Source organism: Acomys russatus, chromosome 31 (genome assembly GCF_903995435.1).
Source record: "Acomys russatus chromosome 31, mAcoRus1.1, whole genome shotgun sequence".
NCBI lineage: Eukaryota > Metazoa > Chordata > Mammalia > Rodentia > Muridae > Acomys > Acomys russatus.
The window spans coordinates 1723321-1791052 of NC_067167.1; the positions used below are offsets into that span (position 1 = coordinate 1723321).

Below are 67732 nucleotides of genomic sequence, written 5' to 3' on the forward strand. Positions count from 1 at the left end.
AGGTCACGCCCCCACCCCGCCGCAAAGCGCTTCCCCTTCCTCAAGGCCACGCCCCTACCTTGTGGTTAGAGTTCCGTGCCCACCTCCAAGCCACGCCCCCGCTCGCCTCCGAGCCCCTGCTCTGACCGTCGTAAAGCTCGCGTCCTCCTTGGATACCAAAGCCCTCAAGAGTCGTAAAGCCACGTTCCCCGCCTCAAGGCCACGCCCCGCGCTATGACGCAGCCCCGCGCACGCCTGGAGCGGCCCGTCCGCGCCTGCGCAGTGGCGCGCGCAGGCCTCCGCCCCCCCCCTCGCTGGCCGACGCTGGCGGCGTAAGGCGCGCGGGGGCTCCGCGGAGCGGGCGCGGCGGAGCGGCGGAGCCCGGCCCTCTCCGCCGAACATGCCGAGGCCGGCCCCGGCAGCGCGGGAGCCGGAGCGGGGGCCGGAGCCGGAGCGCGAACGTGCGCGGGGCCCGGAGCGGGGGACGCCGCGCTGCTGAGCTCGGCCGCCGCCGCCCGCGGGCCCCAGGCGGGGCGCAGGTAATGTTGCGCGCGCAGGACCGGCCGCGCCCACCCCCGCCGCGCCACGACCCCGTGACCCCGGATGACCCCCCCCGCATCTCCACCCCAGGGCGAGCACGGTCCCCCACCCACCCACCCAGAGGTTCCCCATGAGTGCTCTGCCCCGCGCGACCCCCACTTCCGGTCACTCTGCTTCAGTAGCCCTCACTCTGACTCCACCTTTGCTCTGGTTCTCGGATCTTTGAGTTCCCTTGTTTACTGTTTCCCAGGTGCTCAGCTCACCTGCGACACCCTGGCGCCCCCACTTCCGGTCACCCTCTTCCGGGGACCCCTCATTCTGCCTCAGTGTTCCTTGACGCTCTGACCTCATACGTGTTCCTGCGCTCTTGCCCCTCAATTTCCCGAGCTTCCTTCCCAGGTGTGCAACCTACCTGCAACCCCTTTTTTTTTTTTTTTTCCTGTGTCCTCCGACGTCCGGTTCTTGTTATCAGACCCCTGGCCATCTGGTCTCTGGGCCGGACTCCCTGTCCCTCCACACCCCGGCCCTTCTCCCTGACGTTCGTTCTTTACTCTCTGAGGTCCTGATGGTTTGATGGGGGAGAAGAGCTGGATGGCTTGGGGACAGGGACAGAGGGTCCTGTTGAGGTGGAGGGGGGCACCTGTTGCAGGGAGCTGCTTGGGAACTCTGGGCTCAGCTGCCTGCGCCCTCCCCCTTCCGCTCTCGCCACCGGCTTTGTTTTCCGGAAATACACGGATCAAGGCAGGAGGGGTGAGATGTCTGAGCAGGCTGCTGGGTCCCCTCCCCTGTCTGTCCTTCTGTGTCCCAGCTTTGCCCACGGGTGACTCTTTGAATAAGAAATGGGAACACAGTGCCTGCAGGGAGGGGTCTTCTGTGGCGTCCTGGGCTTCTAGGTTTGGGGCAGCTGGGTTTTCGTCTTCGTGGCCTCCGGATGGCAGTTTTCAGGAAACAGCCTGGGTGGTGTGTAGGTGGCGGCCAGGAGACTTGTCTCTGTGCTCTCTGCCTTGCAGTCTGCTCACCCAGCCCATTAGGGCTCTGGAGGCTGATGGGTCTTCGTCCGTGGTCTGGGAGCTGTGGGAGCTGGAAGGCACAAAGGCCTTGTCGGTATGGGAGAAACCCCAGCTGCCCACATGGACTGTGCTGACCAAGTCAGGTGTGTGTGGGGGTACAGTGTGTCTTGGCTCCTCCGCCTGCCCTGGGGACTGTGCTCGGGTGTAGAGGACAGTGTGTGGGGTTGTGTTTTTCCACCGGAGCTGTGTGGTACTGGCTGGTGGGTTTCCCAGATCATGGGCACACAGTGCCTGCCAAGAGTCTCCAGGGCTGAGCAGACACTTTAAGTCTCCACTCTCCCCACAGAGGCTGAGGCCTGGTGGTTTCCTGGGAGCCAGTGGGAGGGGACCTGAGAGACTGAGCAAGAGAGCCGAGGACCCCTAGGAGGGCCAGATAAAGGGGTTCCAAAGCTAACCAAGGCTCCAGGGCCTGCTCAGAGATACGGCCTCTGTCTGCTTTGATTTCACCTTGGAATGGTTCCTGTGGGCTTCAAGCGTGCTCTAGAGGCCAGGCAGCCAGTGCTCTCCACCGAGGTGTGCAGTCCTGTGACTTCTCCTTAATCACACAGCGGCTGCCCCCAGCAGAAGGCCAGAGGTAGAGTTCTCGGCAATGAAGCTGCTTCCATGTGCCCATTGGTGAATTGGGACAAACGTGGCATGCCAGAAAAATGCAGGGGACAACTTGTGTCTATGCGGGCCTTACGAGAGAGGAATAATCATCCTAGATGCAGGCTCTGGGGATGTGTATCCACACACCAGGCAGGACAGAGGCCGTGCGCCAGGGCAGGTGGTGTCTATTCTGAGTGTGACTCCTCACCACAGAGCTGTCCTAGACCCCTTCCACCAGCAGCAGCCAACCAACATGTCTTCTGCAAGGGTCTGGGGACCTGTGAGGTCCTGCCCTCGGCTGTGTGGTAGGCTAGGTGGGAGATGCAGTGCTGTATGGTCCTGCTCTGGCTAAGTGTGTAGAGTGTGGACTTCAGTGTCAAGGTGATATGGGACAGGCCACTGGCTTTTTCATAATCTGGGGACAGGTGGGGCCATGTGAAGGAGCCTCTAGCTCCTTCATCCACATTCACTCCCACATTTGCCATCACTGGCTTGGTGGCTCTTGCTGGATCCAAGCTTTTTCCTTGTAAGCCCGACATTAGTGTGCCAGTCAGTGCCCTGGCGTCTTCGTCCAAGAGCTTGTTGGTCAGTGCTGGCACAGCCCTAGGCATGGGGACCACACACTCAGCGGAGAGGTATGGGGTCTGTGAGGTGGCCTGCTCAGTATAGGGGGACCTGGGCTCTGGCAATCTGATGCTAGTGACTGGGTATGCTGGTGGAGGCCAGGGGGCCTCTGCCTGAGGAAGCCTGTGTTGAGTGGCCCCATGGGGTTGGGAGGACGCACTGTGTCTCTGTGTTCTTACCCACTCCCTGTCACCTCTGCTACTTCAGAGGCTGCGCAGCACCACTTGTGTAGGGAGCGACCCATGCACTGCTTTGATCTCTGAGCCAGTTGTCCCCATCCTGGTCCCCAAGAGCTGTCAGTCACACTGCAGGCACAAAGCAGGGGCTTGACCTCAAGATATGGTGTCGGGGAAACCTCAGCAGGTCTCCACTGGGCTCCTAAACTGTAGAAGCATGCTGGGAGTGTTTGGGTGGCTACCTGGTCACCTGAGGAGTTGGCCCCTGGGGATGTTTGGCCGTCAGACCCTACGAATTCCTCCCCTCTATGCTCTATCCCACACACTGCACTGTCACCAGGAGGCTCCATCCTAGGCAGAGGGGCACAGGACACCTGGAAACAGGTGGCAAAGAGCCAAGCCTGGGTCCCACATCTGTCACATCTGTCCATGTACCTCATCTGGCTGCATGTTTATGCCTATTGCCCCATGGGGCCTCCTGGGTGGTCCCCAGTCCTGAGATAGGCCCCTGGTGAGAGTGTAAGGACAGAGGGATACCTGGCTTTCACAGTTTCTGCTAAGACACCAGGCTGCACCATTGGGTGGGTAGTGGGTCCCATTAGAAATAAGGTGTTGTGGGTGGCTGCCCATACTTGCCTCTCTGAAAGAGGGCCTGCGCTGGGGAATTAGTGTCATTCAGGACCCAGTGGTCAAGGGGCCATCCCTGCTGGTCGGCTGAGATTCCTTTCCCCTAGAGCAGGTCTTCAGGTTGCCCTGGGCCTCTTGCCACACCCTTGTCCCTCGGGACAGCTCAGCACCACCAGGCTAAGACAGATTGATGTCACATCCTGTTGAATGACAGATCTAGAGCCTCTGACACGGGACAGGGGACAGGACAGCGGCAGCAAGCAGCCTTGCATTGAGTCCTCGAGTGAGACTGTGGGCCAGGGACAGCAGGGCACTTGTCTGTCTGTGCCTGCAGCCCAGAGGTGTGGTTCTCCAGTCGGGTGCCAGCCATGGACTCCCTACACCCTCCAGGGCTGCCACCCTGGCTCAGTCCATGTGGGAAGAAGCCCGTCTTGCTTGTTTTATTTTAGATTTTGAGCCGAGCTCTTGTGTGAGTTAGGATGGTCCTGAACTGCTGCTCCTGTTTCCCCCTCCCGAGTGCCAGGGTCACTGCGCCTGTCACTGTGCCTGTCACTGCGCCTGGCTCTTTAGAAGTCTTGAGTCTCTCAAGTGTGACTGGCAACATGGCGTTTTGTGCCTTGGTGGTCAGAGGGCAGCTTGGTGGAGTCACTTGTCTTCTTGCGCTTTGGTTTGTCTTCTTGATGCAGCAGGGGTCTCTAGGCCTGGCCACCCCGCAGCTTGCTGTGTAGACCAGGCGGTAGTCTTCCAAATGGATTCGGTTTCCAGGGATTGATGAAGAGACTTGGAGGCTTTGCCCTCTGAGCCATCTCAGCAGCCCTGTTTTGTTTTTTGAGACAATACTGCAACTCTGTCGCCAAAGCTGGCCCTGAACTCACCATATAGTCCAGGCTGGCCCTAAACTCATGCCTGCCTCAGCTTCCTGAATGCTGGGAAATCGGTGTGTGACACCACACCCAAGGAAACTGTCCTTGACTCTGCTGTAGCCTAGGCTGACCTCCATGTGTCTGAGGATGGTCTTTCAACTCCTTGGCTCCTGGAATCTTGGTTTGTGAATGTTCTCCTTGGGCTACAGTGGGAAAGGTTGGGGGCATCCCTAGGTCAGCTAAAGGAACCCCTAGCTTAGGCCTGTAAGGGTCTTCAAGTGTGTATGCAGGTGGGGGAGGGACACGGGAAGCAGGGCCACAGGGCAGGCTTTGGGGGGGCTGGGACCCAAAGGGCTGGCAGCTGGTGTGCAGCCCCAGACGCTGCCTGTCCTCTCCCACTCACTGTCTGCGGCCTGTGCCTCCTGTGGGGACATACCCCTTTGGGCTCCTGGGAAATCTGCACGTTGCCATTGACTGTTGAATTGGGCCCCTGAGAGGAGGTGTGGCCTGGGCACGGCTGCTGGCTGACTACTACTCCCCAGTGGGCAGTGGTGTGCTGTGAGCCTGTGCTTCACTCAGTGCTGGCCTCGCTGTCCAGCGGAGGCCAGATGTGTGCACTCGGCACGCAGACGGTGGTAGGCAGTACTGACAGCCAGGGCTGTGAGGTGCCTCATGGCCAGATGTCCCCTCAGAGTAAGGTGTGTGGTGCTCACCTGTATCAGAGTATCCACTTGCACGCTTCCCTCCTGCACCACCCAGTGTACTGTTCTAAAGTGTTCAAACCAAGCATGGTGGCTTACACCTGTCTCCCCCGCACTTAGGGCCAGGAGGCAGGACCATGGTGGCTCAAGGCCAGTGTGGCAAAGGCTGCCCAGGCTCAGGTCTCCAAGCACTCACTTAAATGGCCTCAACATAGGGTGGAGAATTACCCAGGAAGGCACTCGACTCTTGGCATCAGCCTCTGGCGCACGCAGAGATAGCTCCACCTCAGTAGGCCATGGTCAGTGGTCAATGCCTATGCCTGCCCATGTGCTCAGTGATGCCAGCCTCGTGGCTTTCCACAGCTCTGTGGAACTCAGGCTTTTGCCAAGCTCCAACTTAGGCTCTGTGGGTGTTGAGCAGCACCCTGGGCCTCTCCTCACTCCATGTTGTGGCTCCCTGTGTCCCCATAGGGTCCTACAGTGTCACCCTTGCTGAGACCTGGGTCAGGAAGACCCCACAGAGTGCAAGAGGCTCAGTGTTTCCCGTCACCCACCCTTCTGTCAACCCAGGAGTGCAGAGGGGGTGAGGTCCTCAGTCCCAGAAACTGGAGTCCCCGGGGGACGCCATCTGCTCTGGTGTGGCCGGCGTTCAGTGAGAGTGGTAGATGAGGCTGTGTCCTCCCCGCCCGTCTTCACCTTCAGCCTCCTTTGTGTAGCTCACGCTGCAGCAGTGTTTGGGCATCAGAGGCACAGAGAGGGTAGTAGGTGTTTGCTGGGCAGAGTGTACACTGGCTGTCAGGGTTCTGGCTGCAATGGGTCGTCCTGTGTCAGTGTGTTTGAGTGCTGTGGACACTGCAGCTGATGTGGCTGACGCGGGAGTCAGCTTCCTCTTCTTCAGTGTATTGATGGGTCCTCCAGATGATCCTAGACACTCTGCCACCCTGGCACATACACAGGTCTGCCCAGAGCTGTGGTCCAGGCTGTCCTCTCAGCCTTGTCTGGGCATTGTCAGCCCAGCTGTTGGTGAGGTCCATGCAGAACAGCAAGCCCCCCACACTGGCTGTGGCTGCGCTGCCTGGTCCAGCGGAGTCCAGCCTCTCCCGCTATACAGGGGCACTGCCACCATCACAGTGCTTGCTCTAGTCACCCCAACTGGTTTCCATGTACCTTTGGGGACAGTGACTTGTGACCAGGAGCAGGCGAGCCATGGTGTTATGGGGTGCCTTTCTCCAAAGACAAGGTACTGAGAAGTCCCCTGGCTCTCCCCTCTGCCGTTGCTGTCAGATCCCAACTTACTGCTCCGCTCAGCTGCCCGCTGGCCAGGCGGCACTAACCCTGCTGATCAGGCTGCTTTCCTGCCTTGGCTTCAACCCTAAGTGTCTCCAGCTGTCTTCCAGGATTCCAGTCCTGGTGTGACACAGCCTGAGTGTTGGAGGGACAGGAAGAAAGGCCCTTGTCACTCAGGTACAGCTCAAAGCCCTACCCACTGCAGGCCTCCCATGGTGGCTGCTGGCCCTGCTTCTCCCCTCAGGTGGGTGCCAGCTATAACCTGGGAGCTGCCAGTGACGTCAGCCAGGGACTGTGACATCACTGAGTGGAGATACAGAGAAGGGGCTTGGGGGCCTCCAGCAGAGGAGCAGCCAGGGCCCCAGCAAGATGGAGGACCCCAAAAAGAACAGGGCAGGTGCGTGCTGTGTCTCTGGTGGGAGTACAGCCCGCTGTCAGCCAGCTCCCTCAGCAGTGAGCACCTATAGCTGGCTCTGCGGCCTAGCCTTGCCCAGGCCAACCCAGCCATTTCCCCTACGCCTGGCCTTGCCCCTGGGGACGGCCTCCCGTCGGGGAAGACTCGGGCTCTGGGCCCTATGGGTCAGGCCAGGGAAGGTTTATTTAGTGCTGGGAGCCCTGCCCTCCTTTCAAGGGCTCTATTTTTAGCTCCAAGCTTCAACCAGCTCTAGTGGTGTTTCCTCTGGGCCTCAGGTCACTCCACACATAGTCAGGTGTGTCTGAGACAGCGCAGCTGCTTGGCACCAGGGTTGTCTGTCTACTGGCCATCTGGGTTGGAGTGACAGGTTTCCTGTGGTCTGTGCGTGCTCTTGGGCACCTCTGAGTGAGGAGTAGTGGTCCGTGTGCTGGGCAGCCATGGTGGTGTCATGCCAGGCTTCGTGTCCCTAGCATAGCCACCTCCCTGGCACCATGGAGCTGCCATAAGACAGGCTGTGGCCATGGTCCCCAACTGTCCTGTAGGGTGCATGGGGACAGTAGGTGGACAAGAGAGTCTCTGGTGGTGTTACCTGGCTGCCACATCCACTCAGGATGTGGACAGCACACTTACTGGCCCAAGAAGGCCATGGATCAAAAGCACAAAGGTGTGACAGTGGGGCCCCGTCCTCCTGCAGCCTGCCTGCTTTGAGCCCCCTGTGCTTGGTTCCCTGTGCGGACGCGTCCTCTGCCTCTCATTTGCCTTCCTCCTGTGCAGCCCTGCAGATGCTCTCTCACTGCACATCCTAGCTGGCCTGAGCCCCACAACAGATGCGATGTTGCCTGTTGCTGCTGACCATGGAAGTGTGTGTGTGTGTGTGTGTGTGTGTGCGCGCGCGCGCGCGCGAGCGCGACCACGTGGGTCTTGACTTGCACACATCATAGGTGGGTATGGAGTCAAGGCCCCATGTTGAGTCACACACCTCAGGGTCAAATGCATTTGGTGTGCAGCCTGGGCCTCCAGTGGGCAGCTCTGCAGCTCACGGGTGTGCAACCATCCAGCCAGGATGAGGAGTGCACAGTGCACTTCCCAATGGAAAGAGAGCCCCATCAGATGGGGGGTGGCCGAGGACGTCTGTGGCGCAGGCTCTGGAGGAAGCGTTCTGAATGAGGGCAGGTGGGACTGAGGGGCAGGTGCTTTTCTTTGTTGTATATCCCTCACCCTGGCCCAGAGGCAACCGCTGCCAGTGTCCTGCCTCCATACCTGCCTCTGGAGACACACCTCTCTCTTCCTCATCCTCAAGGCCCATGGTGCTGGCATCTCATGCTATCTTCTGCGTAGGCCTTCCTCCTGTGGGTCAGGAGCAGGCCAGGCCTATTAAGCCCCCTACAGAACTGCTGAGAGCACCATGGTGGGCAGAGGGGGACCCAAGGGTGTCAGGCTGTGGGGTGCAAGTATGTGAGATCTACCATGGCCTCTGGTACCTGAGGTCCTGCCTTCTCTGAGAGGTGGGGCTGTGTTCTATCTAGCTTTCATGGGACCCTGGACTGTGACACTGATTGCTCGGGTCTCAAGACAGAAATGATCCCAGCTGTGGCTCCTGCCTCAGAGCCCAAGCCGCCTCGCACCTGCAGCTGGCCTGGCCTGGAGACAAGTCTTTAGGTTGTGCTCTGCATGCTCCAGGCCCTCTGGCTGGCCCTGGCTCTGGCTGCCCATCCTTGGGCACATTTGCAGCTAGCCACGCCCTTCCATGTGGATGGCCTGGCAAGAGCCAGGTCTTTGGGGGTTGAGAGGTGCAGATCAGGGTGGAGAGGTAGGTGCTCCCTGCCTGTGGCACTACTGAGCCCCTTGATCACCTGGTGCTGCATGCCACGCGCCATCCTGCCATGGCTGCGTGCATGGTTGGAGGTGTAGCTGCTGTTCCTACGTGGGTACTGTTTGCTCTGCCATCCCACTTCCCTGTTGTGGCTGTCTCTGGTGTGGTCAGACCGAGTATCCCTTCTCAGCGTCTGCCCACTGGGCGACACAGCTCTATGTCACGTAGAGCCTTGGCCACCCACCCCAGCCTCTGACTTCTGTCAGCCTCGCTCTGGTCACACCATGGCAGCCTTTGCTGTGGTCAGCAGGACATGTGTCTGTCCCATGGGGACAGATGCATCTTCCCAGGCAGAGATGACACCAGTCTTGTTCAGACCTTTAAAGATCTTTCTGTACCTGCCCACTGGGAGCATGTCGTGTACCCCGTCCTCTGACCGGTGCCTCTTTCTTCACAGCTGGGCTCCACAAGATTTAAGGCGGAGGGACCTGTTGTCAGAATGTCTTCTCTCCCTGCAAGTGACCCTGAGGCCACCGAGATGAGCACCGCGGCCAGGCCCACAAACACACCCTGGTGTCACTAGCCAGGAGCCGAGGGGCCATTGGGCGCAATGGTGTACTAAGCCGGGCGCGAGCTCAGGTTTCGCACTCGGATCTCACGGCAGAGTCACCGTGGAGAGGCCAGGGTACCACAAACTTATGGATTTTGACAAGAAAGGAGGGAAGGGGGAGTTGGAGGAGGGCCGGAGAATGTCCAAGGCCGGCACGAGCCGGAGCAACCACGGCGTCCGCGGTTCCGGGACCAGCTCAGGGGTCCTGATGGTGGGCCCCAACTTCCGCGTCGGCAAGAAGATAGGCTGTGGGAACTTTGGAGAGCTTCGCCTAGGTGAGTCCCGTGAACACCGTCGTGGGTCCATCACCAGGGGCTTCAGGAGGAAGGAGCGGCCCTGGCTTTGTGGGGAAGAACTGAGGTCACAGCTTGCTTCACCCTGGCCTGTCCAGTGGCTGTGTCAGGCTTTGCATACCCCAGCAGTGTCCATCCCAGTAGGCTTTAGCACACGGGGCTGAGCTCGTGGGTGCCCAGGATGCCAAGGGTCCCCCTAAATATGCATCCTGTGCAGGGTGGTGGGAGACCTGTTCAAAAGCTCCTTATCCGGCACCTCAGGTCTCAGACCTCACCTGAGGTGTTCAGGCGAGAGAAGTGTGGCCAGGGAGCACCTGTGGCCACCAGCCTCCCAAGTCCTATGTGTGCCTCACTAGAAGTGTCCCCCTTCACTCCTGACCTTGCTAATGGGGTGATGGTTCCCACTGGGTCCATGAGAACTACATAGTCTGGTCACACTGTGGGGACACCATGGTCATGGGCTAAGTGCTGCCTGCCTCCCCTGGGAGGCCATTGTACTCGCTGGCTGCTCAAGGCCAGCACAGGAGCCAATCGTGATGCAGAGCCTCTGCACTCCTGTGCCAGGTCTATGCTGTGGCCTCAGCTGCTGCCAGGCTTTAATCCCAGCACTCGGGAGGCAGAAGCAGGCAGATCTCTGAGTTCAAGGCCAGCCTGGTCTACAAAGCCAGTACAGCTAAGGCTACACAGAGAAACTCTGTCTCAAAAAGAAAAAAAAAGCTGAGTGGTGGTGGTGCACGTCTTTAATCTCAGCACTCGGGAGGCAGAGGCAGGCGGATTGCTGTGAGTTCGAGGCCAGCCTGGGCTACAAAGTGAGTCCAGGACAGCCAAGGCTAACATACAGAGACCCTGTCTCGAAAAACAAAAAGGCCAAAAAAACAAAAACAAAAAACAAAAAAAAACCCAAAACTGTAGCCCTGAATGTACACAGGCAAGCATAAACACGCGTGCATGTGTACATGGCCAGGAGCACTTTCAGGGGTCCTGTCCTTAGGTGTGGGGCAGCAGCTAACCGCTCAGAGCTGGGTACAGATCATAGACCCAGCGGCGTAGACATCCTGAGGGGGTTTCCCCTGAGTCCTGTGCAGGGCCTGCATCTGGGATGCTTGTGTGCCAGTGAGGGGGGCTTGCTGCTTCCTGTTCTTACTGCTAGGGGTGGAGCCTATCACCAGCTTGTGCACTTTGACCTTTGTTGGAGTGCAGAGCCAGCCCCCTCACTGCTGGATGCTCAGAGTCCCTGTCAGCTGTTTACACCCTGAAGAAGGGTAGGATATGTACACACAGCTCAGTGGGACTGGTGCTCAGCCAGGCACAGGGTTGCATCCCCAGCTCTGAGCTAGCGTCACAGCACTCAAGGTGCTGAGCCAGGGATCTTGACAAGTGCAGGCCTGCCTGTGCTACACAGTGAGAGCTTGTCTCCTCCTGCTACCTCACAGAATTAGAGTGTTGAAGGTGCTAATTCCCTGGTGACTGTGAGCTGCTTCCTTGCCTGAGCCCCCATCCTCCACTGGCCCCCTTGCCTTCCCTAGGTCTGTATCTGGCCTGGGGACATTAAGCTCTTGGGATCTGTGGAGTGATAATTGTTCATTAAATTGGGAAAATTGAATCCCTTATGTTTGTGCAACTTTTTTCCTCTTATGGGGCCATATTCTATCCCTTTGTTTGTGCGCCCCCACCCCCCGAAAAAGAGTCCCACCATGTAGCCCTGGTTGTCCTGGACTCGCTTTGTAGACCTAGCTAGGCAGAACTCAGAGATCCACCTGCCTCTGCCTCCCAAGTGCTGGGGTCAAGTGCACAACCACACCTACTTGCCTCCTACACACTTTATTTGTTTATATGTGGGTGTTTTGTCTGCATGTATGTCGCTGGAAGAGGGCACGAGATTTCCCTTTAAGTAGGGACTGTTGTGAGCCCCCCCCTGTGGGTACTAACTGAACCTAGATCCTTTGGAAGAGTAGCCAGTGGTCCTAAACTGCTGAGCTGTCTCCCCAGAACCCCTCCCCCACATTTAAGAAAAGGTATTAATGTGTATATGTTGGAGAACAGGCGTGTCATACACCCCTGTGGGGATCAGGGACAACTGTGGAGAGTCTCACTTCTCTCCTTTCACCACCTTTCTGTGGATTCTGGGGGCTCGAGCCAGGTTGTCAGCATGCATGGCCAGCTCTACACTGAGCGCCTCAGCTGCCATGCTCCTCAGCTGGCCTGCAGGCAGCCTCACACACTTGCACACTGTCCGTGCCCCCACGTGACTTCTGTGCCTTCAGTCTGTCAGGTGCACAGGGAACCTGGGGCCCCAAGGACTTGGCTCAGGTGCTGAGTTGGGTCAGCAGAGGCCCCAAGGAAATGGCCACAGAAGAGCAGAGTGACCCTGTGGTGGTTACAGTTGGAGACACCTGCTCCTAGGCAGCCCTGACCCTGCAGCCAAGGAGACTCCGTGGCAGAGCCACAGCTCCGGAGACAAACAGTCCAGGGAAGAGAGGGCTAAGGCCCGAACAGACCCTCGCAGAAGACAGCTGGCTGAGCACAGCGTGCAGGCAAGGGACAGCCATTGGCTGCTCACCCAGGAGAGCTGACAGGCTTGCAGAGTGAGGGGTAGATGAGACCCATGACCACCTGGATCCGTCTCTTGGAAGAAGCTCTGTGGAGCCTCACTGTATATAGCCTGCATGGTCTGGTGGCTTGGAGGCCACCACTGTCAAAGGGATACAAGAGAAACCCACTGAACTTGGCTGGTAGCAGCCAAGGGCTGCATGCCGGCATCGTGGCCTTAGCAACTTGAGGGTGATGGAGTGACCGTCCCTGCTGGGTGTCTGGGGACAGGGGCGCTGACAGCTTCTGAGGCAGTTGTAGACAGAGCCTGCCTGTGGAAGCCACCCCAGTGACTCAGCCTGCTGCTTTATGCAGGGCCACTAGGGGAGGAATAGGTTTTTCCTGCAGTGGTGGCAGGTGCAAACACTGGGGTGTGGCTCTGAGGTACCCTTTGTGACTAGAGATGCTGAGGTGAACACAGGGTGCTGAGGGGCTAGGGTATGGCCAGGACAGATTGTGACCCCCTCGAGAGAGGCCAGATGACTCTGGGGTTGAGCCTGCTGTTGGATTTGCCAGCGTGGGGTGGCCAGCATGGGGACTCAGCACTCCGCTGGCTCAGCCAGCCATCTTGGTAGCATGTGTGGCTTTGTGGGGCTGCCTCCAATGTGAGGGGCTTTGTCATGACCCAAGGGAGACACCTCCCCGTGGTTGCATGCAAGTGCAGGGATTCCTAGGCAGTGGGAACTTACTTAACAGCCATTGGGAGGGGGTGCCCACATACTCCTGTGGAGAATGCGGCTTTGGGTGGCGTAGGCTCTCTAGTCCACAGTCCCCATGGCCTCTCTTGTTTCCGCAGGAAAGAACCTGTATACGAATGAGTACGTGGCTATCAAGCTGGTGAGTGTGCCCCACCCATGCCCTGCTGTGCGCCCAGGCCTGGGAAGAGGGCCTGGGTAACAGACCTCTGTCCCGCAGGAGCCTATCAAGTCCCGGGCGCCGCAGCTGCACTTGGAGTACCGCTTCTACAAGCAGCTCAGCACGGCAGGTGAGGCGGGTGGGCGCCGGGGCGTGGGCCAGCACTTCTGGGGTGGGCAGGGCCTCCAGGCGGCAGCTTGCATCTTTCCTCTGCAGAGGGCGTCCCTCAGGTCTACTATTTCGGCCCGTGCGGGAAATACAACGCCATGGTGCTGGAGCTGCTGGGGCCCAGCCTGGAGGACCTGTTCGACCTGTGCGACCGCACCTTCACGCTCAAGACGGTGCTGATGATCGCCATCCAGCTGGTGCGGAGGGGGGGGAGAGGGGAGGGCGGGCGGGAGGGGCGGGGCCTGGGTGCTGAACTTCGCGATGTGGGTCCCTACAGATCACTCGCATGGAGTACGTGCACACCAAGAGCCTCATTTACCGCGATGTGAAGCCCGAGAACTTCCTGGTCGGGCGGCCGGGCAGCAAGCGGCAGCACTCCATCCACATCATCGACTTCGGGCTGGCCAAGGAGTACATCGACCCTGAGACCAAGAAGCACATCCCGTACCGCGAGCACAAGAGCCTGACGGGAACGGCGCGCTACATGAGCATCAACACGCACCTGGGCAAAGGTGAGCGGCGCGTGCACGGGGAGGTGAGGGCGGGGAAGACGGCTGCTGAGCCGGAGCTGTCCCCGCAGAGCAGAGCCGCCGGGACGACCTGGAGGCGCTGGGACACATGTTCATGTACTTCCTACGCGGCAGCCTGCCCTGGCAGGGGCTCAAGGTGGGCGGAGCCTCCCGGGTGGGGAATGAGGTGGGGGGCTCGGGCTCTGGGCGCCAGTCACGACCGCGTCACTTGGTGCAGGCCGACACGCTGAAGGAACGCTACCAGAAGATCGGAGACACCAAGCGCGCCACGCCCATCGAGGTGCTGTGTGAGAGCTTCCCGGGTAAGGCGGCCCGCCGGGCCCCGCCGCCGTGGGGCCACGCCCCTTTCGCGCTGGGTCCGCCCACGTGACCACGCCCCTGTCCTCTTACGCAGAGGAGATGGCCACCTACTTGCGCTACGTGAGGCGCCTGGACTTTTTCGAGAAGCCAGACTACGACTACCTGAGGAAGCTCTTCACCGACCTCTTCGACCGCAGCGGCTACGTGTTCGACTACGAGTACGACTGGGCCGGGAAGCCCCTGGTACGTGGAGGTGATGTGAGCCAACTCCCGGTTAGAGGTTAGAGCTGAGCGCGTGAGGGGTTCCCAGTGTGAGCCCCCAGGTGAGGGGTGCAGAGAGGGGAGCGCCGGCGGGTGAGGGCTGCACCGTGGGTGATGCACTGGATGGGCGTCTCTGCGAGTGAAGGGGTGCTCCAGAGTGGGGTACAGATGGAGATCCCTGCAGGTGGGGGCACTCTCCCGCCCCCATCAGTTACGTGGTAGGGCCCCGTTAGGCGGGAGGGCGGCCTGGGCCAGCGAGTGGGTCAGGAACTGTCCTGGGGCTGCAGCGAGGCCTGCGGCTCCACCCTGTCCTGACATCCGCTCTCGCAGCCAACACCCATCGGCACGGTCCACACTGACGTGCCCTCCCAGCCACCACATCGTGACAAAGCCCAGCCCCACAGCAAGAACCAGGTGAGGGCCGGGCCTGGGGACACGTCCTGGAGGGGACGCGGGGCCTGTGGCTGTCACAGAGCGACCCTGACCCCCGCCGCCCTTATAGGCGCTCAACTCCACTAATGGAGAGCTGAACGCGGATGACCCCACCGCGGGCCACTCCAACGCCCCCATCGCGGCCCCTGCAGAGGTAGAGGTGGCGGATGAAACCAAGTAAGGCCCGCGGGGACGGGGGTGCCTGAGCGTGCTGGCTGCTGGTCAGCTCTTGTCATCCCCTTCACACCGCGTGTGTCACCGCCCTTGCAGGTGCTGCTGCTTCTTCAAGAGGAGAAAGAGAAAATCGCTGCAGCGACACAAGTGAGGGTGGGTGCGTCCGCGGCCCAAGATCCCCAGGCGGGTGTCCAGGAAGCTGGCAGTGTCCTCGGTGGCGTGGGGCTCCGTGGCCCACATGCACGCACCATCTTCCGGGACTTGGGGTCACTTCCTTCACACAGGACTTTGGTGGAAATCTCTGCACCCGTGTCTCGTCGTCCCCTTCGAGAGCATTAACTATTTAAAACCAGGAGAGAAGCGCCGCGCCGTCCCTGCTGCGCCCCTGTTAGCTCATAAAGTCCAGCTTGTCCCCTCGATCCAAAGGCCATTTTCTCGAGGGGGGCAGGCCTGGGCATGGGTATCACACGGGGAGGTCACACGGCCTCGGCCACCAAAGGGGAGGCGCGTGCACTACTACAATGCTGCACCAAAGCCGGGGCGGAGCTCGGGAAGGTCACCGGGCAGGGACTGGTCTGGCCCCACGGAGCCAGGGCTGCCGTGACCCGTGTCCCTGTGTGCAGGACCCACGGGACAGAATCGCCTTAACGCCCGGCCGGGGGCAGCAGAGAGGCGGTCCCACGGGAGGGCCAGGTCTCGGGAGCCAAGTTCTTGCTTTACAACGTGTACAGAAATGAACTTATGTTTCTCTGGCGCTTCCTTGAAGCCGTAGAGTTTAGGGGCTTTTTTTAAAAAAAAAAAAATAAAAGAAAACGAAACCATCCTCGAGCGTGGGCCTGGCTTTTATCATCCTCAAGTCTGGGACAGGAGGCCCAGCTGGCTCACGGCAGGTCCAGGGCACTGGCTGCTCCAGCAAAAACATGCAGGAGTGCTGCGGCTCCCCGACCTGAGGGCCCGGCAGTCCCCGAGAAGATGGACAGGCAGGGTCTGCAAACGGACATCTGCAGACAGAAAGGCCCTCAGACCTTCAGCTGCTTGGCTGGGAGGAGGCTATAGGGAGGGGAAAGGCCCGAGGTGTCATGCCTCAGGCACAGCCACTAAAAAATAAGTGAAAAGGGCATGGTGGCCCAGGCCTGTAATCCCAGCACTCAGGAGGCAGAGGCAAGCCTGGTCTACAGAGTCCAGGACAGGGCTTAATAGAGAAACCCTGTCTCCCAAAAAAAAAAAAAAAAAAAAAAAAAAAAAAAAAAGGTGGGTGTGTGTTGTGCTTAAACCTTCAAACCTACTTTATTTGGGGTTCTTTAATGCTTACACCTCCCTTCCAACCCACTTACCCTAGATAGGAGAGAAGAGAGGCTAATGGGCACACAAGTACACCTTTTTGTACTCAGTTCCTGGGAGCAAAACTCACCTGGGTAGTCAGTAGGATTTCAGCAGAAGCAAAGCTGCCTCGGAACCTGGAGCAGCAGTCAAAGCCTGGAACTTTCGTTGGAGCAGTCTCTCAGTGGAGCGATGAACAGCCTGACAACCCCAAGACCCCAAAAGCCTCAACCTCCTGTTCTGGGCTCATATATATATCTCCACTCAGAGTCTGTACTAGGAAGTGTTTCAGCTGGCAAAACCAAGCCCCGGAGTCTTCTAATAGATAAACATTACCTGTTCCCTCACAAATCTGTTCCCCATTCACACTTGGGATCAAAACAAAAACATGTTTACATCCACGGGGGGGGGGGGGGGGGGGATATGAGAGAAGGGAAAATGCAAGTGGGAAGCAAGATGGCAAGATGGAAGTAAGAAAATAAAGTGCTGGAGAGAGGACGAGGCAGGCACTGCTCACAGCACAGGTGTAAGCAATTCCTGGGGCACCCCACACTGGCATACACAGACACACAATACACAAACATAAATCCTTAAAAACCCAAAACTGCTGGGTGCCCACTGCACCACCTCTTCAGCTGCCCTTTTGTTTGGAAATGGGGTGTCACATATCCCAGCCTAGGTAGCCCTCGACTCCAGGAACTGAGACTGCGATGCCCTGACCTTGGCCCTGGCACCGCCTCCCAGCCACACAACACTCAAAGTGGCGCTTGCTCAGTGCTTCAAGGCAGATGTTTCTTTATTTAAAAAAACAAAACAAAACAAAACAACTCATCTGGGGACACAGTGTGGAGGCCTCACCTCCCATGGCTTCGGGAAGGGAATGGGCTCGGGCAGGAGGTCACTGGAACAGAGACATGAGGCGAGGGGACCCAGAATGGGACTGTGCCTTCTGGGGCATCACGGGACAGGGTGCCTGTGGCCTAGAGGGCCAGGGCTGTGGTATGTACAGGGGTGTTCTGTGGTACCCCTGGGTGCCACATCAGGCCAGCTGGGGGCCCAGTGCATCTGGAAGGGGCCTGCAAGCTTGAGGCTGAGCTCTGCTGGCCACACCGGGGAGGACCCTGTCCCTTAAGGATGGACTGTGATGGCCTCACACCCACACTGCTGGGAGAAGAGCGGCCCACATCCCACCCATCCCCAGGCAGAGCTCCCTGGAGTGACCAGCACATGCCCGACAGGCCAGGGCTCGGGTGCCATCAGTGCACGCAGGGGAGGCCCTGGGGTCCCCAGGGAGCAGCGGAGAACAAAAGGAACGTGAAACCCAGACCACCAGCTGGAGGAGACGCCCAAGCGCGGGCTCCAGCCGAGTATGGGCTCAGATGCATTGCCGTGTGCAGTTTACGAGAACGGACGAGTGGTGCCGCAGCGCCTGGGGCACGGAGCTGGCCTACTGCTGCCCTGAGCTTCAGGGACGAATGTGGGAACCCACCGCCCTCGGCCCCGACAGCTGTCCATCCAGGGCCAGGCCCGCTCGGCCCCCACGACGGAGGGATTGTCTCGACGGCCCAGCCCAGGGCCTAACCCCCTCCCCGGTGCCTTGGGACAGGTGGTCGGTCACACTTGTCCCCATGGCAGGGAGGGAGGCCGGCTGTGCCTGGCGCGGGGTGACCTGGACGGGGCTGGCCTAGGTGTAGAAGATGACTTCCGGGATCTGCCCGTCCTCCACAGACGTCCCGTTGTTGTTCCCGGCCGCGTAACAGAAGGTGAAGCAGGTCTTGGCGCCCGTGGTGGGCGACTCGTGGGTCACCTTGCGTAGGCCTTTGGTGCCATAGTGAGAGTCCGGGCCCTGGGGGCGGGGAGCATAGTGAGGTTGGGGCAGTGAGGAGGGGCCCCCGCAGCCCAGCCCAGCTCAGCGCCCCGCCCCACCTTGAGCGTGGCGCAGGCCGTGTAGTTGACATTGGGCAGGACCTCCACAGGCTCCTTGAACATAACACGGAAGGTGCTGGCGGAGCCGTCGCAGCTGAAACCTGTGTCGTTCTGGCCAAGGACCGTGTTGCTGTCCGTGTGGATGATCTGGGGATGGAAGGCTGGCAGCTCAGCTGGGCAAGCAGGGGCTACAGGGTGGAACTGGTGAGGGCGGGCGCTTGGATGAAGTGGGGCGTGGCAGAGGCCTAATGGCACAAGTGTGGGACCAGGGTAGGAGGTCTGAGCTGCGGCTGCCTCTGTGTGGGTACGAGGGGAGGGGACAGGACCAGGCTGTGGGCGTGGAGTGGACAGAGCAAGGCACGGGCAGGGCTGGCAACCTACCTGGATGTTCACTTGGTAGTCAGTGGGCCCGTGGATGGAGCCGTAGAGCCCAAAGCCCACCACGAAAATGCGCTTGTTGACCGAGAACCTGAGGAGGGTTAAGCAGTCAGTGCCCCAGGCCCTGCGCTCCATCGGATGGAGAGGCCATGGGAGAACGGGGCAGCCTGGAGCTGTGGGAGGGTACACTGGGCATTCAGGACCCAATCCTCATCCACCGAGTGCCAGGCCCTGTGCCCACCATCTCCCCTCCTGGGCTCTTCTGGGCAGAGGTCTGAGTCAGCTGCTCTCCCGCGGACAGGAGACAGCACTGCCCCCTCTCCAGAGAGTAACCATAAAATCCCACTTGGCAAAAAGGTGTGACCAGCCTGGTTCCCAAGGCCTTGGAAACAGGCGCCAAGAGATATCCCGGGCACCCCTTTCACACTGGGCTTTGTCCTTGCTTCTCTTCAGCTCTTGTCTGTCAGCTCAGCTGGGACTCTCGCCTCTAGACTGAACATGTGAGACTCAGCCCGTGCGAAGCGCACTGCATGGCTACCCTGCACTCCTTCAAGCCCTGGGCTCCCTTCCCTGCAGCAGTGGAAGATTCTCCCGAGCAGAGAGCAAGAACCTGGCTCCCCACCTTCACGGGGGGGAGGGGGGTGTCAACCTGCTCATTGCCCCCCACAGTACCACAGCATGAAGGCAAATGCACGCCCACCTCCAGCCGATTTTTCCCATCCTCCATGCAGAGCGGTCTATGCCCAGAATCCGAGACCTGGAGAGGAGGCGTGAAAAGTCCAATGCCCAGGCCTCACCTGATCCGGTCACTGGTGCCACTATAGCCCCAGCGGCTCTCCACCTGCTGGAAGCGGTTAATGCTGCACTCCTTGCCCCGCAGGCAGCATCGCGGCCGGTCAATGAACTCCACACGTGGCTTGGGGTTGACAGTAAAGTGCAGGAAGAGACTGACCACCTCTCGGTCCACCAGGATGCCGGACTGTGCCGGGCCTGTGGGCAGAGGGCTGGCTGACAGCAGGAAGGGAAGGCAAACTCAGGACCTGGCCTTCAAGGTGGGATATCTGATTGTCAGGACCTGGCCGAGTTGAGGGGTACCGCCATCTTGGGACTCGCCGCGATGTCCCTCCGCCTGGCATTCCAGACTGGCCGACTCCCACATGTGTAGGTCCTGCTAGACCCCTGCTGTGGACACCCTTGTTTCATACTGCATAGAGCTTGTGCCCTCCCTGTCCATGCGGCAGCTCACAGGCCAGCCAGGGCCAACACCCAGAAGCCATGCCAGGGCGCCAGGCACACAGCAGACCCCAAACCCAGGGCCGCAGGGCCGCAGCCCAGAGCTGACTCCTGAGTGGCTGACAGGACGGGACCCCCGGTCGCAGGCACCAAGGGCGGCGAAGGGAGCCTGTTACCTGCGGCAAACTCCTCGATGGTCATCAGGGGAAAGCGGATGAGACCCAGAGCCTTGCCCAGCACCTTCCTCTTGCTCTCAGGCGTCACCTGAAGCTGCTGCCGCTGACACTCAGCCTCAGACCAGCGCACAACCGCATTAAACAGCCGAACCTCACGAATGCCCAGGGTATCGCGCTCCAGCACCGCCACCAGCGTGTCTGTGGCAGAGAGAGGCTGTGAGCTCTGCTGCCCGGTGAGGGGCTACATGTAGACCAGCCCCATATGGGGACCACTTCATAGCCAGGGCTGGGCAATTATGGCCCTCTGTCCATGATCAGCAATAAAGTTTTTGTTTTTTGTTTTATTTATTTATTTATTTGTATTTATTTTTTGTTTTGGTTTTTTGAGACAGGGTTTTTCTGTGTAGTCTTGACTATCCTGGACTCACTTTGTAGACCAGGCTGGCCTTGAACTCAGTGATCTGCCTGCCTCTCGAGTGCTGGGATTAAAGGCGTACGCCACCACGCCTGGGTCAGTGATAAAGTTTTATTATTGACACACGGCACTCCCTAAGTGAGCTTCCTTCCTTCCTTCAACATAGTCTTGAGCAGTTCAGACTGGCCTGGAAATCACTATGTAGCGGAGGCTAGCTTTAAACCCACGAGCCCCTGCCTGTACTTGTTGGGTGAATGACAGGCTGGCAAGTGCTAGGCAGACACTGTGCCAGCTGAGCTGTGTGACAGCCCTCTGTCTTTCTGAGAAAGAGTCTCAGTCTATACCTAGGCCAGTCTGTAACTCATAGCCATCCTCCTGCCTTAGCCTCCTGAGGACCAGGACCATAGGAGCACTTTATACCCTGAGACTATCTCCTCTAGCTCTGACCTCACAAAGACAGTCAGAGACCCTTTGCCTACAAAGCCATCAGCAGGAGCCACAGGGCCCTCCCAAGGCATCTGCAGGTGTTACTGTGGATGGCCAGGCTGTCTCCCTAGGCGGGGACCACACTGACGCCAGAATGGGAGGGCAGATCCTCAGACGCAGGCCTTCTACCAACTTCCATGTATCTGTTCCACCATGGCCCACCATGTCACCCAAGAGGGGGTCTCCTGTCACCTTCAAATGAGGTCCTCTAAGCCCCGCCCCTTTCCTTAGCCCAAGGCCAAAGCACCACTCAAGCCTGACACCCACAGGCCCTGCCTTGCTCACCCAGGTCAATGTCGGTGAAACCTTCGGCGGCGATGGCGTCAGCTGTGTTCTTGTCGATGCTCTCCAGGCACAGGCTGGCCAGCTGTGGTTCATCGAAGAGCCGCGCCTGAAGAGAGACAGGGGAGGTCGGCACCATCACCACAGGCCGCAACATCCCTGCCAGTTTGCCAAGCCTGGAGCAGCAGGCATGAGGGGAGGGAGGGAGACGGAGGCCTCAAGGACAGCCTGTGAGCACCCAGCGGGCAAAGGCATGTCCACTAGGCCTGGCTCCCTGAGTTCTGGTCACCCCCAGAACTTGGCTTGGAAGGAGTGAGCTCAGCAATCTCCATGAGAGCCGGGAGCCAGCTGAGTGGACAGAGTGCCGCTGTGCAAGCGTGAGGCCCTGAGTCCGGACCCCAGTGCACATGCAAGAAGCTGGGTGTGGGGCCAGCAAGATGGCTCAGTAGGCAAAGGTGCCTGCTGTCGGCCTGACCCCATCTCACAGGAGCAGGAGCTGCCTCAGGTCCCAGCACGCGGCTCAGGCGGCTCACACCTAAACTCCAGCATGAGAGGAAACCAATGTCCTTTGTGGTCACCCACACACCCATGCACACACAAACTGAAAAACAAGCAGAGGAGGCTCACGTGGGGATGGCCTGATGGCAAGCACCTGTCACCCAGGGCCTCAGGAGTGCAGGAGGCGCCTGGCTACTCTTGGAGAGTAACTAACAGAGTAAAAAGTCTTGGAAAGTAAAAAGTTAGGCTCTCAGTAGTGCACACCTTTAATCCCAACACTGGGGATGCAGAGGCAGGAGGATGTCTGTGAGTTCAGGCCAGCCTGGTATATAGAGTGAGTTCTAAGATGGGGGCTACACAGTGAGACCCCATCTCCAAAAACAACCACCACCACCAAAAAGAGAAAAGAAAAAACGTAGGTGGGCAATGGCTGAGAACAGCTGGCATCCTCTGGCCTCAGCGTGATTGCTCAAGCACACACTGGGAACCCCAGGAGTCACTGGCCAGGAGACCACACCTTCGTGTGTGTGTGTGTGTGTGTGTGTGTGTGTGCGCGCGTGCACAGCCGGGAGACCACACCCACCTCTGTGTGTGTGTGTGTGTGTGAGAGCAGCCAAGAGACCACACCCACCTCTGTGTGTGTGCGCGCGCGCAAGCACACGCAGCCAGGAGGCCACGCCCACCTCTGTGTGTGTGTGAGCAGCCGGGAGACCACGCCCACCTGTGTGAGCAGCATGAAGGCGTTGTCAGCCCGCAGGTGCTTCTTCAGGAACTCCACACAGTGCGCCTCAAGGGCAGGCACAGCGTACTTCTTGGCCGTGTACAGCGTGGTCATCACCGTCTCAGGCCCAATCTGCACCTCATCTGAGTACAGGAACCTGAACAAGGGAACAGAACGCCACATGACAGCACAGGGCATCCCACAGCCCCTGTCCTGGCCTAGCACCACAGGTTTGCCAAAGGCTGTTCAACGACCTTCTGGCACTGGCATCTGTCAGTGTCCCCTGACCTGGGGCTAGCCCTTGGGAAGGCCAGGCTGTCTCGGCAGGATACCCATGGCCCTGTGGCCAAGCTTAGGCGAGGGTGAGTAAATCACAGAGAACCACACTGACCTCAGGTACCAGGCAGGACAGTGTGAGTGTCCACGTCACCCCGACCACGGGCTGGGGCTTAGTGCCCACCCAGCTAGCAGGCACTAACGCTTGGTCCCATCCCAGCGCCACAGCAGGTGTGGCACATAATACACTCAACATTCTTGGATACAGGCTGTTTCAAAACGTTAATAAGAATTAAACAATCAAAAAACACTATGTAGCTGGGCATGCTGGGGCCTTTAATCCTAGCAATCGGGAGGCAGAGGCAGACAGATCGCTGTGAGTTTGAGGTCAACCTGGTCTACAAAGTGAGTCCAGGACAGCCAAGGCTACACAGAGAAACCCTGTCTCAAACAAACAAACAAACAAAAACAAACAAAAACCAAAAAAGCAAAAAACCAGGGCTGGAGAGATGGCTCAGCAGTTAAGAACACTGACTGCTTCTCCAGAGGTCCTGAGTTTAATTCCCAGCAACCACATGGTGGCTCACAACCATCTATAATGGGATCTGATGCCCTCTTCTGGCCTGCAGGGGTACATGCAGGCAGAGCACTGTACATAATAAGTAACTCTTAAAACAACAACAAAAACTCAAAAAACAAACAAACAAAAAGGCTATGTCTCTTCTCCAGGTGTGTTCTAGCACATTCCAATGCAGGAGGACTCTGCAGATGTCACCAGGCTGTGACACCTGCCATCCTACCACACATTCCAGCACCCCACCACCATCAGAGAAACTGGAAACTTACTTAAGCAGCGCCAGGAAGGCAGCAGGCTCCACATCAGGCAGCTCGATCTCAGTGGATGTGGTAGCCATGCCACCATTGAACATGGCGTCAAAGACGGCGCTGCCCACGGCTAGCACGAACCTGTTCAACAGAAGGTGGTCCCAGTCTGGTATTCTGCGGGTGGCCACCACCTGGCCCTGGTCAGCCAGCGTCCCATCACACCTGCCTGCAGAGACTCCTGCCAACCCTGGGAGCGGCCTTCTAGAAGGAGGAAAACTGTCCAGGGGCCAGATGAGGACAGTGTCACAGTGCTTTATGTGTGTGTGCACTCACACCTTCACTCACTCATACACTCGGCCCTCCCTCCTCTTGCTCACCCCTCCCCCGCCACTTCTCCAGGCCACGGCGACAGGCATGGGGATCTGACTCTCACTCAGGGAAGCAGACAGAGCCCCAGAGGCTGGACAGCCTTGGTGGGCCTGGGGAGCAGCAGGGGCTAGGGAGAGCCTTAGGGGGCTGCGGTGCTCTGAGGGAGAGGTCATGTGACTGGCATGGCCGCTCCAGTTGGCACAGCGTAGGTGGCCAGGGCAGGATGGGTGGCATGGGGGCCGGGCTCGGGACACAGAGACAAGGACCACAGGGCCAGGCCAAAGCCCTGTCATACCGGAGGGTGGAGATGGCTGCTGAGCCACAGGAGTATGGCTTGCTCTGTGGGCATGTGTCCCACCCAGTGCCCCCACAGTGACAGGGTGGCTCTGAGTGGCCTCTCCAGCTCTCTGCCTGGGCACAAGTAGATGGCAGATGCACTATGGGTGGGATGGAGCTGGCAGACACTTCAGAATGACTGCTCAGGTTGGACAAGGTCCTGCAGCCCTACACAGAACCTAGGCCCCACCCCACCTGGAGGGCCCCCGCCTTGGGAGGCTCCCCTTTGCCTCAGCCCCTTTCTCACAGGTCACACTGGCCTCACTCGCCCTACAGTGCAGAAGCTGTTCCCTACTGCTCAGAGCCGCTACTGCTGACCGCCACCTTGTACATCAGGGTCAGAACAGGCACTATCATCCCCTTGGTAGCAACCAAGTGCACCCAGGGAGCTGGGGTCTAAGTGCACCATGGGCATCTTCAGTAGGGAAATGTTAACAGAGACAAAAAACAGCTGTCCACTGGGCAGAGATGCCCCATCACCACACCTATGTGTAAAGCCAAAGCAGGACAGGTGGCCATGGCAACCTGGACAAGTAAAACTAATGGGTCAGGGGTGGAGCCCCGCCTAGAAACCTCCAGTTAGGGGCTGGGGGCGTGGTCAGGGTGGAGCCCCACCTAGAATCCCACAGTGAGGGTCTGGGGGCGTGGTCAGGGTGGAGCCCAGTTGAGGGACTGGGGTGTGGCTCAGCAACACAGCACCCATCTAGCATGTGCAAAATCTAATTGAATGTGGCTGAGGACAAACTGAGGTGAACACTGGAGTGACATGCGGCCACAAGCTCTTAGACATCAGGAGCCAGAGTTAGGAAAGAGTCTAACTACCCAGACCAGACAAAGCCTGCAGCCTTCCAGCTTCTGTTCCCATCCCAGTCCCTAGGTGGGGGCTGGGCAACAGCACGGCGCCTCCCAGGCCCACGCAGCGATAGGCCAGGAATAACCTCTCCTCTCTGGTTAGGAAGCATCTTGTCCTGGCAGGGAAGCCTCCACCAGCCACATACAAGCCAAAAACAGAACTGCAGGCACGCTACTGCACTGCACTGGAAGCTATGGCCACCTGACAAGGATGATCACACCTAGCCTTCTGTGACCCATGGTGGGGGTGGAGGTGGACAGGACGGGATATGACACTCCAGCTGCCATGGGATTTTAGTCACCTGCCTTTTCCTTGGACACTTCTGTTGTCCACTCTGGCCTCTGCAGCTCTTCGTAAGAGACAGAAATATCCTAGTTGGTGATGGCACACGCCTTAGGAGGCAGAGGCAGGAGGATCTCTGTGAGTTCACGGCCAGCCTGGTCTACAGAGTGAGTCCAGGACAGCCAGGGCTACACAGAGAAATCCTGTCTTAAAAATGAAGGGGGGGGGGGGCAGACAGACAGAAATGCACACCGGCATGCGCAGCCAAAGGTCCACCCACATACTGGAGTCCAACTTAGCCCTGAACAGGAACAAGGGCACTCACAGGTCCCAGATGGAGGGAACCAGAGTCTGGTGGAGGACCCAAGAGTCAGAGCTGGGCTACACAGAGAAACCCTGCCTGGGAGTAGGGGGTAGTTAGGGTTGGGTAGGGGGTAGTTAGGGTTGGGTAGGGGGTAGTTAGGGTTGGGTAGGGGGTAAGTGCTGGGCAGCAGTGCTGGTTGCATAGTGTCTGTGGACTTTGTCTCAGTGAACCATGCTGAAGTGCAATTTAAACGGTGAGTTGGAGACTGGGGAGATGGTTCAGCGGTAAGCCCACACACCACTCCTGGAAAGAACCCAGCTCAGCTCACAGCCAGTGCCAAGGACCAGACGCGTAGGCTCTGCAGGCACACATGAACGGACACACCACACAAGTACACGGTGGTAGCATTAAAGGCATGTGCCACCACGGCCAACTATGAAGAGAATTTTGAGAATATACTTTTTTGTTTTGTTTGTTTTTTGAGACAGGGTTTCTCTGTGTAGCCCTGGCTGTCCTGAACTTGCTTTATAGACCAGGCTGGCCTCAAACTCACAGAAATCCATCTCCCTCTGTCTCCCAAGTGCTGGGATTAAAGGTGTGAGCCACCACCAACCACAATAAAACTTTTGCTATTGTTTTTTGTTTGTTTCATATAGGGGTCTAACTACATGGCCCAGGCTGGCCTTGAACTTGAGATCTACCTGCCTCAGCCTCCAAGTGCTGGGATCACAAGCTTGGGCCACTAACTACACTCAACACAGGGCCATGAGTATTACAGAAAGGACCTGTAGGCTCAAATTACTATCTCTTGAAAACTATTATCTTCCTCCACATTAGAAGTTAAGTTACCCATGATGCCCAAAGCACACTGGGTGCCAGGGTCCTGTGCCCAGACTGCATCCATCCCCATCACGAATATGACAGGGCAAATGCAGAGGCTCAGATTCCACAGGTGCATGAACAGAAACAGCTCAGCAGCTGGAGCTGGGAGGCAGTCCCATGGGCACAGGGGATGTGTGATTAATCCCTGTCACATAGGTAGGAAGCAGGTGTGGGCAAGGGGCGGTGGCACACCTCTCTAAGCCCAGCACTTGGAGGCTGAGGCCAGGCTAGTCTACACAGTGAAATCCACCCAGCATGAAATCCTGTCTCAAAAGAGAGAAAACTTATGTATCTCAGACTAGACCAGAGACACACAAAGGGAAGCAATGCACCCCAAAACAAGATGGCCTACAAACTAAGATCTACAAGGACAGGTACAGTCCAAAGAGACCCTAACACACGGCGCACCGCAAGGACAAGCATCCCAGACAGAGACCCAGCCCTCTGGTTCCCAAGCCTGTCCTGGTGGCTTCAGAAGCTGTGTGGTAGGGTGGTAAGAAATCTGTAGCTACCCTGAGAAACAGTAGGCAGCTCCTCTGCAACTGTCAGAGGACAGGGCATGGGGCGGGGGGGGGGGGGGTAAAGCAGAACATGGGGGAGCAGGGCATGGTGGGGAAAGGGAGCAGGGCATGGGGAGGGAAAGGGAGCAGGGCATGGGGAGGGAAAGGGAGCAGGGCATGGGGGAGCAGGGCATGGGGAGGGAAAGGGAGCAGGGGATGGGGGGAAAGGGAACAGGGCATGGGGGGAAAGGGAGCAGGGCATGGGGAGGGAAAGGGAGCAGGGCATGGGGGAGCAGGGCATGGGGGGAAGGGAGCAGGGCATGGGGAGGGAAAGGGAGCAGGGCATGGGGGAGCAGGGCAGGGGAGGGGGGAAAGGGAGCAGGGCATGGGGGAGCAGGGCATGGGAGGGGGGAAAGGGAGCAGGGCATGGGGGGAGCAGGGCATGGGGGGAAAGGGAGCAGGGCATGGGGGGAAAGGGAGCAGGGCATGGGGGGAAAGGGAGCAGGGCATGGGGGGAAAGGGAGCAGGGCATGGGGGGAAAGGGAGCAGGGCATGGGGTGAAGGGAGCAGGACATGGGGGAGCAGGGCATGGGGGAGCGGGCATGGGGGGAAAGGGAGCAGGGCATGGGGGGGAAAGGGAGCAGGGCATGGGGGGAAAGGGAGCAGGGCATGGGGGGGAAAGGGAGCAGGACATGGGGGAGCAGGACATGGGGGGGAAAGGGAGCAGGGCATAGGGGAGCAGGGCATGGGGGGAAAGGGAGCAGGGCATGGGGGGGAAAGGGAGCAGGGTATGGGGGGAAGCGAGCAGGACATGGGGGAGCAGGGCATGGGGGGGAAAGGGAGCAGGGCATGGGGGAGCAGGGCATGGGGGGGAAGGGCATGGGGGGGAAGGGAGCAGGACATGGGGGAGCAGGGCATGGGGGGGAAAGGGAGCAGGGCATGGGGAGCAGGCCTATCATCCCAGCACTTAGCACTGGCTGGAGAAATGCAACAGTTTTGAGACAGCCTGGGCTACAAGGAGGTTCCAGGCCAGCCTGTCTCAAAAACAAACAACAAACTCATTAGAACAGGCACAGGAACAGGCACAGGCCACACCCACCCACCCTCCTTCTTGCTGGGCAAACTGTTTTCCTTGAACAAAACGGTTCCTTGAAGCTCATCCTGCCTATGGCTACAGCGAGTGGAGCCACTGCTGTGGAGATTATGTATCACATTAAAACGGTTTTTTCTTTTTTACAAGTCTGGGGCTTGAACCCGGGAGGGCTGTACCGCTGGGCTACACCCAAACCCAGCTGAAAGCTCCTGATATCTCACCCTGTGGATGAATTTGCTGGCCTGGTCCATCCTGGGTGGCTACCACAGTGCTTTCTACTTTCTCTACTGAGACATGGCCTCTCACTGGTTTTTCTTTTTTGTTTGTTTTTCCCGTTTTTTGAGAGAGGGTTTCTCTGTGTAGCCCTGGACTCACTCTGTAGACCAGCCTGGCCTCTAACTCACAGCGATCCACCTGCCTCTGGCTCCCGAGTGCTGGGATTAAAGGCGTGCGCCACCACTGGCGCCTGTGCAGCTTTTATGTGGCTGCAAACTTTATCTATTGAACTGTCTCCCCAATTCCTGCTTTGTTCTGAGAAACGGGGCTCAGCACTGGAGAGCTGGCTCAGCGGCGGCTAAGAGGAAGGGTCTGGCCTCAAACTCACTGTGTAGCCAAAGATGACCTTGAACACTCCTGATCCTCCTGCCTCAGCCTCCCAGGTGCTAGGTGACAGGCATGTGCCAATCAGCCTGCCACACACTGCTCCTGTGAGTGGCCCCAGGTGCCACACAGTTTTTCTCCAACGTTAGTCCAAGTTCCTGGCCAGGCCCAGCCAGAACGGGACCCTTGTGCTTTTATGCCATGACAGATTCTCTGACACACCCCTTGTCACTTGTGACCTTGATGGAGGTCATGCCTTCCATCTGACTCAGCTTTCTCTGCCCACAGTAGGTCTATCTGCCTCTGTGCTCACACACCGGCTGGAACCCACAGGGATTCAGAGCCCGGGGTGTGCCTTGGTGGGGGGCAACTGTCTGCCTGGAAAGAAACCGGATGCTATGCTGCTCCTGAAGGCCACAGTCGGGGACCCAGGTCTGCACAAGCCATGTGAGGTCCCCAGGAAGTCCTCCCTGCCTCTCCATATTGGGGGGAGGGAGGAAGAGCTGCTCTTTAATCTCTTCTTTTTAAGTTATGTACACCCTTAACCACTGAGCCATCTCTCCAGCCTTCTTTTTAAAAATCTGATTTTTTTCAGTGCTGGACAGTGAACTAGAGTAGACAGTCGTGCCACCCCAAGCCCCTCACTGGGGATTTCTAAGCCAGGACCCTGGCCTTCATTTACTTTTCTTTTCTTTCTTTTTTTCCCCTTGGATTTTTTTTTGAGACAGGGTTTCTCTGTGTAGCCTTGACTGTCCTGGACTCACTTTGTAGACCAGGCTGGCCTCGAACTCACAGCGATCCACCTGCCTCTGCCTCCCAAGTGCTGGGATTAAAGATGTGTGCCACCACCGCCTGGCTTCTTCTGGGTTTTCAAGACAGGGTTTCTCTGTGTAGCTTTGGCCGTGCTGGACTCAAATTTTGTAGACCAGCCTGGACTCAAGCTCACAACGATCCACCCGCCTCTGCCTCCCAAGTCTAAAGGGGTGTGCCACCACCACCCAGCAGGGTTTGGTTTGGTTTTGTAATCTGTCTTTTTTGTTTTTTGAGATAGGGTCTTATTAAGTAACCCCAGAACCTGCTACTGGCCACGCTAGCTTTGAACTCACAGAGATCCACTTTCCTCTGCTGCCCATGTGCTGGGACAGAGACCTGCGCCACCACGCCCCTCTCTCTCCCCTTCTCTCTAGGTTGCCCACACTGACCTGGAATTCTGTTCCTCTGCCTCACTCAGCCAAGCAGTAGCTGAGCTCATGGCTGCATCACCACACATGTTGTCTGTTGGTGGCTAGGGGTTGAGCCAGGCATGCCACTAGGGCAGGTTACATGTCCCTCCCCACAGAACCGTGTGGACTCCCAGTCCCTGTTGAACTGGCACAGTAAGGGGGCAAAACACTCCAGCACAGGCCCGGAGTGCTCAGGTCGAGGGGCTTTCCAATACATGCCAACAACTCACACCGCCGACCCTCAGCCGCCTGTCATGAGCCACCAAGACACCTCATCCACTGGGAAACCAAGCCCTCCGCTGCCCACCCTGCCAAGGCCCCAGGGGCTCTGCAAGCTCCGAGGGGCTACAGCACCCCTCACTCTTTTGTGGTTCCCACCTACTGGCCTTTGGGCCTGCACCGCCCTTCCCCCACCCTCTAGGACTACTGACAACCCATTCTTTCCTTGGAGGCCAGGGGGCTGCACATACCCACTTCTACAGTCCCCACTCAGCCACCAAACCACATGTAATGAAGCTCATGTGCCAACAACTGCGTCGGCAGGCTAGGCACACGACTGCATCTTGCAAACACGGGGACTCTGGAGACACCTGGATTGTCTGAGGCTGTGCAGGACCCCTGCCCCTCCCAAAGAGCTCAACTCCTCAGGACCAGATGTCCCTGGACCGGTCGGAGGAGGGGGCCAGGGGGGCAGGGTGAGGAGTCAGGGCTCAGGCAGGGTGGGGACCCAGTGCTGGAAGAACTGAGAGGCAAAAGCCTCAGGTGGAGACGGCAGGACAGAGGGTACAGGGAAGGTACCAGGGAAGGGATCAAAACGTCCTGGGGTCAGATGGTATGTCACAAGCGCGCACACAGGGTGCGGAGATGCCGGGCTAAGAAGGGAGGTCATGGGTGCAGATGGAGCAGAGACCTAGACCTGGACAAGCTGGAGAAAAAGGGGGTGGTGAGGGTGGGTGCCTAGGGGACCCAGGGAACAGAAAGGACCCAGGACAGAGAGTCCAGAGCAGGGCCTGAGGACAAAAATATAAGGGACCTAGAACCAGGTCCAAGGGAGGTAGAAACCCAATATAAGAATCCAGATGTGGGAGTGCCCCCTCTCAGGAATCAGACTGTGGGGGAAGGGGTATGCGAGAAACTGGTTCAGGTGAGGGTTAATCCCAAAGTTCAAAGCCTGATTTGGGGGTCCTGGGGTGGCAAGAGGTCTAGGTGGGGTAACAGTCTGAGGTACCTGGGTCTTGGATGGAGTGCAGGTTCTTGGGGTGTGGGGTTCTAGGGTGCAAGGTCTGGGGTGCTGAATCTAGGAATAACGAATCTGGGTGCAGTCCAGGTGCTTGGGATTAGGGTTGGGTTGCGGGATCCAAGTAGGATGCAAGGTCCAACTGCAGGGTTTGGAGTGCAGGACCCGGGGATGCAGGGCCTCGATGGGGGTGCAGGGCATGAGGTGCACAGTCCAGAGTAGGTAAGAGTTCAAGGTCTCGGGTGCAGGGTCCGGGTGAGGAGCAGGACGGGGCGGGGTGGGGGGCGGGGGTGCAGGGTCTGGGTGGGCTACAGGGTTTGGAGTGGAGGGTCCGGGTGGAGTGCATGGTCTGTGATGCACGGTCCTGGTTCCTGGCGTGCAGGGTCCGGGTGGGGTTCGGGGTCCAGGGGTATGGGGTGTGGGGTTGCAGTGTCCGGGCGCATCCCGGCGGCCCACCTGTGCGCGGGGACGCGCTGCGAGCTGAGCCCCTTGCCCACCAGGAAGTGCACGTCGCACAGCACCTCGTTGTTGAAGAGGAAGGCGAAGCGCTCCTGCACCGTGGGCTTGGTGGCTTGCCAGTTGTACACGGGCTCGCGCAGCAGCGCGCCCGGGCCCGCGTCGTCGCGCTCGTCGCCCACGGCCTGCGCGTCGGGACCGGGCCCGGGCGGCGGGGACGGAGGCGGCGGCGGCCCCGGGGCGCAGGCGGCGGCGTTGCTGGGGGCCGCGGACGCGTTGGCGCTGGGCCCCAGGCCGCCCGCGCCAGGCCCGACCCCCGGCGGGCACGACGCGCGCCCGCTGCCGCCCGCCGCCATCTTGTCGCTGCGGCGCGGGGGCGGGGCCACGGAGGGCGTGGTCATGGGGCGGGGCCTTAGGCTAGATGGGAGGGGAGGGGCCGGGAAGAGGCGGAGGCCTAGACGGAAGAGCGGATGGGCGGATGGAGAGGAGGGAGGAAGGACCAGGCTAGAGAAGGTGGGGCTTGCAGAGGAGCCCCGGGAGTAGCGGGGGAGGAGGAGAGATAGGGAGCGGAGGGTAGAGAAAGAAGGAGACTGGGAGAGAGAGGAGGGAAGGGAGGAGGGGCGTGGCAGGGCTAGGCACAGGGCCTAGGACAACAGGATGGATTGGAGGGGAGGAAAGAGAGGGTGAGGTAATAGGGGGCGGAGCAGAGACAGGAGCTCCCGGAGGAGGCCGGGGTTCGGAGGGGCAGGGAGAAAGATGGGGCGGTGAAGTGGGGTAGATGGGCCAGAGAGGCCTGGAAAGGCAGGAAAGGGGAGGGAAAGAGGAAGTAAGGGGGAAGGGAGGAGAGAGGGGCTGCCAGAGTTGGGAAGCCTGGAGGGGGGGGATGAGAGATGGGGCAGCAGAGGGGAGGGAAGGAGGAAGAGGGGTGGGACCTGAGGGGAGACGGAGAGAAAAGGGAGGAAGAAGAGGGGCGAGGAGGAGTAGTGGATGGGTGGAGAGGGGCGGACGGAGGAGGGAGGCGGGGAGGAGAAAGGAAGAGCTGGGGAAATGGATTGGGGGCTGGAAGGCCGGGAGCGAAGAGGGCTGGACTTGAGGAGAAGGGGTGTGGCGTGGCTGAGCAAGCCCGGCGAAGGGCGGGGCCAAGGGAAAGTGGGTCTGCAACGGAAGGTGGCCCGAGGACTGTGACCATGGCGGATGGGGGAAGGGAGGGAAAAGCAGGGAGCACTAGGAGGAACTGAGGATGAGGGCCCCCATCCCCGGCTCCGAACTCCTGTCTATACAGCCCAGGCCCTGGATCCCACTTGCTCCAGAGCCCCTAAACCTAAACGAGCCCGGTTTGGGCTCAGGCTGTAGGACATAAGAGCCCCAAACAGACTGTACTCAGAAAAGAAGGTGAGGGAAGAAGTGGGGTGAGGTGGAAAGAGGAGTGGCCAGGCCACACCCGAGGAAGAGGAGTTAGTAGAGGGGGGAGGAGATGGAGCGTCCTGGGGAGCTGGAGGCATCAGGAAGGGGACCTGATGGGGAGTAAGGAGGAGAGGGGCCAGGATGAGGGGAAAGCTCAGGACCTGGACCCCTGACCCACTCTACCCAGAGCCCCCGAGTGTGAACCCTGGCCACAGGGAGAGGCCAAGGCCTGTTGTGGGCGACATCCCACACCAGCACCTGCTTTCTGGTTCTTACTCCCCAGACCCAACCGCTTAGCCCCACACTCAGGACCCCAGGGCCCCGGCCCCCGGTAGCCAGGCAGCCTGTCTGCCCAATGAAGTGAGAGGGAAACTGAGGCAGGGAAGAGCAGCCTGTGAGTGTGGGTGGGAGTGTACTAGTGCAGTCAAAATTCAATAGAAGTCAGACTTGGTGGCGCACACCATTAATCCCAGCACTGGGGAGACAGAGGCAGGAGGATATCTGAGTTTGAGGCCAGACTGGTCTCCATAGTGAGTTCCAGGACAGAGAGACTCTGTCTAAAGCAAAACAATATAAAAACAAATGTATGTGTATATATATGTATATGTACATATATTGTGTGTGTGTGTGTATACATTGCCCCCTCAGACATGTGGAGCCAGTGGGGGCTATACATAAAGTGGGGATACCACACAAGTACAAGTGTGGAGCACTGTAGCTCCAAAGTGTAGGCTGGAATACAGGGCCAGGACGTGTGTGTGTGTGTGTGTGTGCGTGCATGCACACACACACACACACTGCCAGTGCCGAAGCCAGTAGGAGCAGGTAGACACAGTTGGCTATGGACTTTGGAGGTGGCTACCTGGGCAGTCCCTGTGTGGTCCACCCTGAAGGAGAGATAAACCTGTTTTTTAGGATCCCAAGTGCAGGATTGGAGCTGTTTTGTGAGAGAACAGGTGAGGTTAATTCACTAGAAGACCGACCACCTCGTACGGGAGCTTGATTGTTGCCAGCTGAAAAAAATCCTGTGAACAGACTATGGGAGGAGATATATAAGTGAGCCAAGAACTGGAGGCGGGGCTTTTTGGAGACTTCGGATAGTTTTGGTTGTTCATCGCTCCACTTCGAGATGCACCTAGAGAGAACCGCTTGAGGGAAGGCTTCGGGGCTCCGGCTCCTGCGGAGGTTCCGGGTTCTGGTTACTCAAGGTAACCAGGTACTTATTCAAGAAGAAATCCTGCAGATTGTGCCAGGAGAATCGTTCCTTGGAACTGATATACTTCAGGTTTTGTTATTGTGTCCATTAATCCTCATTTCCTATTGTTTTGGTTAGTCGGGTTATAAGTGACGTATGCTCGGTCACTAAGTTGTTAATACAATATATTGGTTAAGAAAATTGAGCATACCCCACCCTCACCTTCGCTGACTGGGAGTGCCTCAGTTTCTCAGAAGCAGAGGGAACTGAGACCCCCTGCCCCAGTCTCTAAGGTCTGACCACTTGTTGTGGTCAGTGACTACCATGTTGGCAACCCCTGGGATTGTCTGCGACGATTAGTGAATATCTGGGCACGGTGGGCAACACCTGCCAGGAGGATTGCAAGGTCAGACATGAACCAGGCTCCTCAGGAGACCCTGCCTGCCTTGGAGGAGGAGGAGAAGGAGAGGAAGAGGAAGAAATGAAGAAGATGAGGAAGAAGAAGAAGAAGAACCACAACAACAAGAAGTCAGGAGTGTGGCTGGGCGTGGTGGCGCACGCCTTTAATCCCAGCACTTGGGAGGCAGAGGCAGGCAGATCGCTGTGAGTTCGAGGCCAGCCTGGTCTACAAAGTGAGTCCAGGATGGCCAAGACTACACAGAGAAACCCTGTCTCGAAAAAAAAAAAAGTCAGGAGTGGTGGCGCACACCTTTAATCCCAGCACCCGAGAGGCAGAGACAGGTGGATCGCTGTGAGTTCGAGGCCAGCCTGGTCTACAAAGTGAGTCCATGATAGCCAAGGCTACACAGTGAAACCCTGTCTCGAAAAACCAAAAAAACAACTGATGGAGAGAAACTTGTGACAGTCCCGAAGCAGTCTGTCAGATACCTGGGGCCGGCTGGCTGACGGCTGGATGTTTGCCTGCACTTCCTTCATATTAGATAGTTTTCCCTTCTGGGGTCTCTGATGGGGTTGAAGACTAGATAGCCACAGTATTAATATAATTTTAGTGGAAAAAAAAAACTTTAGACAATAGGATAAGAATCAGCATAGGATAGATAGTGGAATAATTTCTTAAAAATTGATAACTACCTAGGTGAGAAAAATATAGGAGATGGGGAAATAGAAGGATCCAGAGAGTCCTAGAAACCTACAAGAAGAACACTATGATGGGCGGATCTGGGCCCAGGGGTTCTGCTTGATCTAAGGCACCAACCAAGGACAATATGTGCAGTCATCATCAAACCTCTACCCAGATCTACCCAAGGGACAGGACATTCTCCATCGTTAAGTGGAAAGTGGGGACTGACTTTCACACGAACTCTGGTGCCCCATATTTGTCCCCTTGATGGGGAGGCCCGATGGCACTCGGAGGAAGGATAGCAGACTACCAAGAAGAGACTTGATACCCTAGGATCATATTCATGGGGGGGGGAGGTCCCCATCAGTCATAGTCATAGGGAAGGGGAATGGGGTGAAAGCGGGAGGGAGGGAAGAATGGGAGGGAGAGAGAGAGAAAGAAAAATGAATGAGCCGGGGACAAGAAGCCAATAAGCAATGCTCTTCCATGGCCACTACACCAGTTCCTCCTCCAGGTCCCTGCTCTGACCATCCTGGATAATGGAACCACATTTGTAAGGTGAAATAAACCCTTTCCTGCCCCCCGCCAAATTTGATAACTACAAATGGACTGATCCTTATAATGGATTTTTCTTTTTTCTTTTTTTTTGAGGGGAGGGGGAGGTTTCGAGACAGGGTTTGCGTGTGTAGCCTTGACCGTCCTGGACTCACTTTGTAGACCAGGCTGGCCTCGAACTCACAGCGATCCACCTGCCTCAGCCTCCCGAGTGCTGGGATTAAAGGCGTGCGCCACCACGTCCGGCGGACAGTATACACTTTTAAACAAATTCTGGGGTGAGGAGTCAGGCACAGACCTTCCTGAGCTACAAGCCAGGTGGGGCAGCCTGGGGTCTCAGCAGCAGCTCCTAGGAGCCCCTGAGTCCTGGCCCCTCTCAGAATCCAGAGGCCTTGTATCTCATGGCCAGTGTGGCTGTGTGAAGGTGGGCGTGACGGTGTCTCCTCCCCTTCTCTCTCTATCCTACCTCGTTCTTAGATTCTGTGGTGCTCCTGAGGCCTGCGTGATCCAGGATGGGCTCCTGAAGGTCTGGCCTCTTCTTTGGGCCGCATGTCCTGTAGTCCCTGGGGGAGTCGGCTCATCACAGGCTGGACCACGTGCCCCTGATGTGAACACAGACTGAGACGCAACAACTGGACACACAGACATACCTGACATTGGGACAAGGAACCTAACCTTCCGAGGACAACATTCAAAGAGAAAAACACAAGCGCAGCAGGCCACAGAGGAAAGTTCAGAAAGCATGCGGGAGAGGGGAGAGGCGGGGAGGGGGGGGCGGCGGGGGGCGGGGGGGGGGGAGCAACAAGAGTCTTTTTACTTTCCTGTTGGGCAAATGTCTAGGCTGTTAGAGAACCAAGTTCAAACAGCAGCCTGATTTTGAGATCCCGGAACACGCCTTTCATGTTCACTCCACTTCCCTTTAAAGAACCTTAGCCTTTCTTGTGTATTTTTAGGGTGCTGTCTTTGATTAGTGGAAGGAGATGGTGGCAGAGCTCAAGGAAGTGCTGGATTCTAGGCGGGGCTCCACCATGACCACGCCCACAGCCCCTCACAGGGGGATTCTAGGCGGGGCTCCACCATGACCACGCCCACAGACCCTCACGGGGGATTCTAGGCGGGGCTCCACCATGACCACGCCCCTACCTCCTCACTAGGGCAAAGTAAGCTGGAGCTCCACTCTGGCACTACATTATTAACTATCATTACCGTAATCCCATCTGCTCTTTTGTTGTTTTTCTTTTTCTTTTTTTAATTATTTATGTATCTGTTTTATGTATATGGGTATTGTGCATGGATGTTTGCACACCAGAGGATGGCATCAGATAGTTGTGAGCTGCTATGTAGGTGCTGGGAATTTAACTCAGGACCTGTGGAAGAGCAGTGAGTGCTGTGCTCTCCAACCCGTTGTTGGTTTTCCAGGCTGGCCTCGAATTCACAGCGATCCACCTGCCTCGGCCTCCCGAGTGCTGGGATTAAAGGCGTGTGCCACCACTGCCCGGCTTCCCCTGCTCTTTTGTTTGGTTTTGGTTTATTTTTCCCTGTAACCCTGGCTGTCCTAGGCTCTCTCTGTAGACAAGGCTGGCCTTGATCCCACCAGCCTGCCTCTGCTGGAATTAAGGTGGGCACCACCATCGCCAGCTTCCTGTTACTTTCTCCTTCCAGGTTGCAGAATTTCAGGATGGGCCACACACCAGGTTTCATTGCCAACGCTCCTTAAAGGGCCTTTGTGAATTCTGGTGACTTTTCTCTTCTGTAACTAGTTCTAGCCTCTAGAGGGAGCCCTACACCAACGTGCTCCCTGCTTTCCCGGGTTTTCATTGTGCTTTTTTGTTTTGTTTTGGGTTTTGGGTTTTGGGTTTTGGGCTTTTTCAAGACAGAGTTTCTCTGTGTAGCCTTGGCTGTCCTGGACTCGCTTTGTAGACCAGGCTGGCCTCGAACTCACAGAGGTCCACCTGCCTCTGCCTCCCAAGTGCTGGGATTAAAGGCATGCGCCACCACACTCAGGTCAAAAAATATTTTTCAAAGAAACACACACACACACACACACACACACACACACACACACACTCACACACACACACACCAAAAATCCAAATAAAGTAAAACAAAACAAAAAAATCCAACAAAATCAGTAAGCTGGGCAGATCTACAAAGCAAGTCCAGAACAGCCAGGGTTACACAGAGAAACCCTGTCCAAAAAACAAAACAAAACAAACAAAAAAGAAGGACACAAGCTGGGCATGATGGTGCACACCTTTAATCCCAACACTTGGGAGGCAGAGGCAGGCAGATCTCTGTGAGTTTGAGGCCAGCCTGGTCTACAAAGTGAGTCCAGGACAGCAAAGGCTAACACAGAGAGACTCTGTCTCAAAAACCCAAATTAAAAAAAAAAAAAAAATAGTAATAGTAAATTTTAAAAAAGATTTATTGAGCCGGGCGTGGTGGCGCACGCCTTTAATCCCAGCACTCGGGAGGCAGAGGCAGGCGGATCACTGTGAGTTCAAGGCCAGCCTGGTCTACAAAGTGAGTCCAGGATGGCCAAGGCTACACAGAGAAACCCTGTCTCGAAAAACCAAAAAAAAAAAAAAATAAAAAAAAAATAAAAAAGATTTATTTAGCGCCTGGGCCATGGTCGTGGATGCCTTTAATCCCAGCACTTGGGAGGCAGAGGCAGGTGGATCGCTGTGAATTTGAGGCCAGTCTGGTCTACAAAGCGAGTCCACGACAGCCAAGTCTGCACAGAGAAAACCCTGTTTCGAAAAAACAAAACAGCCGGGCGGTGGTGGCACATGCCTTTAATCCCAGCACTCAGGAGGCAGAGGCAGGTGGATTGCTGTAGTTCGAGGCCAACCTGGTCTACAATGTTAGTCCAGGACAGCCAAGGCTACACAGAGAAACGTTACCTCGAAAAACCCAAAACAAAACAAAAAAGATTTATTTATCATGTATACAGTATCCTGCCTGCATGTACACTTGCATGACAGAAGAGGGCACCAGATTCATTGTAGATGGTTGTGAGCCACCATGTGGATTGCTGGGAATTGAATCATGACTTTTGGAAGAGCAGTTAGTGCTTTTAACTTCTGAGCCCTCTCTCCCAGCCCCTTATTTAAAATTTTTAAAATCTAAAACATAAAGTGCCAGTGTGGTGGCGCACGCCTTCAATCCCAGCACTTGGGAGGCAGAGGCAGGCGGATCTCTGTGAGTTCGAGGCCAGCCTGGTCTACAAAGCAACTCCAGGACAGCCAGGGCTACACAGAAGACCCACCGTCTCAAAAAACCCAAAAAATTTATAGCTCTTTTGCCTGTATGTTTGTCTGTGTGCAGTGCCCAATGAGGCCAGAAGAGGGCATCAGATTCCTCTGAGCCTGGTTTACACATAGTTGAGAGCTGCTGTGTGGGTCCAGGAAACCAAACTCAGGTCCTCTGCATCAGCAACCAATGCTCTAACTGCTAAGCTGTCTTTCCAGCCCCAGAAATCTGGTTAATAAGGGGTGCCTTAAAGACGGGGTCAGAGGCAACCACTCTCAGCCTCACAGCATCTGCTGCCCTCCGGTTCCTTTGTCCAGCCTCCCGGCCCACAGGAAGCCCTGGAGGTCCTCCTCCCTGCCTTCTATCCAGTCCTCTCACAGGAAAGTCTCTGAAACTCGCCTACTGTTATCTTCATTATCATGCGGGCCCCAGACTCCAGTCCCTTCTGCCCCGTTCCCTTCCGGTGACTTGAGATTAATGACACCTCTGTGATCTCCCATAATTCTCTACTGCCCACAGCGCGCAGGCCGAAGTGAACCTTGGCAACAGGCTGGGCCCCGTGGTGGCGACCACCTTGTTTGAATTCTCCTTGCTAGACTCCACTCTCTTCCTGGACACCACAACATCTTGCTCTGGCTCTTTCCTCTTTCCCTCTGGGCTCCATGAGCCCTGCCTTTGGCTCACCTTCTGGTACCAGTCATGGCCACTTATCCTGAAATAACAGTTTATCTCATTGATAGCTCCATGAGTTTCTTTGTGACATTTATCTGTTTACTGACTGGTTGCAGATGTGTGTACATGTGGGGGGGGGGGCAACCTTAGGTGTTGTTCTTCATCCCCACCTCCATGTCCCCACTACACTACCTTTGACCTCTCTGTCATGTGATACTGAGTGTGTCAGCCTGGCTAATTGGCAAGCTGCCTGTCAAACCTCACAGGCCTTGGCATTCCAGACATGTTATGCGCTGGACTACAGTGGGTGCTGGGGGCCCAATCAGCTCCTCGCACTCTCACAAGTGTGTTAACTCACTACAGCCTTTTTGTTTTCTGAGACAGTGTTTAACTGTGTAGACCAGACCGGCCTTGAACGCAAGAAGATCCACCTGCCTCTGAGTGCTGGTGATTAAAGGCGTGGCCCAGACTCAGTGAACCAATGTCCCAGACCTGTAATCCCAGCGCTCAGGGAGGCAGAAGCAGGCGGATCTCTGTGAGATCGAGGCCAGCCTGGTCTACAGAGAAAGTTCGAGAACAGCCAAGGACACAGAGGAACCCTCTGAAAAACAAACAAACATAGGGTCTCCCTACATAGCCCTGGCTGTCCTGGACTCACTCTGTAGACCCAGGCTGGCCTCAAACTCAGAGATCCACCTGTCTCTGCCTCCCAAGTGCTGGGACTTGTGCAAGGTATGAGCCACCATGCCTAGCCATTCACTGAACTTTTTAATTTTTTTTCTCGAGGCAGGGTTTCTCTGTGTAGACCAGGCTGGCCTTGAACTCGGAGATCTGCCTGCCTCTGCCTCCAACATCAACACCTAGGAAAATAATTTTATTTAATGCTGTGTGTGGGAGTCAGAGAACTTCCCTCACGAGCCAGCGAGTCAAACTGAGGTGGTCTGGGTGTGGTGGCAAGTGGGTGGAGGTTCACTTCTGTTTTTGTTTTTCATAGACAGGATACTCTATCGCTCAGGCTGGGCTCAAAGTCCCAGAGGATGATCTTGAACTCTGGATCCTCCACCCAGCCATCTATTATGCACTGCAGGGTATGTGTGCACCTCAGTGTTTCAGGCATGCGGGACAGCTCTACCCACTGAGCCACCTGCTGGCTTGTGCCAAGCCCCTGCACCCTCCCAGCCTTCCTGCACTCAGGGGCCACATGCCAAGCTCTAACCCTCCCAGGTGGCACCACACCCCACCAGGCCCTGCCAGCTTGGGCGGTGACCGCTCCCTGCCCTCTGCCGCCTGCCAGGAACAGCTCGTCCTAGGAGAAGTTGCACTAGAATTTATTTTTGTGGTTTTCTCGAAGCCGGAGGAGCCCGCCCTCTTCCACGTTTGTCTGTGGAGTGGCAGGGCAGAATAATCCTGGTGCTGGGAGAATCCAGGAGTGGTGCTCAGGGCTGAAGGCCTCTAGCTGTGAGGCAGAGTCCCAACCGGACTCCATTTGTGGTGACACACAGGTTTGGCACAGTACCAGCTCCCTCTTGAGAGTCCCTGACTGGTAGATAAAGGAGGCAGGATCAAGCTTGGTCACCTTGGTCACAGGGAGCACAGGCCTGCGTCTCTCTGACACTTTGAAGGTAGGGGATAACAGATCAAGAAATTCAAGGTCCTCATCCCCAGGGTTTGAGGCCAGCCTGGGCTGCGAGGGACCCCATCTGCTCAAAGACAAGCCCCGCCCCGGACCACCCTCCCTCCGGTCACGTCACCCCACCCCTCTGGGTCCTAGGCTTGTTTTTCTTTAGCCTAGTACTTCCCTCTGGTGATGGTGATGTCACCTCCCTGGGACATGTCCAGAGGGGTGCGCCGGAGCTGAGGAACCAGTGACTCGGGACCTGCAGGCAGCCACCACCTCTGCTGCTGTCACTGCCCAAAGATTTTTAAATGACTTTTATTAAATCCTTACAAAACAGAATACAAAATCCTGGCGTTGACAGTTGGGAAAGGAGTCAGAGCGGTCAGTTCACCTGGTAGGATGGAGCTGAAAGTGCTTGCATGTCCCCCACTCTACAACAGGGTTTTAGATTTCAGCATGGCTTGTGGACAAGCCGCCCAGGATCATCTCATTCACAGTTAAGGGGTCTGACCGGTCCTCCAGGTTGGGCTTGGAGGGACCGAGGGAAGGACAGCCCTGCCAGGGGGAGGGAATCAATACTGCCTGTTCACTGTCCAGTCAGGTTGCTTACAGAACCTGCAGGGGGGCAAGTCCTCAGGGGCCAGACAGCTGAGTCATGCTGAGTGAGAACAGGGTGCCCAGGAGCTCCCCACCTTCCAAGGGGGGTCTTTGGAAATGTGTCCACAGAGACAGGCAGGGCAGGACTGAAGGCATGTCCCCTCCCCCACTGTGACGATCCTATGAGACTGGGGAGGAGGGTGGGAGAGTGCTGGGTAGTGGGTATCCCAGGCCCCCGCCCATCAGACCCGACATTCAAGTACTCTTCAAGAACAGGGAAGCAAGTCAAATTATTCTTTAAAAAAAAAAAAAAAAAAAAAAAAAAAAAAAACTAAACGAGACAAACAATCCTGACCAAGGATTTTTGAGGCCAGAGGCTGCCCTGTAGACACCTGAGCAGAGCAGCTGCAGGGCAGAGTGGCCTGGCCCCTGGCAGCTGCCCCAGACCAGCAGGGCCATCAAGAAAATGGGAACTCGTATTGCATAGTAGTTGGTGACTAGGAACAGTCCGCAGGCCTCAGGTTTGGACACTGCAGAGCCACCATATCCCTTCCCAGCCTTTCTTGGGTGCCCAGAGGGAGGCCAAGGCAGCTTCAACCCTGAAAGTAGGCAGACCCAAGCCGCTGCCCTTGTCGGCTGAGGGAAGGTGAGGGACCCCCGGGTGTGGCTGCAGCTCTCGTTAACACAAGGGCTTAAGAACCCCAGACCCAGGAGCAACATGGGGCAGGACATGGCCAGCTGAGCCCTGAGAAGGGGCACTCAGGTGCCCTGGGTGGGGAGACTTGTGGGGACCCCATGTTTGCTGATGTGGGCCTTGTCCAGCACCTCTCCTGCCTTGATGGAGCTAGCTGGGTGCAGGGTCCCCTCCAGCTCTGCCCCGGGTTGGGTTGGGAGCAACAGGCCTCTCCCAGGGGAAGGAGTAAGCGGCCTGGGAGGGTGCGCTGATTGTCAGCCCTCCAAGGGACACGGCAGGTGGGTGATGGGGACTGGGAATCAATTGAGTGCGCTGTCCCTACCCACCTGCGCCCCAGAGATCCCTATCCAAGACAGGGAATGCCCTGCCCTAGACCCAGGGGTGCTCTGGTGGGGAGACAGGACTACTGTGCTCACCAGGAGGGCCCGTCCCTGACAATACTGAGGGCTAGGGAGAGGTTTGGGACGCTGACCCTGCGGGATCCCCAGCCCTGGAAGACAGCAGAATGGCTGGAGTGGAGGTGGGGGCGCAGGTGGCAGGACCTTCACAGTTGACAGGCGAGCATCGTGGGGTGCAGGCTGAGTGGCCCGAACCCTCCGCCCTCCGGGGCACTTGCTTTCAATAGCGGCAGAAGAAAAACAAACAAAACAAAGCCAAGTAGGCAGGGGCAGGGCGAGGAGAGGGAGAAAAAGCAAACACCTCCCAACAGATCCCTACACCGCCAGCAGGACCCAGCTGAGCTGGCGCCTGGGGTGGCAAGGGGCGTCCAGGTCCCTAGCCATCAGGTCCCCCAGGGGAGGGGCATATGTACAAGGGGCTACTGGGGGTCATGCGCGATCCCCCACAAGGACCACAGGGTTGGCTGACAAGCTAGCCCTCTGGCGCCGCTGGGCCAGCTTGGACTGGGAGGGTGGGGACAACTGCAGGCAGCGTGAGGTAGCTCGTATGACCACGGGCTGGTCCTGCCCAGCGTCCTCCTCGCACTGGGCCAGCTGCCGGTTCATGGCAATGGCCTCAGCCGCGAAGGACGTGAGGTCTTTGGCACAGCTGTTCCTGAGGACAGGATGGGGACTGTCACCGGAGCGTGCCCCTTTCTGCAGCCCTCTGTAGGCACCCACCAACTCCAGGCCCTTCCAGGTGCCAAGACCCCAAATGGGAGCTATTGGGTCACCTGGTACAACACAGCGCTTGGAGCCAGGTTCCCATTTGGGCTTCTGTGGCCCTAACATCCCAAGGGGCTCAGTGCTAAGGTACCTGCTGAGCATCTGCAGGGCTACGGCGTAGGAGCCCCCCTCTGCACCCCAGGAAAATAAAAGCCCAAATACATCCATGACTCAAGACCCCAGGCCTCACCTCTGCAGAACCAAGGGTGTCGGCAGGGTGTTCTCTGGGGCGCACTGCAAGAAGAAGGCAGGGCAAGGTCAGGGTCAGTGGGCACTTGAAAGGCCTGGCTAACACTAGTTCAAGTGTTCACCGTCAGCAGACGCCCCCACTGGCCCTCAGTCTGTGTCCTCACGCCTTCTGCAGACTGTCCCCAGAAGGAGCCCTGCTGGCCTGGCACTCAGCAAGCTACCTGGAGGGGGGGGCCTCACTGGGGAGTGGGGTGGCCAACCTGGGACAGGCTGCTGAGCTCCCAGCTGGGCAGGAAGGGTGCATGCAAGGCCCACTGGGAGCCATTCCCAGCCATGGCCACGCCCTTCTTGTATACTTGCTGTGGAAACTCCGTGACCAGCAGATGAAGCTAGGGTACAGGGCATGTGGGTGATCCCTGTCCCCTCCCCTCCTCAGAACCCCCAAGGCTCACCCCCTGCACCCAGGGGTGCTGCAGGACTTGGGCAGCACTCAGCCGCTGCTTGGCATCTCGGACCAGCAGCTTGGAGATGAGGTCTTTGGCAGCGAGGGAGATGTGGGCCCAGTCCTTGTCGGGGAACTCATACTTCCCCTCCTGGATGCTCTCGAACAGCATGTTCTGGGGGTGGGGTGGGAAAGAGTCACCCCAAAACAGACACGGACCCATTCCTATGCCCTAACAGGGGGTGGGAGATAAACACAGCATGAGGGCCAAGGCCAGACAGGGCTGTTCAGTGGTTAGAGCACGGGCTGCTCTGATCTGCAGCCCCCGGCCCCCGGTGCCCTTTCTGGCCTCCACCAGCACCAGGCACTCCTATGGTGCATACACATGGAGGCAGGCCCAACACTCATACAAATAAAAAAGAATGAAAAAGGGCCTGAGGTCCTGGCATCCAGGAGCCCAGAATCGAGGCCCAGTGCGGGACGGGGAAGGGACCCAAGCAGGGCGCACCTGGCAGGCAGGGCAGGCCTCCCCACGGTCCCAGCCACAGTCGCTGCCACAGTGGCCCACGAAGGGCGGGTAGCCGCTGAGCAAGATGTAGAGGATGACGCCCAGGCTCCACAGGTCGCAGCGCTTGTCGTAGATGCTGGCCTCCTCACTGAAGGCCTCCACCACCTCTGGGGCCATGTACTCGGCTGACCCACACTGTGGGGCGGGCACAAGTCAGGAGGGACGCCCAGCTCCAGCCAATCAGAGACTGCTGAGGCACGCCCGACTCAGCAGGTGATGGGCCTGACCACACCCCCAGCCCCTCCCAGCCAACCAGCTGCTGTTGCTAAGCAGAAGGCCAGGCTAGGGGAGGAAAGCTGCAGAGCCAGCCAGCCGCACCTGAGCCCAGTGCCTGCTTGCCTGCCCCACCCCACTTACTGCCCTCACCGGGGTGAGAAGCTCTGGGGTGGAGATGGGCGAACAGTCTCCGTTGAGTTTGATGCCACTGCCAAGGTCAAAATCGCAGATCTTCACCGGCGAGACCTGGGGGTCGGACAGGCATTATGGGAGCCCAGCCTGCATACCTCCCACCCTCTGCTGCCTTGAAGGGAAGGGCCAAGCGTGGTGGCATGGTCAAGCAGCCTCACCTGATTGGGGTGCTCACACAGAATGTTCTCTGGCTTCAGGTCCCTGTGGGCGATGCCTGGGAAGGTGGAGCAGGGAGTCAGTGGTGGGTGCCTCTAAAGCAACCAGGCCCAGGCCGCCCCATAGCACCTGCCACACCTTTGTTATGCAGGAAGTCCAGAGCACTGGCCACGTCCTGCACCACCACGCTGGCCTCCAGCTCGTTAAAGTGGCGCCTTCTGTGGATGTGGCTCAGGATGGACCCTGTGGTGGAGGCCAAGGAGAGCTAAGTCACCTCCATAGACCTGCCACCTCCCATCACCACCTCCCCTTGATGGGAGCTACCCCCAGGGCTCTTTGACAGGGACAGGAAGGTCCAGCCCCAGTCCCCATGGAAGGTCCTTCCTGACGCTCCCCAGCGCCCACTCCAAGTCCTGCCCACTAGCACCAACCTCCACGCATCTTCTCAAACACCAGGTAGAAGCGGTCCTCCTCCTCAAAGAACTCAATCAGCTCTAGAACATTCCTTAGTTGGGAAGAAGACAGAGAAAAGAAACTGAGGCACTGAGACATCTGGAGGTGTGCCCACGCCCGCCCCCGTCCTGCTGCCCAGCACAGGAGACCCCACCCTCATGGAGCCTAGCCAGCGTCCTACACAGAAGGCCCGGACAGCCACCTTACCTGTGCCCCTGGCACTGGTACAGCATCTCCACCTCCCGGAACACCCTACTGCGGATGTGGCCCAGCTGCTTCTCAATGATCTGCAAGCAGGGAGCACAAAGTCACCAAGACCCCGACAGGCTACCCAGACCCCACATCAGCTCCGTTGCTGTGGGCCTGGAACTTGCTAGAAGTCAGACTGCAGCAAGAACGTGAGCAGGGACCCTGGTGCTCAGGGAGCTTAGACGAGGAGGGAGGGAGGGAGTAGCCAGCTCTCCACCCTGCCCCAGGAATCCCCTGCCCCAGCAAGGGCCGGGCCAAGCAGTGTCAGCTCTCATATGACCCATGCAACAAGGCGGCTCTGTGCCACCTGGCTGCTGGCCCCATGGGCCTGGGTCTGGCTTAGACCAGTGGACCTGAACTCCAAGAAGCCAGCCCCACTGCACCCAGAAGACAGAAGGCCTAGAGGCGCTGTCCCTACAGGACCTTTGCTCTCAAGAGGACCCCTGGCTCCTCTTCTCAGGCTGACACTCAGCAGGTGGAGGGGCAGGGTCCTACTGCCGGGATACTACTCTGGATGGGACCCTGCCCTGGGGCCTGGTAACAAACACCCGGTCCAGCAAGGGTCCTTCCATTCCTAAACCAGATCTGAAGGGCAGACCAAACTCTAGTTCACACTAATAAGCCACAGCCCCACCCTTGGGAAGGCTGGGGACAGCTCCACAGAAATGTCTGCCCTTCCTGGCAGCGGAGTAGCCGGACCTGTATCCTCTCTGGAAGTGAGTCTACGCCACTGGCTGCTTTTAATGTTCTCTAGCCATGCCAGCCTCAGCCCATGTCCTGTGCTGCCACCGCCACCTCCCATTGCCCCCGGGTGTCAGTGATCCCTGGGGACATCACCAGGAAGGCCTCAGGTGCAGTCACCCATCACTCTGGCTCACAGCAGTGAGAAGCCACAATAACTAAGATTACCTGTCCCCTCTGGCCTCAGCTTCCCTGTCTGCAGATGACAAGGGACAGGGCTTCCCTGAAGGGTCACTAGGAGAAAAGCAGTCAGCTAAGCACCTGCCCGGGCATGCCTAGGGACAGGGCCCACTGTTCTGACACTCTAACCTCCAAAATGTGCCGCTATTTCCTTTTCAGGCCAGCAGCAGCCACACCCAGGCAGGTCATTAGGCTCTACCAGGGCCTGTCAGGGCCCTAGGAACAGACAGGAAGGGGATGAACACATGAGACTCTCTTGGGGATCTGTAGTGTACCCCCTAAGCCCCCTGCTGCCCAGGGCCCAAGTGATGCACCAGATTTTCAATTTCTGCAGTCTCCCTCCAGGCCAGTCCTTAGTGGCAGAGGACCAGACTCAGGGACAGCGAGGCCAGCATGGCCCCTGACAAATTTCCAGTCCCCTGTGGCTATGCTAGGGTTTGCTAGCCTCCAGAAGGTGGAATGGACAAGCACCAGCTGTCATCCTGCCTTTCTGTGGCTCTAGGTCTGACCTGGATTCCCAGGGGGCCTGAGTCACAAGTCTTAGGGCCATTTTTAGATACTGGTTTTCCAAGGCTGTCATCTGGGGGCCCACTGGCCCTGGCGGGGGTGCCCAGCTTACCTTGACAGCATACTCCTGGTTGGTGATCAGATTGACACAGGTCTGCACGCGGGCATGGGCACCTTCCCCCAGCACATCCTCCTGCAGCTGGTAGACATCTGGGGTGCAAGTGGAGAGGTGAGGGACTAGTAGCCCAGTGTCCCCTCCCCAGCAGAACCAGCACCCTCTGCCACTCACCTTCAAACCTGCCTGAGAAGCTGTCTGTAGCCCGACAGCGCTTCTTTTTCCGGCCTCTCTTCTTGGCATCCGGGATGTCGATGGGTTGGCTGGAGGGCATGTCTGCAGATGACAGAGACACAGATGGTGTCCTCTGGCCTAGCCTATCTCCACACAGAGACCCCCACGTCCTGCCCACCTCCGGGGTGCTCACCAGGCCGAGCCTCACACTGTGGGCTGAAGTCAGCGTCCCCGTGCTGGGCTGGGTCTAAGGAGAAGGCCAGCTCGAAAGGATTCTGCCCCTGTTGGGGGTAACATGTTCAAGGTGGTTCTGCCAGAATACCCCAATACGCAGCTACAAAAGGATCACTCCGTCACAGTGATGAGACAGAGATCAGCTGGCCACCCAGGGGGCACTGGGGGTGCAACAGCCTGTGACTGACCCCTCTGCACTCAGCAGGTGGGCCTTCTCAGGAGAGCCTCAGGGGCTCAGTGGTAAAGAACTGTAGAAGGCAGAGTCCCTTGGAGCCCAGAGAATCCCAACTCAGGGACTTTACCAGGAGATATTGGGCCATGTGGTTGTCACCTGCTTCTGTCACTGGTATGGGATAGGAGGCAGCCAGACCCCACAAAGAACGGCCCAGCCATGTCCACTGCACCACGCAACCCTGTCACCTGGCTGAGGAACATGACCTTCCTCTCCAAAGCCGGGGCTTGATGACGGGAAGTCTAAGCCACATGGTCTGCCCTGTCCGCTCCCGGGTAGCATGGGGAGTCCTGTCCAGCCGGCTGACTGAGCGCTGACCTCAGGGGCAGGCGTGGGATCAAAGGCGGGGGTAGTGGTAGAGGAGCCTGGGGCGGGGCTGCCAGCCTGTTTTCCCACAGGCTCCTAGGTTATCTCGGGGCCACACCCTTAGTTTTGGGGCCTCAGTTTCCCTGTGGCATGCTTCTCCCCATGCCCACCCAGTGTCTGACTTCTGGGAGGCTCTAGGGGGTGGGTCATAGGCAGGGAGCAGATTTTGGTATGTGGTCCCCTCTCAACTTGCTATCCAAAGCCTCCTGTCTCCCAAGGACTGCCAACACCAGGTGCTGCCAGTAGCATGGGGGCTCACAGGCAAGGCACCCATCGGCGTGAGTGTTCATGGCCCTGCCCGTCCATGGAGCCTTCTTAGGCTGGCCAGGCTCAAACTCATGCCTACAGCTCAAGTAGGATAGCAAAGGACCGAGCTGCCAGATGGGTGCAAGGTCTGAAGACTGGCCAGGAAAGGTAGGAGCTCAAGGCTCCTGGTTTGAATAGGAGCATGCGGAAATAAAACACTTCTTCGTGACAGGTGCTGCCGTCACCTGGGTGGTAGTCTGCAAGCTTGGAAACTAAGGCAAACCCCAGTTTCAGAGTGAACAAGGTGTGGACCATGAGTGGCCGTGGGCGACCTGAGTTAAGCCACAGTAGAGGAGCTGAGGAGAGGGCTATCTGGGAGAAACGTCTCTCCACAATATCCTAGGGAGACGCCAAGGGGCTACAGCAGAAGGACTGCCAACTGGAGACCAGAGGACAGCAGTACGGGAAGGTCCTTGCAAAATGTCCCCCAGAAGAGAACTGCGAGGAGGCAGGCAGAAGAGGGGCAGCCACACCCAGTGCTCTGATAAGCCTTGGCACCTACAAGGCCCAGGCAGCCGCCTGCACCACACAAGATGGGGGGTTGTCCAGCAACTAGAAGGGAGGGTGAGCCAGGCTTGCGATCAAAGACTAGGCAGGGCACCTGCTCTGTGACCTCAGCCTGGTGACCTTCCTCTGGGTGAACTGTCATGGTAAGAGACAGGAGACAGCTGTCCTCACCTGCTTGTCCCAGTCTTCAGTTGAAAAGACTGGGACTCCAGGGACAGCCAGAACTCTGCACAGGAAGCTCAACAGGAGCACATCCTCTTAGGGAGACCCCCAGGCCTCCCTGACGCTCTCCCAATTTGTACATTAAAGACAGGAAACCAGGGCTAGGCTGTAGCTGAGTTTGTAGAGCATCTGTCTGGCAGGCATTAAGCCCTAGGCTCCATCCCCAGTGCCTCTTGAACACCAGAGGAAAAACAGAAAAGTAGGTAAATAAACCCAGGAGGCCTGGCAGGTGTGCCTTTCTGCTCAGCTGCAGACCCAGGATACTTGAAAAGCAGTGGCCAGGCTTCAAGGAAGCAGCCGTGTGGTTAGGGTTCCAGGAGGGGATCGGAGGGACCAGTCTCAGGCTACCTGCAGGGCCATTTATCAGCCAGGTCCCCCTAGTCCCAGCTCGGTGCGGAGCTGCACAGTGGCCATGCAGAGGGCAGCCTGCAGTCCCAAGTGCTGTGTGGGCAGTCCAGGTTGGCCTAGCCAGCCTCCCCTGGGTCTGGCCAAGGGCCTTGAGTCAGCAGGCTTGGCTGGAACCGGCTGGAACCATCTAGAAACCTAGGGTTTGCTTTGGCAGCCTGGCTGACCCCTTCTAGGCTCACACAAAGCCCAAGGAGGGAAAGAAAACACTCTTAAGTGACATTCTCAGATCCATCCCTCATTCTGCTCAGCCCCAAAGCAGCTGCCCAAGGGTCACAGACATTTAAGGCAGGGGCGGGGCAGGCGGCCAGGAGCACTGGCTGGCCAGGCCTGGGAATTCCTCCCACAGGGGTGCAGGCATGTGCACAGACACACTCCTGCCTTCTCCACAGGGCAACAGGTCCCTGCCCAGGCAGCCATTACATAACCCAGCCTTCCGGGTGGGGTGGGCAGGCTGACATCACTGCCTCCCTCAGGCCAGGCCCCATGGGGGGCTCTGCCTAGTACCTGCCCCCCCTTAGATTCACTCATCTAAGACAAGTCTCAACCAGCCACCATTAATAACACTACAGAAACTTCCTGTTCTGACAGGAAATAACACTTTGGGCCTGGGGTGTCTTGAGGGAAGGTTGTCCATAGGCCACCACCAAGTGGGGTGTTGCAGCGGGGCAAAGCACACCCATGTGCCCAAGGACTTACCCACAAGACTTCAGGCCGCTGGTCCCAACCAACCAGCACATGGCCAGCTTGGAGACTACAGTGGACAGACTCAGGATTCCCCTTGGGACTATATAGAGTAAGGGGGAGACCAGGCTGAAAGACCGCAAGGAACATAGAGGCACTGATCACAAGCCAACCTGGGGAGTCCATGAAAGAGGGACCTAGCAGCAGCATGACACAGGGCTGTAGCCTGAGGTCACCAACCAGAACAATGCCAGCACAGGAGACACAGAAAATGTGGGTCCACATACAGAAAGTGGGGTGAGGAGTACAGGACCCTGGTCAGACTGACTGCAAGGGACATGGAGTCACCAATCACCTGCCTGCTGGGGGGGTGGGGGCAAGTCCTGGAAGAGAGAGCTACTGGGAGGCTGGGGACAGGGTGTAGCCTGCTTCAAGCCCAAGGACTGCAGGGGGGACAAATGTTAAGTTTCACTTGAGACCACACACAGAAGTAGGGCTGTGAGATTGCAAGGGACACAGTCACAGATCCCAGGGGAGCCTGGGGCAGCTCATGGAAGAGAGTCAGTAGGCAGCTAGAGACGGGGCTGGCAGTTTACGGGCTCTCCCGAGCAGCACAATGCAGGCTTGGAAGTTGCAAGAAGCAGAAACACTAGATTTGCCTAGGATCACACACAGAAACAGACGATCAAGACCGGACTGTGATCAGGCTGACTGCAAGGGACACAGAGCCACCGATCACAAGACTGGGGGTGGGGGTGGGGGTCCTGGAAAAGAGAGCTACTAGGCGGCTGGGCACAGGGCTGCGGCCTGCCTGACCCTCACCACCTCCGGCGCATGAGTCGCCGCAAGCACCCCTCCCGGGCCCTGCACCGGCCGCCCGGGTGGGCTCTGCCCATCCCTCGCCGCCTCGCACCCGGCACTGCAGTGGGACCCCCCCGGACAGGACCCCCCCTTACCTTGAACGAACGGTGGAAGCCCTGAAGTTCGGCTGCTCTCTTCTGCACCATCTTCAGTCCGGGCCCCGCCAGCGGGGGAGGGGACGCGGGGCCCGGGGGGCGGCTTGGGAGGCGACCCTGCGGGCGGAGGAGACAAAGGGCCGAGGCTGAGCGAGGCGTTCGGCCGGGCGGAGGCGGTCGGGGCTCGGTGGAGAGGTCCCGCGCCCGGCTCGGGCTGCCCTCCTCCCACGGAGAATGTCGCCCTTGGCGCCGCGCTCACCCGGGTCGGACACCGGCCGGCGTCGCAGCGCCGTCACCCGACCTCGCACAGCCCGGACCCCGCTCCGAGGACTGCGCGGGGAACAGCGCCGCCACGGCCACCGCCGCCGCCGCCTCCGCCGCCACCGCCGCCGCCACCGCCGCCACCACGGACCCCTCCGCTGGGCCGCCGCCGCTGAGAGAAGCCGCGCGCGCGGCCGCCGCGGCCGCTTTTATAGGCGCGGTCCCGGAGTTGCCCCGCCCCTCCGCGAAGTCCCCGCCCTTCTCAGAGCAGAGGAGGCGGGGCTTCCAGGGGCCTCGAGGGCGGCCGTGAGCCGAGCTCGGCGGGGGATGCAGAATGCGGCTGCGCGCTCCCAGCTTGAGGGGCGGAGCCTAGCGGGACGCCTAGACTAGCTGCACGCTGAACGCGGTGGCGACGCGGAACGCGCCTGCGCACTTCGAGCTTGGACGCCGAGGGCTATGGGTCGCGCGGAGGGCTATGGAAGCGTCTGCTGCGCCTGCGCGCTCCCAGGGTGGGGGCGGAGTGTGGGAAAAGGCATCGAGTGCGGCTGCGCGACCCGGAGGGCGCTGGCAACCGGAGTGGCCGCCCTGGCTCGCCTGCGCCTGCGCAGAAGGGCACTGCCGGCTCCAGTCTTGGCTTTGAGGCCAGTTGTCCACCTGACTTAGGGTGCTAGAGGTTCTGACCCCTGTCCTTGAACAGGGTGCCTCCGTCAGCTGCGGAAGGAGGGCATGCCCACCCTAATTTTACCTAGGAGCTAGAATACTGATGCCCGTGGCCTCCAGCCATGGCCTCCTCCTGAACCTCTTGGGTCCTGGGAGTTCTTCCTGGGGGTACCTAGGACAGGAGGGGCTGGGATCCCCGATTCAGGTTCGGATACAGTCAGACTGAGTTGGTGCCTGCTGCCTCGGCTGCTTCCGTGCACAGAGGTTTTGCGTCTCCAGGGTAGTTTGTCTCCAAGTTGTCACCACCAACCCATTGAGGCTGGAGTCCCATGAACTTCGAGCGCGTTATTTATGTGTGTGCATGCTCACACACATGCCCACCTGTGTAAGTAACGTGTGTCTCATGCATGCGTGTCCGTGGAAAGCCAGAGGAGAGGCGGAGTTCCAGGCCGCTGTGAACTGCCTCATGTGGGGTGCTGGGCTGAGGCCTTGGGTCCTCTGCAAGGGTGACAGGTCGGCTTGACGTCCGGGTCACGTGTCTAGCTCCCAAGCTTCCTTGTTGTCTTTGTTAGCGTCATTACATGGACAGATTTGGGCAGAGGACAGAACTCAGCACAGGGCCTGGCAGGCACAAACAAAGCCCTCTGTTCGATTGTCAAAGGAGCTTGCCACCAAGTTTGACAACTACTCCTGGGGGACACATGGGAGAAAATTGACTCCCATGAGTAGCCATGACTAACCTCCACCTGCGTGCTAGCGCGCGCGCGCGCGCACACACACACACACGCGCGCGCGCGCGCGCGCGCGCGCGCGCTCACACGCTCACTGGCCCTCAGGAGTTGGATTCAAATCCTTTGAATTTGAAACCAGCCAGTCTCTGTAGCTTGAGGCTACCTAGACAGACCCCATCTCAAGCTAATAAGTCAAATAAGATTCTACCCAAATTCCCAGCATGCGGCTGCGGTGTGGCCTTGGAACATAGGTTGGCACCCACATTCAAGCAGCCCACCTAGGGCAGCTGTTCACACAGATGGCTGGAAAAAGCCCTAAGCCAGGGATTTTCTTCCTTACTGCTTAGTTCAGAAGTTGGGAAGAAAAGCTAAATTGCAAATCCCTGATGGAGGTGGCAGTTTAGTTCCCTAATCCAGAGCCAGTGCCCTTACTACCCCAGCATGCTCCTGAGACTCCCTCCAGGAGACCCCGTGTTATAAAAAGGGGAAACTGTGGAAGGCCAGGGATGAGAAGCTGGGCCTTCACATCGGTTTTCTTCCTGCAGCCCTCCCAGGGCACGAGGCTAAACCTTCGTAAGTGGGGTGTGGGGCCCTGCTAGGCCAAGTATGGCTCCCTACGTGTGAATGGTCACCTTGGGTCTACAGGGCGGGTGGGGGGGCGGGTGGTGGTACACAGAGGGATTCCTCGTGCTTAATCTGGAACGAGCAGCTAGTTGAAACAGGAAAGGGCTGTGCCACCCTGTAGGCACCAGGCAGGCAGGGTCTGGGAGCTGCTCACCCTACCCTGCCCTGCCCTGCCCTGCCCGGGCAAGCTGCCATCCTGCGGTCAAGTCTCTACATCCACAGCCTGTTTACAAGCCAGGCTCCCAGCGTTGGGGGTGGGGAGCTGGGGTCACAAGAGGGCCCAGGGGCCATGTCATTGGCTTTCTGGAAAGCAATGTCTGCAGGAAGCCTGTGTGTGAGCCCCTTTGCTTCCTCTGTCCTTCCAGAGTAGGCTTGGCTGGCCAAGTGATGGGAGGGTCTAGTCTAAGCAGAGGACAGACATGCCCAGGACAGGCAGAAAGGATGGGGGGGGGGCGGGGAAGGTCCCGGGTTTACTCCCCCCACAACCCAGGATCCCAGGGGAGGTGGCTAATGTTGGAAGGGGCTTAGAACTATCCAAGGTGTTAGGCCCAACTGGGACCACAGGAGCAGTAGGTTTCAGCCTACTCAGGCTGCAAACAGGAAATGAGGCGGGGCCCTAGGCAGACAGCCTCAGCTTCCTGCATCACTTGGCCTGATTCCCAACGGGCTGGTTCCTGGGTTCTCTTTCCTTGCCTCCTACCAGGTTAGGAATGGCACCTGGACCTCCCCACCTGCTAGGGCCACGCCTAAATCCATCACTCAGGGATTCTAGGGGGCTTTACCCTGACCACGCACGCTTCCAGCCCCTCACTGGGAGGTTCTAGGCAACGGCTCCTCCCTTGGCCATATCCCAAGCCCTGATGTTTTTGTTTTTCGAGACAGGGTTTTTCTGTGTAGCCTTGGCTGTCTTGGACTCATTTTGTAGACCAGGCTGGCCGCGAACTCACAGCGATCCACCTGCCTCTGCATCCCAAGTGCTGAGATTTAAGGCTTGAGCCACCACACTCTTTTTAGATTATTTTTTATTTTATGTGCCTTGGGGGTTTGCCTCCATGTATGTCTGTGCAAGGGTGTCAAGTCCCCTGGAAATGGAGTTACAGACAGTTTTGAGCTACCATGTGGGTGCTGGGAATTGAACCTTGTTGGTCTGGATGAATAGCCCAAGTGCTCTTAACCACTGAGCCATCTCTCTGGTCTCCTTAATTTGCTTTTTTGAAAGAGAGACTTTGCTTAATTCAGACTAGTATCAAGCTTTCCACGGCCTCAGCTGTCCCTGTTCTGGGCTGACAGGAATGGGCTGTCATGTCCCCCAGCCTCAGGTATCTGGCTTTGTCCCCCACTTCCTGTTCCCACCACCCTACCACGTGCACGACATGAGATTCTGTCCACATCCGTGAGTGTGAGCAAGTGCTGTGCTTGTGACACAGCTCTGGGGAGCCCATGCTAGGAGCACCGCAGAATCCCCACGTGCCTGCACCCTTAGGGGAGGGGGTCAGTGCTTCCTAACCTGCTCAAAGCTGTCACCCCAGGCTAAGGGGACTCCATTGACACCAAGTGGGTTCCAGAAGAGCCCACGGCCCCACAGTCCACGGTCAGAATGGCCACCTAAGGTTGAGGAATGGATTGTCACTCTAGCCGCAGCACTCACCCCGCACTCTACCCCCAGACAGCCCAGTGTGGGTACCCCAGCGGAGTGACAAGCATGCATGCAAGTCAAAGTCGCCTTTGTGGCCACAGGGCTAATCTGATGCAACTGGCTGCAAGCAAGCCTTCCTTCTGGCTGAGTCACCTCACTGTCCCAGTCACTGGGCAGAGTAAGGACAGAACCCAGGCCTGTCAGTGCCCGTGCTGGGGCATGGGAGTAAGCCCGGGAGCGGTGGGCGTGGCCTGGGAGTTGTGACTGCCAGGTCTGACCAGGCTGTGACTGTCCTGGCAGCCGTGGGGCCCCATCCTCCTGATCAGGTCACACCACACAAGGCCCACCTCCCTTGGAAACCAGCATGGCACTTACTGTCCCTAAGGGAGTGACAGGGGCTGTACAGTGTGCCCAGGAAGCACTGGCTCAGCAGTTGGTTTAAAGCCATATCACCCTGTCCCAGCCCTATACAACCAATTCTGCCTCCTGTAAAGGACACCCAGTGGCTTTGGGAGGCCTAGACCCTGGTCACCTGGTCCTTACTGGCCTGTCCCCTCACGGGGACTGAGGGTGTCACGTATACAACCTGGAGTTTGAATACTTTTTCGTACTGTGCTATGAGGTCCCAAGAGGGTTGTGCCACATCATTTCCTGGGGCTTGAGCAAAGAAACTTGAGCTGAGGACCATCATGGATTACTGGAAGCCCACTGTCACTGTGGGGTCCCCCTCAGAGCAGAGTCGGGGAGATTCTGAGCTGCTGTTGGGAAGCGAGAGGGAGCAGCAGCTGGCCTTACACACTGGGACACGTGCCAGAGCCCAGGGAGGCCAGCCTGGCCACACCAGCCTTATTTTTTAACCCTTGTCAGACTTGTGACCTCTAGTCATATAAGATGACCCTTTGGCCCTTTAAGCTCCTAAACTCGTAGCAGTCACTTGTTGAGCCAGCATGGCCACATGGGGCCCAGGCCACAGGGGAAGAAACAGAGACAGGCCCTGGCAGCTGGCAGGAGGTGGGTACAGGCTTGACGTCACAGTTCCCTTATCATAACAGGCCCTTGGAAGATACAGACAGGTTCCTTGCCGTCCCGGTCCATAGCCCATCTGCAGCCCCTTGACACTCAGAAGCCATCGGTTGCCAGGCAACACATTTGGTTCAGCCAGCCCAGAATCAATAGATTTCTAGGGGCCTAAAGAGAGACCAGAGCAAGCCAGGTGTGCTGGTGGCACACGTCTTTAATCCTAGCACTTGGGAGGCAGAGGCAGACGGATCACTGTGAGTTCGAGGCCAGCCTGGTCTACAAAGCCAATCTAGGACAGCCAAGGCTACACAGAGAGACCCTGTCTCAAAAAAAAAAAAAGCACAACAAAAAGAGAAAGACCAGAGCCAACTCTAGCTGGTAGGCTGTTACTGTTGAGTGTCCCTAGCCACTTTTTTGTTTTCGTTTTGTTTTTTGAGGCAGGGTTTCTCTGTGTAGCCACTCTGAAAGGAGTCGCTCTGCAGGCAGCTGACTGATTCTGAGGACCAGAGTATGAGCTGGGGAGGTGTGGTCCGCAGGGCAGGCTAAAGCTACATGGTTCTCCTGTGACTGTGGGACTCCTGGCTTTAGCCTGCGCCTCCCAAGCTTAAAATTTTCCTTTTCCTAGCCGGGCGTGGTGGCACACGCCTTTCATCCCAGCACTTGGGAGGCAGAGACAGGTGGAACTCTATGAGTTCGAGGCCAGCCTGGTCTACAGACTGAGTCCAGGACAGCCTCACAGAGAGACTGTCTCAAAAACAAACCAAAAAATGTTTTATTTTAAAGTTATGTGAGAGTGTGGATGACAAGGGAGGACAGTGGCAGTGGACCCACCGAGCCAGTCATGGTGGCCGAGAGCCTCCAATGCAAGGACTGGAACCAAATGCAGGCCCCCTGTAAGGGTGACATGCAATTCTTTTCACTAATATTTTTTAAATGTTTTATCTGTATGAGTGTTTTGCCTGTTTGTGTGTCAGTGCAATAAGACATGTGTGCCTGGGGTCCACGAAAGACAGCAAAGGGCACCGGCTCCCCTGGAGCTGGAGTCACGGGCAGCTGTGAGTCACTATGTGGCTCTGGTATTGTGGGTGTCCACCACAGGAGACTACTCAGGGGCTGGAGAGATGGGTCAGTGGTTAAGAGCACTTACTGCTCTTCCAATGGACCCGGGTTTAATTCCCAGCACCCACTTGGCAGCTCACAGCTGTCTATAACTCCAAGATCTGACACCCTCACACAGACATGCATTCAGGCAAAACACAAATGCACATTAAAAAAAAAAAAAAAGACTACTCAGTACAGGAAGTACGAGCCAGCCAGTGGCCACGATGCAGTTGCTGTGTGTGTGTGCATGTGTGTGCGCATGTGTGCCTGGAGCACTTCTTAGGCTGAGTTTTTAGCACAAAACCACATCCTGAGTTGACACACCTCACTTAGCAGAACAGTTAGCCAGACGCTCAATGTCAGAAGCCAAAAGCAAGGTCAGCGAGTCTCCCTAACTAAGGACTTCAGTGGGTTAGGCCTGTGCCTTGGCACGTGGCGCTGTCTACGTGCTGAGTTTTACAGCCTACATGGTACTTCCATCGTGGAGTCAGTTGTGCTGAGGTCTGGGGTCTGTTACACTGGGAGTTAACCTTGAGACCTCTGCAAGAGCAGCCAGTACTCTTAACCACTGAGCCATCTCTCGAGCCCTTCAGATGTCAAGGAAAGAGGTCTGGAGCTCAAGGGATGGCTCAGCAGTTAGCAGCACCGGCTGCTCCTGCAGAGGACCTGGGTTCAACTCCCAGCAACCAAATGGTGGCTCACAACTGCCTGTAAGTCCAGTTCCAGGGGGTCTACAGTCTCTAAAGGTCTCCAAGGGCACTATAGACTCACATCGTACACAAACGTGTAGGTAAAACACTAACACGTACAAATGTTATTTGGTTTTGTTCTTTTCTTTTCCTTTGTTTGAGACAGGGTTTCTCTGTGTGGCCCTGGCTGTCCTAGAACTCACTCTGTAGAGCAGGTTGGCCTGGAATTCAGAGATCTGCTTGCCTCCTGAGGGGTGGGATTAAAAAATGTATGCCACCGTGCCCAGCATAATAATAAATCTTTTCTAGCAATTTAAAGTAAGGTCCTGAAGAAAAAAAAAAAAAAAGGTAAAGGGCTGGAGAGATGGCTCAGAGGTAAAGAGCACTGGTTGCTCTTCCAAAGGTCCTGAGTTCAATTCCCACAACCACATGGTGGCTCACAACCACCTATAATGAGATTGTGTCTTCTTCTAGCCTGCAGATGTATATGCAGACAGAACACTGTATACATAATAAAGAAGTAAATCTTTAAAAAATAAAAATAAAAAAATAAAGTAAGGTCCTGGAGGCCATGGAGGGGACTTCTAGAATACAGTGGTTCATGGGTTGAGCCAGACACAGGACACTCCACAAAGACCCTGGAGTCGGCAGAGCCAGAGGCAAGAGGTGGGATGGTGGCAAGGATGCAGTTAGTGGCAGGTGGAGACAGTTTCAGTGCGGGTAGGTAGAGCATCCTGGAGCTGGGTGGTGGAAACAGCTGTACGATCCCTCCATCTTAACCTAAGGGGTAGTTGGTGTCACAGCAAGGTAGAAGGCGCTAATCTGTCTGTTAGAGGCCCCAGGGGATACAGTCCTTGTCTACTGGACTTGCCACTGTGGCAGGCATCTTGGTGTCCCGAGGCAACAGGACAAACCAACAGCATTCACTGACTTAGTGCCCAGCCTCACCCAGGATGACAGTGACCTGGCTAGCCTTGGACACAGAGGGCTGACCTAAGTGGGATGCCTCTGGTGATCTGGACCAGTTGCCTGAGTCATGACCAGGGCACAGGCCTGCCTCACACTCACCAGGTCAGCCCCTGGTACCTGACCACACACAGGTGTTCCCAGGAACCTAAAGGGGACCGTGTGGGGTCTGAGTGGAGGGGACTTAAAGGAAGACAAGCCTGCCAGATCCAGTGTCCCCAGGCAACTGGGTGCTGAGGAAGGCCAGAAGGCCAGTGGCCTTGCCTTCTCTGGACGCGTGTTGGGGACAGGCTTGATGACAGGATCCCAGGGTGAACAGAGCAGTGGCCACATGGGCCATCAGAAGGGCCAGCCATGCCAGACACACTGTGTGCCAAGGCCAGCATGGCAGCCAGTAAAAGCCAGCCCAGGAGTCCTGGCTACAAGCGTGGGTGTCATTCCAGGAGTATGGAGGGACACTGGAGACACATGCTCAGTGACAAAATCAGAAAAGTGTAGGATCCCATCACAAGAAATGCCCAGAGCAAGCAAATCCAGACTCAGGGTGCCATACCCACCGGGAAGTTGGGGGAACAGATCCACTGGTGGCCATGCCCCCCCTCCCCCCCTTGCACCTGTGCCTTCTGGCATGAGCCATGGAACCTCACTGATTAAACACAGGCTAGCCCAGCCCCGAGGTTCAGATGAGGACCTATGTCACCTGGGACCTGCTGTAGGAGCTAATGCCTTGCAAAGTGTTACTTAGCCCAAGGAGACCACAAGACCATGATGGCGATGACCATAGCAGGGCCTCTTGGGGACAGGTGCAGGCCACCTCCACCCAGGAGGCTTGCGTCTCTCATACAACACAATTCTCCTTTGCTTGCCTAACACTAAAACAGAATTCTGCCCTCAGCTCTGGCCACTTCTCCCCTAGGCGAGAGAAGTCAAGGAGGGAGAAAGCTGAGGGCTGGCCCTGCGGCCTCACCTGGACGCAGTGGCCTCTCCCTTCCTTAGCCCACAGCGCCCTCTATGGATAAGGAGCAGCACTGCAGTCAGCGTCTGGGGAGCCAGAGTTTCCTCAGCCCACACTGGACACAGATGCCTCCAGTGAGGAGCTGGGGGTGGTCGAGGTAGGGGGAGAGAACAGCTCCCCAGTGTTGTTCCCTGACCTCCACACATCATACGCATTCATGCAGTAGGAAAACCCTATATCGAAAAGAAAAAAAACAAAAAACAATAAGCTGCCTGCTGCATATTGTGAGTCTGTTTCTGTGTTGCTTCATGCTATCCCGGCTTATCAAAGCTTGTCACCAGGCCTCTTGCAGGGTGGAGGTGGGACAGAAACAGCAGCCAGCAGTGTCATCAAGAGGACCACTTTATTGTTTAGCTTGCACAGATGTGGGGTGGAGTGAGGCAGGTGGAGCCGTTCCTGGGCTGCCGGGGTTTGGCACAGTGAGACACACATTCAGTCAAGCCTTGAGGGCTGTTCCCTGGGCTCCTCCAGGGCTGGAGCACTGGGCACAGTGACACCTGGAAGGACCCAGGAGTGTCACTCAGGCTGTGGGCTCAGGCACTGACGTTTTGTTAACTGTACTCCTTTCATCTAGCTCAGTGACAGCTTCCCAGCTCTGGAGAAATAACCTGAATTCCCTGGGATCGTCACAGTGCAGGGGTCTCAAAGGAAGGCTGGTGTGGGGGACAGTCCCACCCTGCTATGCCCTCCATGGCAGAGTGGCCTGCTGGGGTTTGGTCCTGTGGTCCACGGGTCACACTGAGCTCTGCTACACAACAGGCAGCGCCCTCTGACTCTGGGAGCTCCAGACCCAGGCTTCCAGGATGGACTGGACACTGCTCCCAGGAGGGCAGCCACTAGAAACTGGCTGAAAGTTTTTTCTAAAATCTCCATCTGGCTGCGGGGCACTGGTGCAGGTCTTGAGTCCCAGCACTCGGGAGGCAGAGGCAGGAGGATCTCTATGAATTTGAGGCCAGCCTGGTCTACATGGTAAGTTCCAGGTCACTCAGAGCTACACAGAAAAACCCTGTTTAAAAATCAAAACCAACAATGTAAAAAGAAGAGAAATAAAAGGACAGAAATCCTCACGACAGAATCAGGTTGTGAGCCTGTTTTGCCTTTTCACTCTCCACCCCTGGGACCCGTGTCTGCATCTCTGAGGCTGGAATACAAACGCCATCCACCTGGCTTTCTCCTGGGTGCGGGTCACGCGGGGCCATGCTGTGGGCCCCTGCTTACACAGCAAAAGCTTTGCCTGCTGAGCGGCCCCTTTACAACTTTGTTTGTTTTCCGAGACAGGGTCTCTCTGTGTAGCTGTGGCTGCCCTGGACTTGCTCTGTAGAGCAGGCTGGCCTTGAACTCACAGCAATCCACCTGCCTCTGCCTCCAAGTGCTGGGATAAAGGTGTCTCCACCACTGCCCGGCTCCCCTTCACACATGTAAAGACAATCATGTTATGAACCCTGGCTGGCCCGAGACCCTCAGTGTGCAGGTCAGGGCGGCCTGGGGTGCTGGAGAGGGGCACCGCTCAGAGGTGCTCCCAGCAGGCTGGGCAGGAGAGGCCGTGGCTCATCAGTACGCCTTTGGAGGTATGACGTCTGCCCATGTGATCACCCCCACACAATGTGGCTCTAAATGGAGGACATACGGTGCCACCTCCCTTCCAGGATGGGAAGTGAAGGATAGTGCTGTGGCCACATGTACCAATGTCATGGCTGCAAAGGCGAACAGACATGGAGAAGGGATGCGGGGATGGTGGCAATGGCTCCGGATTGTGCCTCCTGCCAGAGGCTGTGGTGCAAACACAGTGTAAACCAGCGGCTGAAAGCAGTGTCCAGAATCCAAGTCCAGCCCCCTGGAGACAGGCAAGGGGACGCGCTAGAGTTAGAGAGGCTCACAGTCACCATGACAGGGAGGAAACCACGGGCCTGCTGCTGCTTTTCGGGTGGCATGAGGGGGTGATGCTCCTGAGACACAGGCTGCAGGGAGCAGGCATGGACTTCCTGACGGTGGCCATGAGTCTCGGTGGCTGGGAGGGGCCTTCAGTGACACATTCGTGACGTCATCTCCTTCTGCAGAAACAAGGCACAAATGAGAAGACAGGAAGTTTGTGGGGCACATGCAGGGGACAGAGGTAGCAAAGGCCTCTCACACAACTGAAAACATACAAGAAACTGGACGGGGCTGTGGGCTAGAGAGATGGCTCAGAGGTTCCAGGCACTGGCTGCTCTTCCAGAGGGCCTGGGTTCAAATGCCAGCACCCACATGGCAGCTCACACCCGTCTGTACCTCCAGCTCGAGGGGATAGGACACCATCACACAGATACACATGCAAGCAAAACACCACGTACATAAAATAAAAATACATTATTAAAAAAGAAAAAAACTGGGCCAGGAGTGGGGTGGGGGGAGCTCCTTGCAAGGGTCAGAGAGCTTGTGCTCTGCTTTGGGCCCATGTGGACTCGTGCTGTGACTTAAGCCCACCTGATGCCATGGACCAACACGACTTAACAGAAGGTCAGGAGTGGGAAGCAGACAAGCTGCTCTCTGTAAGAGCCAGGAGAGGCGGTGACACCAGTCTCCTCAGCACTGAGGAGATAGGGGCAGGAGGATCAGGAGTTCAAGGCCAGGCTAGGATACATGAGATTCTGTCTCAGAACAAACAACTACAGCCAGGTGGTGGCGCACACCTGTAATCCCAGCACTCAGGAGGCAGAGGCAGGTGGATCGCTGTGAGTTCGAGGCCAGCCTGGTCTACAAAGTGAGTCTAGGACAGGCAAGGCTACACAGAGAAACCCTGTCTCGAAAAACCAAACCAAACTAAAACACCAAACATCTAAAAAGAAAGAAAGAAAAGCATGGGGCTGGAAAGATGGCTCCACAGTTATGAGCACTGACGGCCCCCGCAGAGGACCCAGGCTCAGTTCTCAACATCGACATGGAGGCTCCCAACCCTGTGAAACTCATTTCCTGGGATCTGATGCCCTCTTCTGGCCTCAGTGGGCACTGCACACATGTTGTATACAGACAGACATGTAGGTAACACACTGTACACAAAAAATAAAAATAAGTAAGTCAAGCTGAAGAAAGGACAAAAATTTAAAAGCAGGCTGGGTGTGGTGGTGCACACCATTAATCCCAGCACTCCAGAAGCAGAGGCAGGTGGATCTCTGTGAGCTCGAGGCCAGCCTGGCCTACAAAGTGAGTCCAGGACATCCAGGGGTACATGGAGAAACTATGTCTCAGAAAACCAAAAAAAGAAAACAAAACAAAAACAAAAAACAAAAAACTAAAAGCAGACTGTCGCCAAGCATGACAGTATAGGCCTATGGTCCAAGCACTTACAGGCTAGTATAGGCTATGTAATAAGTCACAAGGCAAGCCTGGGGTACTAAGAAATGTAAGAAAAATAAAATAAATTGCAAAATCAATTGGGGCTGCAGAAATGACTCAGAGGTTAAGAGCACTGGCTGCTCTTCAAGAGGACCCAGGTTCAATCCCCAACACCAACATATCTGTCTTTAACTCCTATTCCAGGTGATCTGACACCCTCACACACACATACGCATGCAGGCAGAACACCAATGTACACACATACACACACAAAATAATAATTTAGGGGCTGGAGAGATGGCTCAGCAGTTAGGAGCACTGACTGTTCTTTCAAAGGTCCTGAGTTCAATTCCCAGCAACCATATGGTGGCTCACAACCACCTATAATGAGATCTGGTGCCCTCTTCTGGCCTGCAGGTGTATATGCAGGCAAAACACTGATATTGTTTTTGGTTTTTGAGACAGAGTTTCTCTGTGTAGCCCTGGCTGTCCTGGACTCACTTTGTAGACCAGGCTGGCCTCAAACTCAAGCGATCCACCTGCCTCTGCCTTCTGAGTGCTGGGATTAAAGGCGTGTGCCACCACTACTCGGCATAAATAAATCTTTAAAAACAGCAAAAGCAATCAATCAATAAATAAAAAATCACCCCTTGGTCTCCTGGGAGGTGGGAGCACAGGCCATATGTCCTGGGGTGCTGCAGGCGAGTCCCCCCCCATGGTCAGTTCTGCATCCCACCGTGAGCCACACAGCATGAGATGACCATGTGGCACCTTCTCTGGCATGGCAAGCTAGAGCCTCGGGACTTTTATGTTCTGGGAGGCACATTCCAGGCCACACAGATGGACGGGCTTCCAGCACAGGGAGCAAAAGTCCTGTGAGCGCAGGGCCTTGTGCCCTCTCTGAACAGGTAGGGCCTCAGTTAAAGCCACGACGGTCCCTGCCTAGTGTGTGATCCAGCACCAACACGTCCTCTGGCCAGTGGTGGCCGGATCCCGCCTGGCAGGAGGCATGGTGCGCACCCCATAACCCGCACCCCTCCGCTCACCAGGGGCTCCAGCTCCTTGGGGTCAATGAGGCTGAACTCGGTGACAAAGTAGTAGAAGTGCTTGTAGCAGGTGTTCACATGCGCCTCAGAGCCCATGTGTGCGATGCGGTCGAAGTGGTGGATGTACACGTGCACGAACACGCGGAACAGCCGCGACAGGATCTTGCGCACTGCCTGCAGGAAGTTCTTGGGGAATGGTGTGCCTGGAGGGAGGCAGAGGGACCGGGAAGGAGACCACTCAGGGCCAGCTGGCCTGAACCCCAAAGCCCACCTCAGCCCAGGCAGCCTAGCCTGAGATGAGCTCCACCTTAAGCGCCAGAGATGAGAACACACGAGCCTCAGAGAGGTCAAGGTGTAGCTCCAAGTCACAGAGCCCGTGTGCCCACCCCAGGGACCAGCTTCTGTCAAGTATTAAGAACAGGAAGCAAAAAAAAAAAAAAAAAAAAAAAAGAACAGGAAGCGCCTGTTCTGAGCCCTGGGGGGCCTTCCTCTCTGGGATGGGGGGGCCTTCCTCTCTGGGATGAGAGGGCCTTCCTCTCTGAGATGGGGGGCTTTCCTCTCTGGGATGGGGGGGCCTTCCTCTCTGGGATGGGGGGCCTTCCTCTCTGGGATGGGGGGGCCTTCCTCTCTGGGATGGGGGGCCTTCCTCTCTGGGATGGGGGGCCCTTCCTCTCTGGGATGGGGGGCCTTCCTCTCTGGGATGGGGGGCCCTTCCTCTCTGGGATGGGCTCACTCATTCATTTTTGGCTTTGTTTTTTGTTTTGTTTTGTTTTTTGAGACAGGGTTTCTCTGTGTAGCCCTGGCTGTCCTGGACTTGCTCTGTAGACCAGGCTGGCCTCGAACTCATAGCGATCCGCCTGCCTCTGCCTCCCAAGTGCTGGGATTACAGGCGTGTGCCACCACCTGGCTGTGCCCAGTCCTTTCTGACCACCCTGCTCTGCCCTTTCCCAAAGAAAGTCCCCTCAGGCCTGGCAGCTGTCACCCTGCCACAGCATGGTGACACACTCCTTGGGGCTCTACACAGTCCTGAGGACACTTAACACACAGCATGTGACTGTATGACTTTATGTGTGTCCCAATACAGAGGGACAGCCAAGGCAGGCAGTGTCCCTGGGTGTCCACACGCCCAGCGCTATAGAGAGCAAATGTGCAGGCAGCTTCTAGAACAGTGACTCTTAACCTGTGGGCCATGACTCCTTTGGGGTCACATATCAGATATCCTGGGTTTCAGGTATTTGTGTAATGATTCCTAACAGTAGCAATGAAAATAATCTTCTGGCTGGGGTCACCACAGCAGGACCTGTACTGAGGGGTCACCGCAGCAGGACCTGTACTGAGGGGTCACCGCATGGGGAAGGCTGAGAACCCTGATCTAGAAGCTGACAACACGAGCAGTGGGCAGCACTGAGCCTGTGCTCACTGAATGACGCCACTCTCTCCAGCTGGGGTCATCTGGGACTCAGTGTCTCCACAGGGTTTCCAGAGGGAGGTGGGAGGTCATCTGGCAAGAGGCTGGGGAAGCCATGCTGCCAGCTCTGAGGATGGAGATAGGGGCCTGGAGCCAAAAGACGCAAGGCCTCTCCACACTGGGACAGGTAGGCCATGTGCGCCTGTAAGCTCAGGCCTGCAACCAGCCTGCTCTAGGCGGCCAAGGAGGCCACAGCGATGTTTGCCTGTCCCTTTATATTTCTGTTTACTATGTTTCTGTTGTTTTCCTTCCTTCCTTCCTTCCTTCATTGGTTTTTTAAAGACAGCGTCTTACTCTGTAGCTCTGGCTGTCCTGGAATTCACTCTAGACCAGGCTGGCCTCAATCTTAAGAGATCTGCCGGACTCTGCCTCCAGAATGCTGGGATTAAAGGTGATTACCATCACCACCCAGTTCTGTGCGGTGAGTGGGGGAGTCTCTCGACTGGCCCCACCCTAAACCTGGGCCACACTTTCTGGTGTCAGCCCACATAAAGGGTATGAAGGGCCAGGCAGTGGTGGCGCACGCCTTTAATCCCAGCACTCAGGAGGCAGAGGCAGGTGGATCTCTGTGAGTTCGTGGCCAGCCTGGTCTACAGAGTGAGTCCAGGACAATCAGAGCTACACAGAGAACCCTGTCTCGAAAAATAACCAACCAAATAAACAAACAAAACAAAAAACAAAAACCAAAAAAGGGGGGGGGCATGAAGGAGGAAGTGGTCACTTTTGCCCACTTGCCCTCGCTCTCGCTGGCGGGTTCACCTACCCTGCCGCTAAGGCATTCCTTCGCTGGTATTAGAACCCAATTCTTCAGGATTTGACATATGCTGAAAACCAGCTAAAGTATCCAGCCTCATGGACTGAACTACTGGATTCTTGGCTTTTCTGTCAGGAGACAGTCACTGCTTGAATCCACTCTAATAAACTCCAAAAATATACATACATTTTTTTTTTCACACTATCAGTTCTGTTCCTCTCACCAGCCCCAGGCCTGGACTAACCTATACACTTTAAAGTATGAATAAAAGTTGGGTGTGGGGGAGATGGCTCAGAGGTTAAGAGCACTGGCTGCTCTTCCAGAGGTCCTGAGTTCAAGTCCCAGCAACCACATGGTGGCTCACAACCATCTATCATGAGATCTGGTGCCCTCTTCTGGTGTGCAGGCACAATACAGGCAGAATACTGTATAAATGAAAAATAAATCTTAAAAAAAAAAAAAAAAGGCTAGGTGTGAGGTGGGTGTGACAGCGCATGCCTGTAATCCAAGCATTCAGGAGGCAAAGGCAGGAGGATTGCTTTGAGTTCAAGGCCAGCC

At 57.1% G+C, this 67732-nt stretch overlaps 4 protein-coding genes across 5 annotated transcripts in view; 1 reads left to right on the forward strand and 3 right to left on the reverse strand.

The window, feature by feature from the left end:
- The first annotated feature begins 421 nt into the window (after positions 1-421).
- On the forward strand, positions 422-15705 carry Csnk1g2 (casein kinase 1 gamma 2). Its single transcript, XM_051172863.1, has 12 exons — positions 422-518; positions 9141-9568; positions 12972-13012; positions 13091-13160; positions 13247-13395; positions 13476-13710; positions 13779-13864; positions 13946-14030; positions 14123-14271; positions 14620-14703; positions 14792-14898; positions 14992-15705. Exons 2-12 carry the CDS (start codon positions 9382-9384, stop codon positions 15044-15046), a joined length of 1248 nt encoding a protein of 415 aa, XP_051028820.1. The 5' UTR covers positions 422-518; positions 9141-9381; the 3' UTR covers positions 15047-15705.
- Positions 15706-17703: 1998 nt separating this feature from the next.
- On the reverse strand, positions 17704-31922 carry Btbd2 (BTB domain containing 2). The gene is made up of 9 exons (XM_051139693.1): positions 31567-31922; positions 23453-23572; positions 22331-22487; positions 21115-21220; positions 19929-20126; positions 19317-19509; positions 18523-18610; positions 18142-18288; positions 17704-18061 (listed from the first exon to the last, which is right to left on the reverse strand). Exons 1-9 carry the CDS (start codon positions 31920-31922, stop codon positions 17900-17902), a joined length of 1527 nt encoding a protein of 508 aa, XP_050995650.1. The 3' UTR covers positions 17704-17899.
- A 10319-nt stretch (positions 31923-42241) lies between these two features.
- Mknk2 (MAPK interacting serine/threonine kinase 2) lies at positions 42242-52257 on the reverse strand. 2 transcript variants are annotated; one of them, XM_051172784.1, is made up of 14 exons: positions 52151-52257; positions 51892-52008; positions 48173-48260; positions 47980-48081; positions 47803-47900; positions 46221-46300; positions 45992-46065; positions 45699-45803; positions 45563-45618; positions 45363-45458; positions 44937-45131; positions 44439-44603; positions 43988-44031; positions 42242-43687 (listed from the first exon to the last, which is right to left on the reverse strand). In XM_051172784.1, the coding sequence occupies exons 2-14, from the start codon at positions 51940-51942 to the stop codon at positions 43462-43464; spliced, it is 1380 nt and encodes a 459-aa protein (XP_051028741.1). In that variant the 5' UTR covers positions 51943-52008; positions 52151-52257; the 3' UTR covers positions 42242-43461. The 2 variants fall into 2 exon arrangements, with proteins under 2 accessions (XP_051028741.1, XP_051028740.1); XM_051172783.1 differs by having other exon boundaries at positions 45354-45458.
- A 9799-nt stretch (positions 52258-62056) lies between these two features.
- Mob3a (MOB kinase activator 3A) overlaps positions 62057-67732 on the reverse strand; it is a 6658-nt gene continuing 982 nt past the window's right edge. The window contains exons 2-3 of the mRNA XM_051139651.1: positions 64953-65155; positions 62057-62645 (exon numbers count right to left, since the gene is read on the reverse strand). Coding sequence (XP_050995608.1) covers positions 62616-62645; positions 64953-65155 — 233 coding nt within the window. The 3' untranslated portion in view covers positions 62057-62615. The remainder of the gene's footprint in view (positions 62646-64952; positions 65156-67732) is intronic.

What these genes read in the sequence shown, in the direction of transcription:
- Csnk1g2 (XM_051172863.1), top strand. Translation starts at nt 9,382, where the DNA reads ATGGATTTTGACAAGAAAGGAGGGAAGGGGGAGTTGGAGGAGGGCCGG. An exon ending in AGCCCCACAGCAAGAACCAG is followed by an intron (nt 14,704 to 14,791) that starts GTGAGGGCCGGG and finishes CCGCCCTTATAG; the next exon opens with GCGCTCAACTCCACTAATGG. An exon ending in GAGGTGGCGGATGAAACCAA is followed by an intron (nt 14,899 to 14,991) that starts GTAAGGCCCGCG and finishes CCGCCCTTGCAG; the next exon opens with GTGCTGCTGCTTCTTCAAGA.
- Btbd2 (XM_051139693.1), bottom strand. Translation starts at nt 31,922, where the DNA reads ATGGCGGCGGGCGGCAGCGGGCGCGCGTCGTGCCCGCCGGGGGTCGGG. An exon ending in GCCTTCCTGGCGCTGCTTAA is followed by an intron (nt 22,488 to 23,452) that starts GTAAGTTTCCAG and finishes TCCCTTGTTCAG; the next exon opens with GTTCCTGTACTCAGATGAGG. An exon ending in GGCACCAGTGACCGGATCAG is followed by an intron (nt 18,611 to 19,316) that starts GTGAGGCCTGGG and finishes AACCCTCCTCAG; the next exon opens with GTTCTCGGTCAACAAGCGCA.
- Mknk2 (XM_051172783.1), bottom strand. Translation starts at nt 51,942, where the DNA reads ATGGTGCAGAAGAGAGCAGCCGAACTTCAGGGCTTCCACCGTTCGTTC. An exon ending in ACCAGGAGTATGCTGTCAAG is followed by an intron (nt 46,301 to 47,802) that starts GTAAGCTGGGCA and finishes CCCTGCTTGCAG; the next exon opens with ATCATTGAGAAGCAGCTGGG. An exon ending in TGTGTGAGCACCCCAATCAG is followed by an intron (nt 45,459 to 45,562) that starts GTGAGGCTGCTT and finishes TCCGACCCCCAG; the next exon opens with GTCTCGCCGGTGAAGATCTG.